General features: G+C 36.0%; 1 protein-coding gene across 3 annotated transcripts; it reads right to left on the bottom strand.

Moving 5' to 3' along the window:
• Window positions 1–11,414: 11,414 nt before the first annotated feature.
• LOC145664757 (uncharacterized) lies at window positions 11,415–70,362 on the bottom strand. Of its 3 annotated transcripts, XM_081731691.1 has the most exons (5): window positions 70,209–70,362; window positions 58,351–58,482; window positions 46,841–47,538; window positions 34,043–34,143; window positions 12,334–12,642 (listed from the first exon to the last, which is right to left on the bottom strand). In XM_081731691.1, exons 2-5 carry the CDS (start codon window positions 58,351–58,353, stop codon window positions 12,479–12,481), a joined length of 966 nt encoding a protein of 321 aa, XP_081587817.1. In that variant the 5' UTR covers window positions 58,354–58,482; window positions 70,209–70,362; the 3' UTR covers window positions 12,334–12,478. The 3 variants fall into 3 exon arrangements, with proteins under 3 accessions (XP_081587816.1, XP_081587817.1, XP_081587815.1); XM_081731690.1 differs by lacking the exon at window positions 34,043–34,143 and having other exon boundaries at window positions 11,415–12,642; XM_081731689.1 differs by lacking the exon at window positions 12,334–12,642 and having other exon boundaries at window positions 32,732–34,143.
• Window positions 70,363–72,089: the final 1,727 nt, after the last annotated feature.

Genomic DNA, 72,089 nt, shown 5'->3' with positions numbered 1-72,089 from the left:
TACGGTAATGATATATTGTAAAAAAGTGTGTGATGCATAAACATTATGTACACCACACACACCTTTTTACGACAATAACTGTGCACAAATCGCAAAATGCTGCACAATCTTTGAAAGGAAATTTTCAAACACAGGTGGTTTTTCTTCCAAATAACCGCTTTTATATCATGCATACCCAATAAGATTAGCAAATCTAGGAGAAGAAAACTGATTATGAATCAGTGATGGGATCTTAATTATATTATTACGGAGATGTAAATTCATGTTATAGTTGTAGAGGACAGTGTCAGAAAAAAGTCTCACGAAAAATTTTTAACAGCCTAAAGAACACAACAAGAGGCTGAATCCTACGAGTTGTTCCTGCAGAAATGGTTTCTATTATGAGTTACTCTTTTGTTCTTAAAATAGGTTCAAAGTTGATGAATTGTGACCACTCCATGAAGCTAATAACAAAATGGACTTTGCATTAGACGCTTCAAGGAAAATCTCTTGGAACCATGATCTCACAAGACTTGATGTTAATTTTTTCCGGATTTGATGCCTTCACAACGATATTTTCAAATTTAAAGAGGTTGTGTTGGACTATAAGACCAAATGTTCCATTGTTTTCCTACAAAACAATTAACAGTGGTGATAACAAAACACTATTTGCAGAAATTAAAGGCTGTATGATGTAGCTACGAGTCATAGAATTTACTGACTGTGCCACACTTTCTACTGTTTGTGTCCCTGTAAACACTAGAGTATGTCCCGTCTGCATTTCCAAATTAAACCGTACTGATCAGAGTTGTAAATATTTTCTTTACCAATAACATGTGTTGCTTCACATTCGCAACAAATGCATTGGCACTGGCTTTGTGGATTCTAACTATTTAATCAAACGTCCTGTTAAAATAAGTACAGAAAGGAGTTTCAAATCAGTCTGTATCTTCTCTCAGTAGCCCCTGCCAACTACAATTGTTCTTGGCTAACTGCAGAACATTTCAAACCAGAAGACTATTTGTAATTGTAATCATCATGTTGGATCCACCAATTTGAATTTTGTAATTTTAACTTCAGGTTCTGAACCACCTGTCGTAAAACCCCCTTGGCAGTAAGCTGGCCGTATCATTTAATCTTCTATTTTAATGATTATTTTCTGTTTATGCTTGGAGGCCATCTCTAACGTTCAAAGGGTGGTTTCTACCCTTAAACCCGCACCACTGCCAAAATTAAAAAAAAAAAAAAAATACGTGACGATTATTTTTGTGATATTCTACAAGTATGCAAAGTTTCATTCAAATCAGTAAATTATACTTCCGTAAGTCTCCTTGTTAGTGCTGTTCAAATGGAACAAATAAGTTAATTGGCGGACATGACGTCAGAACAAAGAAAAAATACGCCGATGTTACGAAGAGACTGAGCAACGTTTGTGAAAATTACAAATCTGATGATGTAATTCCAGTCTTAAAAGAAATTTAGTACAATTTTAGATTTTGAGTTGAGTGGTTCTATGTAATTTTAATTTTTTCAACAAAATTCCTTTGAGGTATTATTCAGTTTGTATATATTATTACTGTGTCTCAGGAACTTTGTGCAATATATTTATTTCTATTTAGAAATGATGCTGAATACTTTGCAGTAAATTTGATTTTTGAATTACATTTAATTATTATTCTATAAAACTCGACTATGGACACCTCTGAATAGAAATTATTGTTACGAATGGATTGTGTTGTATTATCATCCTGTCTCAATAACAATGAGACTCAATAACAATGTTAATCAGTTTACACTATTCCAGAGTGGCTACACTATGACACTTCATGACTGTTCATTACAAGCATATGATTAATGCAATCAAATATTAGGCTATACACCGAAACATCCTTTACAGCCAAGCGTCCTTACACCAAAACGTCCGTACACCGTAACGTCCGTACACCGAAACATCCGTACACCGTAACGTCCTACACCAAAACATCCTGCACCAAAACATCCTACACCGAAACACCCTAGACCCATTAGGGATGGCCAGATCCAGATCTCGGATCTGGTTCCGAAATTCGCATCTGGATCCAAAATCCGGATCTCAGATCTTGATTCTTATCCAAACCCACATCCAGTGATGAAAATTTTCCGATTCATAAAGACATACTCCACTTATTCCTACATCGTTGTTTAGTCGAGATGTGAGGTGGAAAATTTTCTTCTATTTTTTCCGGAAAATTTTCCGTTCTTAACAAATATCAGTGATCAAGTAACAATTCGTCAGTATTCATAAAATTGATTGAATTCATATATAGAAACGTGAAAAAGTGAAAGATCGTTGACAGAATCTGAAAATTTTCATGGCTCAGACAATTTTCAGTACGATGTAAGAACTAGTGGAACAATTTTCCATGAATCGAAAAATTGTTTGTCGTGTACAATGAAAATTTTCCGATTCATAAAAACATACTCCACTTATTCCTGCATAGTTGTCTAGTTAAGATGTGAGGTGGAAATTTTTCTCCTATATTTTTCCGGAAAATTTTCCGTTCTTAACAAATATCAGTGGTTAAGTAACAATTCGTCAGTATTCGTAAAATTGATTGAATTCATATATAGAAACGTTAAAGAGTGAAAGATCGTTTAAAGGATCTGAAAATTTTCATGGCTCAGACAATTTTCAGTACGATGTAGGAACTAGTGGAACAATTTTTCATGAATCGAAAAATTGTGTCCTGTACAATGAAAATTTTCCGATTCATAAAAACATACTCCACTTATTCCTATATCGTTGTCTATTGAGATGTGAGGTGGAAAATTTTCTTCTATATTTTTCCGGAAAATTTTCCGTTCTTAACAAATAGTGATTAAGTAACAATTCGTCAGTATTCATATAATTGATTGAATTCATATATAGAAATGTTAAAAAGTGAAAGATCGTTTAAAGAATCTGAAAATGTTCATGGCATAGACAATTTTCAGTACGATGTAGGAACTAGTGGAACAATTTTTCATTAATCGAAAAATTGTCTGTCCTGTACAGTGATGAAAATTTTCCGATTCATAAAAATATATTCCACTTATTCCTACATCCTTGTTTAGTTGAGACGTGATTTGGAAAATTTTCTTCTATATTTTTCCGTTCTTAACAAATATCAATGATCAAGTAACAATTCGTCAGTATTCATAAAATTGATTGAATTCATATGTAGAAATGTTAGAAAGTGAAAGATCGTTTAAAGAATCTGAAAATTTTCATGGTTTAGATAATTTTCAGTACTATGTAGGAACAAGTGGAACAATTTTCCATGAATCGAAAAATTGTCTGTCCTGTACAGTGATTAAAATTTTCCGGAATATTTTGAAACGGAAAATTTTCCGATTCGTAAAAGAATAGTCCACTTATTTCTACATCGTTGATGTGAGGTGAAAAATTTCTTCTATAGAGAGAGAGAAAAACTGTGGTAAAGGTTTATTTCCCAACTTGAAATACAAAATTTTCCGGTTCCCGAAAGCTAATTGGAAAATAATAATTTGTTGCTGACTAACTTTCCTCTATTGAAATTCAATTATGTAGCTCTACGTGCAGTTAAATATAGTGGAAAATTTTCCACCTAACATCATTATACATAATATCCAAATTTGTCAAACCTATGAAAAGTGTTTTCCACTTGTTTCTACATCGTGATGAAAATTTTCCGATCTATGAAAATTCCTCTCACTTGTTTCTACAGAGCAATAAAACTTTCCGATTCAGAAAACAGTTGTTTTACTTCTTGCTTCGAAATGATGAAAACTTTCCGACTCATAAAAAATTCTTCAATTTTTCCATATAAGGCAGGAAATATTTCGATTCATGAACAATTGTTTAACTTGTTCCTACATAGTACTGAAAATTGTCTGAGCCATGAAAATTTTCAGATTCTTTAAACGATCTTTCAGTTTTTAACATTTCTATACATGAATTCAATCAATTTCATGATTGCTGAGGAATTGTTACTTGATTACTGATATTTTTTTAGAACGGAAAATTTTCCGGAAAAATATAGCGGAAAATTTTCCGAAATGGAAAATTTTCCGCCTCACATCACTACCCACATCCCACCCACATTGTGATAAACTTGAGCATCTAAAATTCGCCGAAAGTAATTTCACGAAGTCCTGACAGTGAAGAAGAAAACAGAAAATTAAGACGAACATTGACAAGTATATTTGTCTCCTTCATTCTACTCTAAAGATCAAAAGCTTGCCTTACTAAAAAAAAAAAAAAAAAAAAATCTGATTTGATCCGCATGAGAGTTCGAATATCGAATCTAGGTCTGCTAGGTTCCAGGACTGAGATACACACCTGGGTTTTGCAACATCTGAAACCAGAATATATTTTAAACTGGAATAAAAAACTCGAATATTTAAAATTCCTCAAGAGACCTATTTCACTGGCAATTAAGAAAACATAAACAGTTAAGACAAGTATTGACTAGTTTTTACGTATATTTATCTTGCTCAGTCTGTTCAAAATATTAAATGTATACCTTAAATTAGATTTAATAATTATTTAGTAAATCACAATATGAGCACCGAGAATAAAGTATCAATTTTGGTGCCCCTTATCTAAATTTGAAATTTCGGATTCACATAGAATCAGGCTGAAAGATACATATTTGAGATCTGGAAACCGAAACATGTGCTAGTACCAAGATCGTAGCTGTTGTAATGCGAGCGGAAGGCACTTGCACTAATTCCGCGTGTACTTTGGGGAACACGAGAAACTAAAAAAAAAAAAAAATCTTTTTCAGGGGTAAGTCGCGCTTTAACATGACTTCTCATGAATGTTGTTTTCAAATACGAAAACTGTAATGGCGACTTGTTTGAAATAAAGGCTTTCTCATTTTTAACAATAAAGTTAGGTACTTTCACATTGGGGAAAAATTAGCAAGGCACATTCCACCGATTAGGGTACTGATTCTTATGGAAGCTTTCACGTGAACGGCAAGATTTCCTCGTATGGGTATCGGATTGCCACAAAACACCTTGCTGAAAGACGTGGTTTATCAGAAGGTCGGCCAAGATTCTTTTGGACTTAGCCTGTAGATTGCTTCTGGTCTCAATTATTCCCATATAACAAGATTAACCATATATAAAGTTGGTACAAAATGATTTAAAATATCACTAATGGACCTTAAGGGGATAATCGCGATTTAAATATTCGTAAATCAGAAGAGATGTGAAAGTTAAGCGTTAAAATAAATCCGATAATTTCGGAATGAAGAGATTTATATGCAACCTAAAGATAGCAATAAAACTCCTTATGTAACATTTTCAAAGCTAAGAGTAACATGATTAAAGAAACCTGAGGGTGAAGAGAAAATAACAGATATCTCTTTTTTTATTTACTCCTTCAACAAACCCCGACCTCAGAAGAGCAAGCAATAAGTTAGGTGATAAAGTCATACAATGAACACTTTTAAATAATAATACTACACAACCATATCGCTCTCCTGAAATTCTCGTGTGTATATATAAAAATCTACTGTTGTGCCACGCCAACCAGTCTAATATATATATATACCTTCGAAGTGAAAGATATTCATTATTACATTTGTTGATGATTGGACTCTAGTGAATCAGAAACTACTATTAATAAAGAGTTTGTTTTGTCTAGTATTCCTGCAATTAGAAGGGCCTTATCTAAAAGATATTTCATTTGTATATGAGAAAATAGTAAAGTTTATTTTCTAAGAATAAAATAAATATTTTCAATGTGAAGCTAACATTAAGTTTTGAAGAGGAACTAAACAGAAGAATTTGTTACCCTTTACATCAGTTTTCAGACAGTTCACTATACTCTGAAATGGGAAGAAATCAAACTTGGAAACATTTTACTAAAGAGACTTCGGCAGAAAGTGCAACATGTAAATAATGTAAGGTTAAAATAAAACAAAGAACAAAGGTAGCACAAATGTGTTATGGAAACATTTAAAAACACAACAACGTACTATATTAGTGAATCCGAAAAAAGTTTTGACGAATTTTAGATATTCAATGTTATCATCGCAATTTCAGATGTAGGTTTGGATACGAATCAAGATCTGAGATTCGAATTTCGGATCCAGATCCGAATTCCAGATCCAGATCCGAGATCCGAATTTCGAATCCAGATTCGAGATCCGGCCCCAGGTCCGAAATCCGAATTCCTGGATATCCGGATCCGAAAATTTTTGACCATCCCTACCTGTTCAGAGAGGATGGATCTGATGGAATTTCTTTTGGGCGAGAAGGGTTTAATTACCGATTCTCAAACTTGAATTGATAAGAGGTATTCATTTGTTTGGATTTCCTGTAAAAATTCATTTGTTGACACATTTTGTCCCGTTCAAGGCAGAAGGTCATAATTTACAATGCATAAATTCTACAGAACAAAACAAAAGTTGTTTCCAAATAGACCATTTAATCCCTTGAAAACGCCCATGATTTGTGGTTCTCAAAGCTAGATGAATTCAATACAGCTATCAGGATATGCTACCGCGTGTAAGTTATTAAGGCCGACAAGAAAATTTAAAAAATATATTTCTGGAAAAACGACAACATACTCCCTCATGCTTCGAAAGCAAACTTCACCTTTCTGTATATTAGTTTACGACTATGTTCATTACGTACTTATTGGGACAACTCTTTGCATGTGTGTTTCTCTCCAGAGAGATGGGTAAAGTTAAAAAGTAAAGTGGCAAAGAAAAAATGTGAAAATTCGAAGAAAAATAAAGATGAAGAGAGGTATGAAGAAGTGAAAAGAAAGGACAGGAAAAGATATAAAGGAGAGTGTAACAAAAGAAAATCAAAAGAGCAAACACAAAAGAGAGTGATCGTGAAAGAAGAGCTTTAAGAAAACACTTGAGAGAAAGAACAAGAAGATAGAGGCAAAACTTGAAAGAAAAGAAAATATTGCTGGACAATTTGGCTTTAAGTAGACCTAATCCTCCTCCAAGTCCAAGTTTGCAGGATGAACCAGGGTGTCCTAAAGACAGCCATGACAATATTGCAGTACGTAATAAAAGCAATGCGAAGAGAATTAGGTTGTAAAAAAAAAAGAAAAAAAGAATAAGACATAGAACACCCCCTCCCCCCCAAAAAAAAGATCAAACATTTAGAACGAAAATGCCTTAAGATGTTGAAAAATATTGAAAGCACTGTTATAGGCTTGAAAGGAAAGGCACAGACAGCCCAAAGACAAATGTAAAATGTTTGCTAACGTCACAAAAAGTATCTCCGACGATTAGGAAGAAATTGTTTGAAGGAATTGTCATGGAGAAGCAGATAAGCAGAAGAGCTGTCCCGAAAGAGAAGATTTTCTATTAAAATTAGCAGGGGAAGTAGTGAAAAATATAAATGCCTCTATTACCTGAAATCACTTATGTCGAACAGAGCTTCACGAATGTATACTCAAGAAGTTAAACATATGGTAGAAGAAGGTTTACCTCTGAGGAAGAAAAAAAGTTATCCAGGAATTCTTGGAGAATGATGAGAACAACAGATGTGGCTCCTGGGAAAAATGATACATTTACGCGACATAAAGTTAAAAGACAAAGAGATTGTTGAACAATACGATGAAACATTTATATGCAAAGTTTAAGAAGCAATACCCCAACTTAAAAATTTCATATACATTATTTTGCATGTCAAGACCATTTTGGAACATGAAAACTTTGCCGGCTAAGCTAGAGGATTCGGTGATGATGAGAGATGAATGAAATGGTGGAATGAAGAAAGTGGGAAGAAACGGTAGAACCCCGAGAAAACCCACGCACAGGGTGTTTGTCCACCACAAAGTTCACTTGGCTTGAGTTATATATTTTTAGTTTTCTCGGTCTCGAAAAGAACGTTATTTCTGAAATGATCCTTAACTTCCAGCATGACTGTGTGCTCTGTGATACTGAAATAAATCGATATTATAGAGAAATTTGCAAAGCGTTTCCTGTAAGAATGACTTCATTTGAAGAGAGGATACAACAGATATGTAGTGAAAGAAATGATGACTGGGTTGAATCTGTGCTGAGGAGTATAAGTCTGTTTCAGATCTTCATGCTGCAGATCCGTGGTATCATGAAAAGGAAAGTGTGAATTTTTGGACTGGAAAAGGAACTACTGCATAATTTCAAGAAGATGCCACTAACAAGTGCGCACGACCTGAAGAGAAAATTCTGCGTGATGTATTCACTGCCACTGTCAAATACCTAGAAGAAAACGATGAGGAGGAATTAACAGTAGTAAACTTGATCAAGAAAATGGAAGATCACTTACCACCTGAAAGCCAGGCTTACTTATACAGCACTAAATACATGCAACGCAAGCTACTTGATGATTTTGATGATGATCTCATGATATGTAGTATCGGTCAAAAAAAAAAAAAAAGATATTTTGACTTTCCGAAGAACAGCAGTGGCAGTGTTAAACGAATGTCATTACATGAATCGAACAGACATTGATGAAGACAAGGCCAACATTGTTCTTGCTGTAGCAGCCCTTACATAAGCGCATACATAATTTACAAGAAATAAATGCACATAGCCAAATACCAACTGAAAATGTTCAGTATGTAACTGAAGGTGGATGTCTAGTATATCGAATTCTATGGAATCGTAATGAAACTTTTTGAAGAAATACGTATTTCGTACGTCTCATAATTGAAGCGACTGTTGTGTTTGATGGATATAATGAAGAGCATTCTACAAAAGTCCGAGCTCACAATCATCGTCAGATTCAAACACAATCAGCGTTTCCAACCGTTATATTTGATTCCAATACAAAGCCAAGACGGTTTGTTACACTTCTAGGTTGCTTCTTTCTGGGTGCTTTGTTATTTATGAAACAGCTAATACTGATTTGCATATTATTCGTGAGACGTTCAATGCTGCTCAAAAAGATACAACAGTTGTTGTTGATGACGACACATATCTTCTTGTCTTACTTATTAATTAGGTCTATATACCAAAACATTCCTCACAATGTGAACCTATGCCCTGGACCAAAGAAGAATACGAAAGATGTATTAATGTATGATAAAACTTGCAAAAGTCTTACGTGATATTGTTTGCGCCAACATACTATTTTTCCACGCAATTCTGGAACGTGACACAACATCACGACTATAAACAGTAGGAAAAACAGAAGCTTTTAAATTATTAGGTAAATGTGAAGAATTTCGAAACCATGCATCGATAGTCAAAGCGCAGACGGCTGAGAGGGAATAAAGCAGTAGTACCTCTGTTGTATGATAGACAGCTAAACAAAGCATTGCAGCAAATTCTTATGTGGATGTTCACCAGAAAAGTGGCCACCAATGCTTTTCACGTGAAACCTGAAGTAGTGCCGTGCGCTGAAGATGCCTGTTCGTATCACAGTCTGCGTGTCTACCATCAAGTGCACCAGTGGCTAGGTCATAACCTTTAGACGCCCATTGACGCAACTGCTGCGCTCATGATTTAAACCTCAATAGCTCGGCTTCTAATTGAGCTGAGATGATAATTTTGGTATCAATGTATATCTGAAGAATGAAGCTTTTCGATGTTATGTATATGATGGTACAACGGCTGAGGGAGAAGGGTAAAGTTTTTTTTTTTTGCAAATTTTTTTGGGGGCCCTTCCCCCTTTGGGGATACATTCATAAGGATTGGTATGTGAAGCAATGAAGTAGTCCACTACATGGTAATACCCTGTATCTGTACTTGTTGCTTATATGGGAGAGGCAAATTGGCCAGTTTTTTCAGTCTCAGTTTTTTACTCAAATTACATTTATTTTCAGGTAAATTTCTTCTTCTTCTTCTAAAAATATGGCGGGAATTGGAAAAATGTTATCCCGTTGGAATCTGCGCTCCATAAGCTTTCTAACGAAGTATCAACCATGATTGTGTGATAATTAGGAGAGTCACCTGGGGCGCCAACGCGAAGGTCTGTCACAACCCTTCGAAAATGATATACAGGGCCTTTTTCTAGGAATTTCGTTCTGAATTTTTATCTCGCTTTGTATTACAGCAATGATTGCTTTTTTTTATATTATTGACATAAGTGTGTTTGCTAAACATTAGCATAATTTTGTTAGCGTATGATGACTACAAGGGTTGCCAGGGTCCCCAAATTCTATTTTTCTCGTCATCTAACACACCGCATATAGTATTTTGTTAGGTATCATGTCAAATGATGAATTTCAGACCCTATCAGATGGAATTCAATGGCAGACTTTGTGTATTCGTTTTCAGCACACTTCAATTGATTAAAAATCGTTGAAAAGGTTCTGATGCAATATTATCCCTCATCACTGCTTTTCAGCGTTAAATTGACTGTACTATTCCCCTAGATTGCAGTGTTGGCATGTAATAACTAAAAGAATCTTGAGATGGGGAGTTTTTAAGGAATTTTTTCTTAAATATCCCTCAATTAGTTTTCCTTTGTGCACAGAAATTTCCCGTTCATTACGTAAATTGAAAGCCTGCAATCTTCCAAATCGGTCGAGGTATAACTTGTTCCAGTGTTATACTAATGGTCTGATCTACGGTCATTTAAAGAGATCTCATCGATGTCTGTAAATATACACAAGTGCTAAAGTGTTAAGGGACCCACTTATATGTCGACCAACAACTATTTTCTGATTCTAAGGACCCTTAGAAACATTTCTAATATAGTGGCAAAAGTCCCCCCTTATCACCCTTGGCCCTTGATCTATAACAGAGCCGACAAAGTATTACAAGATTCGTATGTTAGTGTGAAACTGTGAAAAGGTCATGTGAAATAAGGCATCTAATTATGGAAAATTTTATCTTATGCTGGCATTTTCTGAGAAAATTTTACTCCCTCTTAATCCAGTTCGAGTCAGAAATCGATGTAGTTTTAGCCATAATAATTATGCCTCATAAAACGAACCTGCACCAAGGAATGCAACATCACTTATTCGATACACCGTAAAATGGCTTGAGATTACTCTTGAATTAATTGTATATGGAAAAATTTATCTCCTTCCACGAAATCAATCCACCAGTAGATTTAAATGTAAAAATGTACTAACAATGGAAATTGTTAAATGAAGCGCTGACACAGGAACAATGTGAAAGGAAGAATTTTGAATGAGGGACAACAATACTATAAAGAAATACGAGAAAGATGCTTTGTTTGGTACAAAGTTAAAATATAAGACCTTGCGGCTAAAATCAAGTTTTCTCAAAGATTTCCATCTCCATTAATTCCTATCGAAATCCACTTTTATTTACATTCTGTGTCTCTAGCCAATAATATAGTTATTATAATCTACCAATTTATAAGTGAACGCCGTTTCTTGCATTATATAGACAATTCACTACTTCAGAAAAACAGAGAAAGAATATCAGCGTAAAGGTAAAAACATGTAAGAACGGAAATAAATTCTGTGAAGATTATGTAATACACAAAAGTAGATAGGATTTATTTAATAAAGGTATATTGTATAACTTCTTGTTAAATATACATTGCAAATGGTTCTTTAGATATGTAATAACAAGTTCCATAAATATCTTCCCCCTGTAGAAAATAATTACTATATACAAAAATAACTTCGTACATTTCGTAAACACGTAACATAACAACAACATACATAACTTCAGATCATAATAAAAGGCTTCAGCAAATTCTGCTTTTTGAAGTGAAAGGAAATATCTTCAATGTCTCTTCGACTCGATTTACTTATTTACACCAAATTCCTTAATAATATATCTTCATAACAATATGAATACTATACAGTATAAGTGTGTTCGGATGCATTGTTTAAACCTGATAATGCTGAAATTTAAAAAAAAAAAAAAATACTGAACTGTTCAAATAAGAAATTACAATAACACATACTAAGATGTCACTGTTGCGCAAGAATTCTCCAAACATGACCGCATGTGTGTTCGCAAATTCCACTTTTGAGCAAATCTTTTACCACATAAGTCACAAACAATGTTATACTCTCCCGCGTGAAGTTTCATATGCGTATGTAAATTATATTTCCGTGCAAATTTTCGGCCACAAATATCACATACAAATGGCTGTTCACCTGTGTGTGTTGTCAAATGAAGTTTAAGAACTTGTGAGTTCGTGAGTTTTACACCACAAACTTCGCACTGTGTTGATTGCTTGTGGGTCTGAATGTGGACTGATAAGTTACACCTCTTGATAAGCTTTCCACATATATTGCAAGGATGAAGTGTTTGACCTCTATGAATCCTCCTCATGTGGTTACTTCTAGACATTGATTTATCGAATATTTTGTTACATAAAGGACAAGGATAACCATGAGTGTGAATATGTGCTTTCAGCTCCACTTTTGGTACTCTCTTGCTGCATATGTCACAACTCGTTTCTATATATCCCACGAAAGGTTTCTCTTTCTTATGAACATCCTTTAAATGTAAATAAAGTGGCCAATTGTGGTTATATAATTCACCACAAATTGCACAACCCCAGTCGCGGGCACTCGGATTTGAATGTCTCTTCAAATGTTCTTTCAAATAACAAAGTTTTGAGAAATCTTTGAAACATATTTCACACGTATGTCGCTTTCTCTTACCATTACTAGTCTTATGCTCTCGATTTGTCTTCGCCCCAACAGAGTTACCTTCGCTAATAGTACAAATATTGGTGAGTACCATCTTCCTCTCACCTTCAACTCTAGAAAACAAATAAATAAAAACATACATAAATTAATAATAGAATGCAAAAAAGAAAGGAAGATACATCAGTATAAAAAAATGAAATTTCTATATGCTGTACAATGATTCAAATGCATTTAAGATCAACCAGTACACATTTAGGAATCCAGCCCAAAGTTAGTAAACAAGAACAAGGTTATAGTATGTGGAAGTGATCTGAAGTTAGTAGTCCTGAAATATTCCGAACATCTTAAACATAATATCCAAAGAAATAGAGCACTAATCTTAATAGAACTTTTAACATTACAAGGGGCCACAATAGCAGCTATTTAGATAAGTAGCCGGTCGTACAGATTCTAAATTTCCGTGTGGGGTATATAATATCACGCGCTTTAGGATTTCGCATAGCACGACGATGGTGATTAGGGAAGCTCTATTGACTTCAGGCATCATCCACCAATATTTTACATGTGCTCAAGAGATTTTACATTCGTGAGCTAGGAAGCTAGAGTAAAAGGCATATACAGACCAGAGCACGCTAGAATGCACTACGGTATAGGGATGCGCGTTATCCTGGTAAACCATGTACTGCTTCGAAGTGGGATTAGAGGATTGAGTTGAAGACATCATAACTGTATCTCACAATATACCCTCAATTAAGGAAAAAGACAGATAGAACGTGTAACTTACTAGCCTTTTATCACAATAATAGGTAAGCTCTATACTGCTGACTGAGAATACACGCATCATTTTTATCCTGTTACATTTACGTCTATGGAAATACACACAATTGTCACTTTGTCCGAGGCAAAAATGATTGTCATCGCTAACCATCACAGCACTCTATTCGCCTCATCACTGTAGGCTCTCTTTACACACAGGTAATCGGCAATGAGGAGGTATTAAGGGTAACTGTGCGAGAAAAACGTGTGTACGTCGACCTGGCTCAAATCATAGATTTAGTGTTCGACTCTTACATAGGTGCAGTCACGAAGTCTCTGATTTCATTGGCAAGGTATTTCAAGCTCGATGCAGAACTTTCTCTAATTAACATGTGTATTATCTCCATTTACGGAAGTCCTTCAGGAGATATTAACATATTTATGAATAAGCTCGAGTCTCTCTTGAACTATCTTGGTACGAAATTCAAAAGCATTATTATTTGCGGTGATATCAATGTAGATTGGTTAGTAACTTCGACAAAGAAATAAAAACCTTCAAACTTTATTTAATCTTTTTAATTTGAAAGCTATTAAAAATGTTCCAACCAGATGCGATAAGAGTGCACTCGATCAACTTATTATTAGTACCGTAATTGCGGGCTACTTGGACCCATACCAAAAACTCGTTTAAAGTCCCATATGCAATGCAATAATGAGTGAGTTCAGAGTTAGATCCGTTAGATAGGATCAAAATGCAGGCGTACACACATTGAAACTAGTTCTGTGGTAGGCTACGATTGAGCAGCATTGGTGAGAAAGGTCTGACGAAAACAGTGTATTTATTGACCACCAAACTTTTATGTGTGGACATTATTTGCAAGGAAGTGGAACCAATGCTAAGTAAACACGTAAGTAGTTACATATAGGTTAATAAAACTGACATGGTAAACTTTCTCATATACAACAAGATGTGTGTGTAATTGCATTATTTATGAAGTGTGTACATATGACCTGGAAAACATGGATATTTTGTCCCACCACATCTTTTGTTATCTTTATCCCACCCCATCCTTTGTTATTTTTATATATGAAAAATAAAGGTCTGTTGTCACGTGTCACACAAGTAAAAACTTGTCATTGTTTCCTTAAGGATACCGGTACAAAATGGTACATCAATATAAGCAGGTCGAAAATATGCTGATTTTTCATAACAGCTTGAAGAATGTTTACCAGCAATTCAGTCGAGGAAAATGTCGCAAAAAGAAACAGAAGCTCACTTCAAGATAAGTCGTTCCACCATAGAAAAAAGATTAAAGAACAGGTCAAGGCAGAATCCGGGCCATCTGAAAGTGTTCACTGAAGAAGAAGAATTAGCCTTCGCTAGTCATCTTGATAAAGTTTGTGATTTCGGATTCCTCGTTAATTAACTTGATTTCAGATTTATTGTGAAGTCCTATTTGGGCATGCATGGGAGAACTGTCATTGCTTTCTAAGACAATCTTCCCAGTCGAGATTGGGTGAAGTTATTTTAGAAACTGCACCTCCAGTCAACGACTAGATTCGCTGCTAATATAGATAGGGCTTATGCAGCTGTAGAAGAAAACGTAATCAGCTATTACAGTCATTATATTTGATAGTACCTCTTAACGTGTTGTCTTTGTAGTTTGCAGTAAATAAAAAGTGTTGTTCTTGGAACACCTACGTCCTACTTAGTCTCAGAGCAGATTTCAATGGTTTTCTGTAGGAAAATATGGGGGTGGGTTCAAGTAGCCCGAACGCGGGTCTTACTTGGACCCATCTTTTACAATAATCGCCTGTGCTTTGTTTTCAATATATGTAACTAAAACTGTCCTCGATATGTACAATAAAGCCTGTAGTTCCACTTAATATGGGTTATGACAATAACTTTGGAGTTTTCGTGGATGCAAACAGGCCGAAAGGACGAATTTATTGCAAAATTGGGTCCAAGTAGCCCGCATCTACGGTACATCTGTAAATCAATATATTTTTAATGTGTGTAATGTAGGTTTTTCTGATCATGACGCCATCTATTTTTCCCTAAAGGTTGAAAAAAAATGTATTGAACGTCCTGAGCATACGACTCTAACAACTAGATCCTTTTCCATTGAAAACGTAAATTATTTTCGTTACTTGCTTTCATCTGAAACATGGGAATCTCTGTACGATTCAAATTCTTCTCAACAAAAATTTAACATTTTTTTTGGATACATTTCAGTATTATTTTGATATGGCATTTCCGCGAAAAACTTTCGAAAAAAGTAATAGGTTAAACAAAAAATGGATAACAACAGAAATCAAAATATCCAAACAGAAGATAATTAATTTCAATAAACTTATAAAGGTCAATAAGTGTTTACCTATTGATATAACTTCTTATACTGACACATATAAGAGAACATATAAAAAAAGTTATACAAGCAGCAAAAATGTTTCCTAACGATAATGAAATTAGAAACTTAACAAACAAAATGAAAGCTGCGTGGCGATTAATCAAACGAATATGAAAGGGATACAAGCTAATGAGATAAGACAAGTATCCCATAACAACATAATAACAAACGAGCCTAAGCGAATGGCAGAGATATTTAATGATCATTTTCTTCAAGTTCCTCCCCCCATTACTGAATCTCATACGCCTCTTTCTTGAATGTCAGCAACAAACTCAAATAACCGAAGTGTTCTTAAGACCTGTTACAGCTAGTGAACTGCTATTTCTTCTAAAAAATCTTTCGGATTCGCGGTCCGCAGGTGTAAATGAAATCCCATCGTCTATTATTAAAAATTGTATTCAGCTTTTTTTTTTTTTTTTTTTTTTTTTTTTGCATTCATTGTGTTATGTAATAAACTCCTCATTCGACGCTGGCATATTTCCTGATAAACTAAAGATGGCGAAAGTTATACCGCTTCACAAAAAGGGCAATATTGATTATGTAAAAAATTACCGGCTGATATCTGTTCTCTCTGTATTCTCAAAGGTTTTCGAATATGTATATACACTATCACGATTAAACAGCTTTCTGCTGTCCCACAGTATTATCTCGCCTATTTAACATGGTTTTCAAAAATATAAATCAACATACACTACAGTTTTCGATTTTACACGTTACATAATAGGAATATGCAATACGCTTATTCATCGATTTTTCAAAAGCTTTCGATAATATGAATCACGAGGCCTTACTACAAAAACGTTATAACTATGGCATAAGGGGTATAGTCTACAACTGGTTTTCTTCATATTTGTTAAACAGGAAACAGGTTGTTCAAATTTCGAGATCTCAAACCGGCCGACTTACAAGGTACGAGTCATCTCCTTGTATTATTAAGAAGGGTGTTTCTCAAGGACCCATTTTAGGCCCTATTCTTTTCATACTTTATATAAACGACACATCAATGTCTGGACTCCCATGATATAGTCTTATATGTAGATGATGTAAATATTTTAATGAAAGGAAGCACAATGTCGCAACTAGAAAATAACTTTAAACTAACTGCAGAAAGATTGACAACGTGGGCATCCAGTAACAACTTAGAGATAAATGTGGACAAATCTAAGGTACTATATTTTCATTTTTCACTCAGACTGCTAAAAACTCCATCAATAAAGAACGATTCTTTACTTTTATGCTATTCCTCTTCAGCAAAATTCTTAGGGTTAATTATTCAAGATAGACTTATCTGGGAAGAACATATTTTAAGCTTAAACAATAAACTATGCAGTCTAAATTTTGTTTTATATACAGGGTGAGTCATAAGTCTCCATACAAGATGAATAATGTTTATTTCTGATTTTCCAGGTAGTAAGTCTCCATACAAGATGACTAATGTTTATTTTTTTATTTTCCAGGTAGTAAGTCTCCATACAAGATGACAAATATTTATTTTTTATATTTTAGTTAGTAAGTTTCCATACAAGATGACTAATGTTTATGTTTTACGTATTTTCATTTGCATGGAGACTTATGACTCACCCTGTAGACGTCAAGGCACCGTTTCTCCACATACTCTGCTTTTATTATACTATGGTAAGATATATTCACTTCTCAGTTTTGGAGTTATTTTTTGGGGAGTATCGCACCTTGCCCTATCCACCTTCCGCATAAAGAAAAAAGCGATAGTATTTTATTTAACTTGAAACCAAGATCATCTTGTAGAGAAATACTTAAACTGAATAGAATTCTAATGCTTCCATCTCTGTGCATATACAAAAGCATTATCTCTACTAAGACTAATTGGCATCCCTTTACAGGTACATCTTCTGTACATTCACATAATACAAGGCGAGCTACGGATGTTTATGTCTCGCAACAAAATTATAGCTCAACTAGAAATAGTGTGTACTCTATGTGTACAAGATTGTATAATCACTTACCGCAGCATTTTAAAAACATTAAGAACATAAAGGTGTTTAAGAATGAGGTGTTCAAATCTCTTGTAGATAAAGCGATTTGTAGATAGATTTCTTATAGATCTGAGAGAGATCAGAATGGCGAACGGCGCTGTGTTGGCACTAATTACACTACCTTACACATTAGTTATTTCCATCTGAAAATAATCCATAACCCTTCCTATTTACCAATTAATTTGGAATTTTTAGTCAGTATAGGTTTTTGAAACATCCGGGATATTATTGTAGGGCATAGTATATCCATTATACTATATCTCCTAGTTGCTACCAACCAATTGATTATAGTGCTGGGAACGAAAGTTAGCTTCAATTCCTGTTGTTCCATAAGTACACTCGAAATATTTTAGAACACGAAGTCAAAACTTATATAATTCTTTCTAGCCAAAATCCGATCTCCTTGATAAGTTAGGTTAGAGTGGCTTAAATGGGGATTAGCTGGACGAGTACATGCCAATATTTCTTTATTTCAACTAAACATTCTAGATTTGTAGTGCGTGCTGCAGAAATAAATTCACAAGCTGTTATTACAATAGCGTGACACTCAAACACGCATACCTTAAAAAGACTAAGAACTCGCTCGTGACTAAATTGTAGTGTTCTTGCTTTTGATGCGGGAGATATGATTAAGTCTCCGATGAGACCTTCCGGGCTAAATGGTTAGCGTTTGAGCCTTTGATATGTGAGTCTTGGGTTCGGTTTCGTGTGGTTCTAATATGTCACCTCTAACTGTACATCCAAATCTCATATATTCTTGCTGATGAAAGATATACGTTAAATCCCTAACGCTTAGTAAATAATATGATGGGTATCATTTCGACACTGTCTTTAACAGCTTTGCTAAAATAATATAAGAATCATTACCAGAGGATTGGTTTCTATGAAATAAAGTTTTTGAAAATATGCATACATTCACGCTTTCAAAATAGCAAAAGATGACAAAATATAACCAAAGAACCAATGCTTTTTTGAGGTGTAGGAATAAGGTCAAGTAATGTTACTGTCGCTTTCTTTCGCCGTCAGTGAAACAAACATGATACTAACGTGACACAGGATATTTGTCTTTAGCTTGTCGCCAAAACTTTAGACCGGGTTGATTATTCTACTAACTGCTTACGAATTAGGTCTGAAGTCAAATGCCATTAATGTTGGGGAGAAGGGAAAATGTTACGGTCGTCAGCCGGCATCCTAGTGGCGGTCTATTGAATTTAACTTTGCAATTTTGAATGATTATATTGTCACAAGATATATCAAATGACATTCTCTTTCAAGGACAATTCAAATAGTGCAGTTCATTTTATGATAACTATAATGGTGTTCCAAAAGGAAGGATTGCGTACTATATACACCTTATAATGTTACAACACATGCATCACTAAGAAAAACTATCAACCCCGAAACAAGACATGAACACTCCACAAATTATTGCTTAGCACACACATATAGAAACGTGAAGCGTATGAAAATGGTGTGGAGAACTACTTAGGAGAAAACAGTGGACCTGTGAGATATGTTATGTGATGGTTCTTGTTTCTTTGTGATTCACAGATGTTCTCTCTATTGATAAATGTGGTTATTGTAGTGTTTTAATCCTTTCTTTCGGAACACCCTGCAGAGTCTAAAGCCTAGCTTAAAATCTTTCGTAAATACACCATTACAAACTGATCTATATAATTCGATATCAAATTTGAAAAAGGTGTAATTTGATATATGGTATGGCCATGTTGCCATTTAAAATGATAAAATTGAATTCAACATGGTAGACGATAGCCGTAATCACAGCATAACTTTTCTCTCTCCCACATTTATATTAGTTGACTCCAGATCTAGAGATTATTCAACTGCTCCAGACTTTTTAGCCATACTCTGTATGTTCTTTTACTAGATACTTCGTAGTTAGCTTACTCTAACTTTCGGATTTGAAGTAGCTCGTCGGGGGTAATAAACTATACATGCTTCTCTTCATCTGAGATAGGCAATTAGGGGATTGCATAACACCACTACAAACAACAAACATGAAATTGCTGCGTTGCACAATCTAAGTCAACGACCACATGAAGGTGATTCTCAGCAATACTATATTATCAACGAATCTCAGTACTGTACAGCCAAATGGGAAGGTCTTAGAACTATTGACTCGTGATATTATTAATATGTATACAGAGTCTTCGTACAGTGACCAAGATTGTCTGAATAAGACTGTACATAGATATCAGTATTTTGGAGCTTCGGTAACATTCGAATTTAGACATAATGGACCTTATGCAGAGTCGTTCTGACGCATGATTAGTGCCATACTAAGGAATTCGACTAACGTGTTTCCAGCAGTAGTCACGCCTTTAGTATGACGCTAGTGATAAGTGAAAAAGACTCTGCATAAGGCGGTATGTATCAGCGCTTTATTTAAGCGGTACCGAATCGCAGTTTGACACAAAATCCTCGAAATTAGATGCATATGAAAAATTGTATTGCAAAATGCGATGTATAATTTATAATTATATATTATAACGAAGGTGAACTACTTTTGCAACAGAAGACACTATATCATTTTCTTTGCAACAGGACGATTCTATTTCGATCTTTTGTAAAGGTCTCAGCTCAATGACTATTTCCCTTAGAAACCCCATGTTTCCTTGTGTTTGTTAGGCTATGATGAACACCTGACTACATACCAGGTTATTGGGAAGTTTCCGTAGATTTAATGACCAAGACATATTCTCTTAGACACTTTAACTGTAAAGAAAGTGACTGATGGGCTCTCGAAATTCAAGATTCGAGTTTACTTGTTAGAAACTAGATTACTAGTTAAACAGTAATGTTTCTCCTCCCCTCTTTGTTTTCTTATTTGCTTCGTCGAATTGGACTACAACTATGTTAGTTATGGTATGCTCCCTTATTTTAGATTGAAAAGACGAAAAGAATAGTGTTCGCTTCAAAACTTTTTTTTAAAAAAAAATCGTTTAAAAATGAAAGAGAGAGAGACCTGGATCCGAATACCGTTCATATAAAAAATTAGTGTGAGCGTTCATATAAAAAATCAATGTTACCTATACCTACAGTGTCCAACCAAAGTGAAATAACCTCAGCTGGAAAGAGAATAACTATCGACACCATAATGTAATGCAACTTTTTTTGAGTGTCCAATCAAAATGAATTAACCTCAGCTGGAAAGAGAATAACTATCGACAACACCATATAGTCCGGGATCCACAGTACATGCACGTAAAAATTTGTAGGTGTATGGGGTTTTATTGTTGATCGTGTTCTTCGACCTATCGCTTTCTATTTTTTCTTGGGTAGACATCTCAATTATGGTCGCTTACCTCCACAGACACCATTTTCCAATATGGCCGCCAAATAAGCAATCAGCATACATAACTAAGGAACTAAGTCACCTATGAAAGTGATCTTGGTGTCGGATTATAGGTTTTCGGGGTTCGAGAATTCAAATATTACCTTACATTTGCGATATATTGAAGTCTTGTGTATAATGTACCCGGGGCGTGCGCAGAAATTTATTTCGGACGATGTCCAATGCTGACACACTGATACCAAGTCATTTCAACTTAACAGACTTCACAATAGAAGCTCTTGACAACTTCGACTTTGAGGACAAGTCATCGCTGTCAGGTAGATTTGGAAGTCATCATACTGCCATGGTTCTTTTTCAACATAAGAAATCAGAAGAGATCCACAGAAAGAAAAATATTTCACAAACTGCTACCGTGTCAAAAAATACTAAATCGAAGAAAGAGTACAATCAAACCTGCTCTTCCGAACAACTTTAAAGTAGCTGAGGATGTTGGCATTCACTCATCTGATGAGGCATCCATATGTGCTCTAAAAACTGAGTTTGTTACTTCTCTTACTCGATGTGGTGCGTTTTAGGCGACACTCAGCCTGCATCGCCAACGTGGAGCAGTATACAATCTTTAATTTTATCCAAGATTGCACCAATTAAACAAGCTGGGTTTCTGCCAGTTATTCCTTCCCGTTACTGATTACGCTACTGTGTGTACTGCCCTTTAAAAAATTTAAATCTGTGAGACAACAATTGAGACAACCTAACCTTCCGGTTTTCTGCGACGAAGGAGTGTTCTGTACAGTAGTGGACAGTTCTCAGTAACCCAGAGGAATTTCATGGCATATTGCCAATGCTTGGAATGTTTCATTTCACAGAAGTGGCTCTAAAGTGTGATAGGAGGTGCCTCCTTGGTATCGGTTTCGATGATGCTCTGGTTGAAACAGAAATCTTCGGAGTGAATTCAGTTAAGAGTGTACTAAATGGAAAATATCATGTTCAGGCGTTTCAAGGAATGATAATTGTCTTTGAAGTACTCGAGAAAATGATTTGGAATGCTTTCTGAGGTAGTAACGAAAAGGAAGCATACAACAATTTGCTCAAAGATGTAAATCAGTTTCGACTGGTCTTGCAAAATAAAGAAAAAGAAAAGTAAATTCCTCCATACTCAAATCAACAATTAAGAGACTGCTATTTAAGACTTATGAACGAATGTACAAAGAAATAAGAACTTTGCAGTTATCTCAACAATTTCCTCAACATTGTAGGAAACCTTGTAACGTCTGATCGCAAAGGAGACTGGAATTTACATGTTGAGACCGTTGAGTCATTAATCCCTATATTTCAGCAATTCAATTGCCTGAATTATTTACGCTATGGATCATGGTACTTGGAGTTAATGAAGCGCCTTGAAATAGTTGCTTGCATGAAAAGTTCTTGGATGATCAGTTTGCAGTTCCTGAAAAGACTGCACCATTCCACTCCCCGATATGAAACTGGAACAAACAATCAACGAACTCAAAAAGTACGAGAGGAATCATTGGACACACGCGTAAAACTCAGTACGTCACTGAATGGCAACTGATCTATCACGAAGTTCTCGTCATTGTCAATGTTTGTAACAACCTTACAAGTGCACAGATAATGAATCACACATAAACAGTTCATCATCAATTAACAGGGAAGCAAAGCCAATCGTTTCACTTCTAATGTCACACGTTTGCTTCAGTTCATAATAGCAGAAGGTAATCCATTCAAAACACACACAACATTGTCACAAAATAAATTGTTCCTAAGGATGTGAGGGCAAAACGTTTAGGTGTATTAAGAGATGGGAGACGTAACTATGAGAAGTTTAGAAAAAAAAAAGCGCTTTGTTATCAAGGAAAGGAAACTGATGAACAGAATTGAAAAAGCCTTTGTTCCCCATCTTCAAAACTCTTATTACAAACAACACAACTGTGACACCTACCATCATCAAGGCAAGGAATTTTTCACAGATTCAGAAGAAAATCGATATTGCAAAAGAAAGAGGCTTGACAATGGAAGAAATACTCTCTCATGATCTCATAAATTCAAGTCAGTTGTTTGGAGGTGATGCACCTTCGAGACCAACAAAGCATGAGCTAGTATTACATTTGGAGAAAAAAATCGACAAGAGTACCTCTTTCATCCAGAATTTCCGGAACGGACTACTGTAGTTGTTGATTTTATGTCGCAGATAAGAATGATGATGATGTCATTATTTAAGAACTTTGGAAAAGCAATAGACACCGTTATTGAACGAACGACTAAAGTGTGCCCAGCCAAAGAAAAACACTTTATTTTTGACAATTTACTCAAAGAAAGTGCGAGAATACGTCGATCATGCACTACCGTATCTATTCATTTCGCTTTCCTTCAATCTCAGACTCACATACCAATCCAAATTGAAACCTTCTAAAATACCGTTTAAAATAAAATAAAACTGCAAGTATTAAAAAAAAAAGTGATACTTGAAAAACCTTCAACGGACTTAATTCTTGTTACAATCGGAATGGTAATAAACGACAGTGTTTTTCCTGCTACAGTATGCTTAAAAGGAAAAGTAACTAATATTGAAACGGTCACATGAAAGATTGAAGAAGCCGACCAACGAATTGTGCCTCATACGTACTGGGCAGTTGAAAGCGGCGCGCAGCGAGTTGTTGTGATGTCCAATGATACTGATATGGTTGTTTTGTTACTAAGATATTTTGCAACCTTAAGTAGTAGAGCTGAAGCGATTGTGGGTAATGTTTGGGGTGGGAGAAAAGCGTCGTTTCATTCCTATTCACCACTTATATCATACACTTGGAAACAAAGTGAGTAGCGTCGTCTTCAATGCTCACATTCTCACTGGCAATAAAATTGTAAGTAAAGTAGGTATATACAAAAATGCAGCACCGAATGCACAACCAATGAATTATCTTCTTCATTTTGCTAAAACAAGTAGTCTCGCAGCTGAAGACATAACGAATGCAGAAACATATTTAACGAAAGTGAGGGCCAGATTGACTGAAGTAGAAACTTTTGGTGCTTTACGCTATGAACTTTATCAACTGAGCGTAAACCCATCAGTTGCCACCCACTTCATTTGCTATTCGAGGCCACATTAGAGGAGCGAACTTGGTCATCAGAGAATCTCGGTTGTCATTAGGAAAGAAACATATTACTGAAAGCCCTGTGGAATTTGGATGGGAGGAAGTAAACTGTTTCCTGAGACCAGAAAGTGTTTCCGACCTTTGCCAGATGCTGTATTGCGAGTGTGTTCTTGCAAAACAAACAATTGTAAACAATGCATATGTTAGAAATTTCAAGTGTTGTGTACAGTGCACTGTCTTTGTTAGAAGTGCTGTGAAAATTCTCAGTTGTAAGTCACATGCATTTTGTTTTAGACTTGTAAATTTGGACACATATTAAGTAATCTTTAACCACCTGTATTAGCACACACACACACACACACAAAAAAAAAACTTTTAGTAGTTTAAATAAGAAAGTTGCTCAAATGTGAGGTATAAGATATCTGCGGGAAAAACAAATTGTAAAACGATAGCACAGTGCTCTTTATCGATCCACTTGGTTTTATGTGTTAGTATTGATATTTTACATTTTGATAGACAAATTAGCATACATTAAACATAACAAAATAATATTAGAGACTATAGATATTGTGGTTGCTCAAATGTTGTGTACAATGTTGTTCATATGTGGGAAATATTGTAAGAATACTCAGTTGTTTAGTCACATCAGCACCTTTTCTAATAGTTTCATTTGTTTATATTAATGATATTTTGCAACATCAACAAATATTAATTCATAATGGTACTAATAGCACAATATTTGATATACTACTTTTACATGTATTGTAAACCTTAAACTATTTTGTATATCAACTTTGTTTTCGAAATAAAGACTTTTCAAAAAGTCCAATTTTTAATTTCTTATAATTTTGTTCCCATCTATTCGAAATTCGTCAGATCATGATGATAGTATTTGACACTAAGGTTCATTCGATATACATTGTCCTGTTCGTTTCACTTGCGTTATTATTATTATTATTAGAGAAACCTTCAAAGTTCGGTTGTTTTTTAATATTTGTGATACTGTAGCGTCGTTAGTTTACAACACTGAACAATAAGTGTGGTATTGTTTATTTTCTTTCTAATGTAGATTTGAAATTTGTAATAACCTCACGTAGTGACATTTGAAAAAAAATACATCCTTGTGTTAGATTGGCAACACTGCTAATCTGGTGGTATTAAAGAAAACACCAAAATGTCTCTCTCTTTGTTGTGAACAGATATAATTGAAAATTTCTCTTGCTTAGGTTTGTAGTCTTCGAGATATTCCTGTGGATGAATTAAAATGACCCACCCTGTATATATAGTGTATTTTTGTCTGTAATGTGTAAAATTCTTCAATATATAACAATTTCATGGTAATATTTGAATTCCTTGACCTTGAAAGCCTATGATTCGACACCAAGATGACTTTCCTAGGTGACTTAGTTCCTCAGTTATGCACGCTGGTTGCATATTTGGCGGCCATATTGGAAAATGACGTCTGTGGAGGTAAGCGACCATAATTGAGATGTCTACCCAAGAAAAGTTAGACAACGATAGGTCGAAGAACACAGTGCAACAATAAAACTCCGTGCACCCACAAATTTTTACGGGCATGTACTGTGGATCCAGGACTACATAATAATGCAAGTTTTTTGTAGTGTTTTCCATGTATCCTGAGAGGGAGAATGGGGATAAGAAGTAGAGTAGTGAAAAACTGCAACATTTGAATAAAAGATACATTTCATCTAAGGAACAGAACAAAATATAATGCAAACGGAAAGTAAGTTACATGTAAGAAGTACAAGTACTTCAATGTGTGAAACAAATAATAATGAAAGGAACATTGTAGTATGTACTCCAATCCTTGTCACTGTTTTCATTTATGACCATAAAAATGTTGTGATCGAATATTTTGCTCAATATTTGTGCTGATTTTGGAATCCTCGACAAATATCTTCCATAACTTAGGTAATAAGTAATGGTTGCAACATGGGAGCAAGATCCAACTGTTCGCAATCCATTTGCACAGTCGCAACAAGACCTAATGACACTTTTGTAGCTTTCTCTATTTGGATTTAGATGAAGCATTTGTATGTCTTCCTTTGCATGTGTCTTGACTGCACTGTCGTTTTCAATATCTTGTAGTTGTCTTTAACATATTGCATATTAATATTACCTCTTTCATTCAACATTTCAGTCAAATAACATATTGCCTGTTTATTTTGGAAGGATCTACAAAACAATTCTTTCAAATATTGTTCGGTCATTGGAGGAAAATCCTCAAGATCCTGTGGAGAAAAAGATGTAAACGAAGTTCTCTTGTTCGCAATTTCTTCTGTTCAACAGACTGCAAAAGTATTTTCGTTTCCTGAAGTTTTCCCAGATTTCATGATTGTAGTGATTGTGGTTCGCAATTTCTTCTGTTCAACAAAGACTGCAAAAGTATTTTCGTTTCCTGAAGTTTTCCCAAATTTCATGATTGTAGTGATTGCGAAGTAGTTTTCATCTGGTGTCACATTACAAATAAATCAATGTATGTGATTAATTGTAGTAGAATAAAGAATATGTTTGTAAATGAAAACACTAACATAAAAATCGTAGAATTTGCAGATGCTGTAGCTGAAAATACAATTTGCTACGCGATTTTAATAGGTTAAATGAATATTACTTGTAATCTAAAGAATGAAAAAGTAATTCAAGTTTTAAATGCGTTTTGCTGTAATGTTTATATGCCTTGAGCCCGTTGAGACTATCGATGACATTAAATCTGAGTGTCTCATTCATTCGCCCTATTCACCAGACCCTGCCCCTAGTGACTTTCATTTGTTTGGACGCGATGGATGGTAAACATTTCAATAGTGATGAAGAGGTGAAAAATGCGGTGCACGAGTGGCTACAATCTCGATCAAAAGAATTCTTCCACCGACGTATCCATTCCTCTACGCATCTGCTTAAAGAATTCTTCCACTTCCGAAACGGTGGAATACTTGCATTGAACGTCAAGGGGACTACGTAGAAAAATATGAGGTAAGATTTCCTTTTCATTGTTACATTCTAACATTTATTGCACTTTTAAGGTTTTCATTTGATCCTCCCTCGTAGTTAAGATGGCTAATACAAATATACAGTAATTAAAATAGTGATTAAGTCCATATATATTATTGTTATGTAGATTGTAGAATTGGTTTAGCCTTTATCTATTTTCACAAGTTGTTGACCACAAGAGCATTGTATTTGTTTTAAATATTGTATCGAAATGATGTACTGACGAGTTTTATACCATTTTGTACAAATGTACATGTAACATGGTCCAGAGAATGATTAACAAATCTAATTTAATCAAAATAATTTGCTACCTGTTGACCCCAACATTTTTTTAAAGTACCTTACTTCTGTCTTATAGCTTAAAGCATATCTAATTATAGTCATAATATGAGATGTCTAACAACACACATTTATACACAGGGTCGGATTTAATACTTTGCTGCCCCTAGGCCGGAAAGAGTTTACCGCCCCTAACTCGAACGAACATTTTAACACAACGAAAAAAACAAGGAACTTATTTATGCATATCTTTGTTTCGATATTTTTGTTACACATGCGACGGAACGAAACATGCACCAGCACAACAGTGTTGCATGCTCACCTCTACGCATCTGCTTAAAGGCAAACACAATGTCAAAACTCCACTCAACATCAACTACCAATGAATGAGTGAAGGCAATATGCTCATTAAAGGAATTATTAATTGGAGGCATTTACTCTCACTAATCATTATTTCTTTAACTGCTGCCGTCTCTAGGCACGGACTTAGTGGAAAATCCGACCCTGCTTATACATGACATCATGGCCCTCTTCAACTAATTTGTATAGTGCTCTTCCAATTTCTATGCAAACGCCCTTTTTATGAAGCTATTTTAACTCTGTATCAAAACATGAATGGGCAATATTTAAGTATTCTACTTCCTTATTTGGAAGTGTTTTCAGCCTCAAGCGAACAAATTATGAATAGCGCTGGAAGGCAGCATGAAATTAGTAAATGTTATGAATATATTATACTACTGACAAACTATTACAAAATACATATTTCAGTATAGTACTGTCGAATATTGTGAAATAAGATATCTAATTAGGGAAACTTTTATAATACTATGTCGGAATATTCTGAGAAAATTTTACCCCCTTAATGCAGTTCCAGTCCAACTTTGTCCAGAAATCGAAGTAATTATAGCCATAATGATTATGACCCATAAAGTGAACCTGCATCAAGGAATGCTAGATCGCTTATACGATACTAGTTTTGAAGGAAGCTATTTTCTCGAAAAGACAGCTTATATAAATTTATATTGGTACACCTATTCTTAATCTACATCATAAATATATCTACACTCATGCTCAAAATTTAAGGATAATTGGAGATTGTGGTACTACACAACGTGGCACTACACAAAACTAGCGCTAATAGCATAGGCACATAGTGAACACAACATACCAACAAACGAAACATATCGGTATCAAGGTATTGGTGATATCCACGGTATCTACGGCATTGATGTTCAGTTGAGAAACACATGTGCTACACAACGCCACTGTTTCCTGCGCATGTACCCCGACATCAATATGGGATATGATCACCATGCACACGTACACAGGCCGCACAACGGGTTGGCATACTCTGGATCAAGTGGTCGAGCAGCTGATGGGGTATATCCTCCCATTCTTGCACCAGTGCCTGTCGGAGTTCCTGAAGTGTCCTGGGGGTTTGGAGACGTGCAGCGATACGTCGACCGAGAGCATCCCAGACATGCTCGATGGGGTTTAGGTCTGGAGAACAGGCAGGCCACTCCATTCGCCTGATATCTTCTGTTTCACGGTACTCCTCCACGATGGCAGCTCGGTGGGTCCGTGCGTTATCATCCATCAGGAGGAAGGTGGGACCCACTGCACCCCTGAAAAGGCGAACATACTGATGCAAAATGACGTCCCGATACACCTGACCTGTTACAGTTCATCTTTCAAAGACATGCAGGGGCGTACGTGAACCAATCATAATCCCACCCCACACCATCAAACCATTACCTCCATACAGGTCCCTTTCAAGGACATTATGGGCTTGGTATCTGGTTCCTGGTTCACGCCAGATGATAACCCACCGAGAATCACTGTTCAGACTATATCTGGACTCGTCCGTGAACATAACCTGGGACCACTGTTCCATTGACCATGTACTGTGTTCTTGACACCAGGCTTTACAGGTTCTCCTGTGAACAGGGGTCAGTGGAATGCACCTTGCAGGTCTCCGGGAGAATAAACCATGTATGTTCAGTCGTCTGTAGACTGTGTGTCGGGAGACAACTGTTCCAGTGGCTGTGGCATGGTCCCGAGCAAGGCTACCTGCTGTACTCCGTGGCCGTCTGCGGGTACTGATGGTGAGATATCTGTCTTTTTGTGGTGTTGTACACTGTGGACGTCCCGTACTGTAGCGCCTGGACACGTTTCATGTCCGCTGGAATCGTTGCCATAATCTTGAGATCACACTTTGTGGTACACGGAGGGCCCGTGCTACGACCTGTTGTGTATGACCAGCCTCCAGTCGCCCTATTATTCTACCCCTCAAACGTCATCAATGTGTGTTCTTTGAGCCATTTTCAACACATAGTCACCATTAGCAAGTCTGACATCTGCACACTTACACGCTGCACCGTACTCTGACATGCACCAACACAACTCTGCGTATTTGGACTGCTGCCTGCGCCACCGTGCGACGCCCGCACCGCATTGAATGGTCAAATACACCGCATGGTCATACCCCGAGGTGATTTCCAACCGAAAACCGCCCACCACAGCGTTGTTTCACAATGTATCCGCATTATCCTTAATTTATGAGCACGAGTGTAGTTGTAGACAGATGTATGACGTTCCGTTAGTTCAAAAAATTACATTTGATTATAAAATATAGTTAACTAATATCTTCAGAGTATGTTGTGATGAATAAAGTAAATAAAAATTTTTAATTTCCACCGAAAAGTAAATCGTGTTTAAAATGTGTTCGTACTAAACCACCTATCTCTCTAATATAAGTGATGTAGCATTGGAATATGATGTGCCATCTATTCAGACAATTTTTACCGTAAAACCATTTGAGATTACCCTAAAATTTAAGAACAAAAAATGGTGCATGGAAAAACTTATGCCTTTTTCGACGTACTCAATCCATAAGTAGATCTAAATGTAAAAATATACTTACGATGGGAATTGTTAAAAGAAGTGATTAGACTACAAAATGTGAAAGGGAGAAATTAAATGAGGAACAACAATACTAAAAAAAAAAAAGGAAGGAATCTTTGTATGGTACGATAAAAAAAAGTGGTTAAAGTTAAGTTTGTGAGTTTTCTCGAAGATTTCCGTCTGAATTAAATCCTATGCAATGCACTTTTATTTACATTCTGTCTCTCTTAGCCAATGATATTGTTATTAATAATCTACCAATTTATAAGTGAATGTACTTTGTTGCCTTATATAGAGAATACACTACTCCAGCTAAACATAGAAACAAATTTAAAAAGTAAATATAATTCACTGAACAAAGCAAAGTTTATTTAAAATAATTAATGTTTGTCAGTTTCGCCAGCTAACTGAACATATTGGCTTCATCAGACACTGTAAGAAACAAGAGGAAGTTGCATCTAAATATAACATGATTATTGAAACTAGTTATGAACGTTGATTGGCTGGTCAGAACGGACTCAGCCTATCATAATAAAGGTTGACAAAAGTTAAACTATGCACCATAAATTCCTTTCCCTTTCTAGTCTAGCAGAAACCAAGCTACAATTTAATTTTTTTTCTCAATAATTTGCCCCACTGTTCGTTCATTTTTAACTCTTGCATTCTAATTCAAAGCGCAGCTTTGGTTTGTCTTAATAAATCTGGCCTCCTTCCACTTTCTTATTAACGACCTTTGTTGCAATCCTAACACTTCAATCTCACACCAATTAATATTATGTCCCGTGTCATTCATGTGCTTAAAAATGGCGTTTCTTTCTGTTTATATCTTTACTCTGTTGTTTTAACCGTTCTTTTAGTTTCTTTTCCCCGTTTCACTCATATAAAAACTGTTACATTTACCACACCTTATCTGTAAAACTCTCCTTTCTGTCAGCTACTCTCGGCTTTCTACTATAATCTTCTTCCTCACGCGTATCACATCCAATAGTCTCTTACTCAAAGAAGCCTTGAGGACTATATGGAGGGAGAGTTTCTGTATTATAGAAGAAAAGTTAACAAGGATCAAGGAGGGCCAGAGCATAGGATTTAGAATGAGTCCGGTACTGTCAGAAACGATGGGAAAAGGAAACCGAAAGGAAATGTGGGGACAAGCTTATGTTTTTTAGCAGGTATGTTGATGATTGCTTCGGGATATGAAAGAGTACTTAGAGCCAACTTACCAAATTTGTTAAGGGAACAGAAGATAAGACGGGCACAGAACTCGAATTGGAAGTAGAAGAGGAAGAAGCCATTATATTTCTAGATATGAAAGTAAGTAGGCGGAGAGATAAATTGGTCACAGAATGGTACCAGAAGAAGCATCAGGGAACTTCTGTCATAAATGGAGCGATGTTAATCGATCAACAAAGAGAAAATTCATAGAAAATATGACGGAGGGGATCATGTGAGTTAGTAGTGACAGAAGGAAGACTTAGAGGAATTTCACAAGCAATTGGAAACCAAGGGATATGATAATGAAAAGCTAAAGATGGAAAGGATAAAAAGAAAGGACCAGAATAGTACGAAGATGATGGAGAGGAAGAAAAGAAGCCATGATGAGGAATAGAAAGTATGAGGGACGACACCGAGATACTGAAGAGAGCACTAAAGAAAAGAGGGAACGTTTCAACGTACAGGAAAGGAAGTAAGAGACTACTGGAAGTGTTATGTGTGAGGAAGAAGAAAGCCCAGAGGAGCTGATGAAAAGAAGAGGAGTGGTTTAGAAGATAAGGAGTAGTGAATGTAACAGTTGTTATACTGGTGAAATAGGGAAAAAAATAGAAGGACGGTTAAAACAACACAAAGATAATGTATGATTATAAAGAGAAAGAAACGCCATTTTTAAGCAGGTGAGGGACACGGAACATAATATTAATTAGTGTGAGATTGAAGTGTTGGGACTGGAACAAAGGGCGTTAATAAGAATGAGGAAGTAGGTCAGATTTATTGAAACAGAACGAAGCTGTGATATGAATTGGAATGTACGAGTTAAAAATGACGAACATTGGGGCAAGCTATTGGAAAAATCTTAATTTGTAGCTTGTTTTTCTACTGGATAGCAAGGGAATGGGATTTATCGTGTTTATTTTCACTTTAGTCAACCTTTATTATGATTGGCTGAGTCCGTTTCGACCGGTCAATCGGCGTTTAGGACACGTTGGGATGATCGTGTAATATCTAGAAGTAACTTCCTCTTGTTTGTTACAGTGTTCGAAGAAGCCAATATGTTCAGTTCGCTGGTGCAACTGTCACACATTTATGATTTTAAACAAACGTTGCTTTGTTCAGTCAATTGTATTTCTAATTTATTTAAGATAGAAAAGCTAGTATGAACCAGTTAAGGAAACAAAGAAAACATGTCAAGCTAAAAGTATGTAAAAACTGAATATAATTTCTGTGAAAATTAAAAAATACACAAAAGGATTTATTTAATAAAGGTGTATTATATAACTTTTTGTTAATGATTCTTTATATATGATAATAATTTCAAAAACATATTTCCCCTCTGTAAAAAATTATTATGTACAAAAATATCCGGTAAATACTTCATGACCAGTTAGGTTATAGAAAACTGGCTCTAAACGACATTCACACTATTATTAAAATTCTTAAACACTTAACACAAGAACTGCAAAATATCTTCAAATCATGGTAGAAACCTTTCCGTAAATTATGCTTCTTGAACTGAAAGTTAATAAACTTTCTAAGAAATAAATAAATAATATCAGTATTTATTGAGTTGATTCATTTACTTAAATCAAGTCCTTAATAATCTATCTTCGCAAAAATATGAATACCAAATAGTGTGCAGATGTATTGCTTAATCCTAAAAAAAAAAAATAAAATAAAAAAAAATAAATAAATAAATAAAATAAAATAAAATAAAATAAAATAAAATAAAAAAAATAATAAATAATAATAATAATAATACTGAACTGTTCAAACAAAAAATTACAATAAAATACGCTACGATGTCACTGTTGCGCACGAATTCTCCAAACATGACCGCATGTGTGTTTGCAAATTCCACTTTTGAGCGAATCTTTTACCACATAAATCACACACAATGTTATACTCTCCCGCATGAAGTTTCAAATGCGTTCGTAAATTGTTTTTCCGTGCAAATTTTCGGCCACAAATATCACATACAAAAGGCTGTTCACCTGTGTGAGTTGTCAAATGAAGTTTAAGTAAAGCTGGGCTCGAGAGCTTAGCACCACAAATTTCACATTGTGTTGATTCCTTGTGGGACCGAATATGCTCCGATAACATACGTTTCTTGATAAGCTCTCCACATATATTGCATGGATGAAGTGTCTGACCTAGATGAGTCTTCATAATGTGATCGTGTCTTGATCTATGTTTATCGAATATTTTATTACATAAAGAACAAGGATACCCATGCTTGCGAATATGTGCTTTCAGCTCCAATTTTGGTACTCTCTTGCTGCATATGTCACAACTCGTTTCTATATATTCCACGAATGGTTTCTTTTTCTTATGAACAAGCTTTAGATGTACATTAACTGACCATTGGCGTCCAAATAATTCGCCACAAATTGCACAACCCCAGTCGCGGGCATTTGGATTTGAATGTCTCTTTAAATGTTCCTTCAAATACCAAGAATGTGAGAAATCTTTGAAACATATTTCACACGTACGTCGCTTTCTCTTACCATTACTTGTTTTATGTTCTCGATCTGTCTTTACCCCAACAAATTCATCTTCGGTAACAGTAGAAATATTGGTCAATACTATCTTCCTCTCACCTTCAACACTGTAAAATAAATAAATACATAAATAAATAATACAGTGCAAAGAAGGAACATGATTGAAACACATTTAAGATCAACCAGTACACATTTAAGGATCCGGCCTAAGGTTGACAAACAAAAAGATGATTACGGTACGTGGAAGTGATCTAAAGTTAGTGACCCTCGGATATTCTGAAAATCTTAAGCATACAATCTAGAATTGCTGCGTCCCTTGCCGTCAATGGCACATATGTGAGCGCCCGTATGTGACCACCAGCAGTGAGACGGACATATGATTCATCCATTGTGACAACTTTCTTCCATTTGAACCGGCCACATACTTTTCATACAATTTCCTGCAGTTCGTCTTACGCTTCGGCAACGCGACCCTGTAGCAGGTGATGTACAGGTTTCATATTAGGTGCATTGTGCTGCCACTACTGCCAGGTACTCATTATCAGCGACCTCAGTAGTCATTAGACATCGTGAGAAAGCAGAATGGGGCGCTCCGCGGAACTCACGGACTTCGAACGTGATCAGGTGACTGGGTGCCACTTGTGTCAGAAGTCTGTACGCGAGATTTCCACACTCCTGAACATCCATAGGTACACTGTGTCTAATGTGACAGTGAAGTGGAAACGTCAAAGGACACGTACAGCACAAAAGCGTACAGGCTGACCGTGTCTTTGACTGACAGAGGCCGCCGACAGTTGAAGAGGGTCGTAAAGTGTAATAGGCAAACATCTATCCAGACCATCACACAGGATTTTCAAACTGCATCAGGATCCACTCCAAGAACTATGCCAATTAGGCGTAAGGTGAGAAAACTTGGATTTCATGGTCGAGCGGAAGCTCATAAGCCACACATCACGCAGGTAAATGCCAAACGACGCCTCGCTTGTGTAAGGAGCGTAAACATTGGACGATTGAACAGTGGAAAAACGTTGTGGTGTGTGACGAATCACGGTACACAATGTGGCGATCCGATGGCAGCGTGTGGATATGGCAAATGCCAGGTGAACGTCATCTGTCAGCGTATGTAGTGCCAACAGTAAAATTCGGAGGTGGTGGTGTTTTTCTTGGAGCGGGCTTGCACCCCTTGTTGTTTTGCGTGGCAGTCTTACAGCGCAGGCCTACATTGATGTTTTAAGCACCTTCTTGCTTCCCACTGTTGAAGAGCAATTCGAGGATGACGATTGCATCTTTCAACACGATCGAGCACCTGTTCATACTGCACGGCCTGTGGCGGAGTGGTTACACGAACATAACATCCCTGTAATGGACTGGCCTGCACAGTCCTGACTTGAATCCTATAGAACACCTTTGGGATGTTTCGGAACGCCGACTTCGTGCCAGGCCTCACCGACCTACATCGATACTTCTCCTCAGTTCAGCACTCCGTGAAAAATGGGCTGCCATTCCCTTCCAGCACCTGATTGAAAGTATGCCTGCGAGTGGAAGCTGTCATCAAGACTAAGGGTGGGCCAACATCCTATTGAATTCCAGCAGTACCGATGGAGAGCGCCACGAACTTTTAAGTCATTTTCAGCCAGGTGTCCGGATACTTTTGATCACATAGTGTATATGTGACCTAGGATTAACTTAAATTAGTCAGTTTTCGTTGAAAAATAATTGTATTTTTGTATTGAATTTTTGTATCAAATTTCACTTAAATTTGTAAATTGTATTGTGCGAATAATTAAAGTGGTTGTGTAAATTGTGCTATTTTAAATGCTGGATTAGAAAAAAAGAACACAAACTTCTGAGAAAACGAAGAAAATTCCACATATTCTATGCACTGTATTCTTAATTGATATTGGAATTACTCTCCAATATTTATAGAAGTTAGTGGAAGTGCATGGATAGTTTATGGAAGTTATTGGAATTTTCCATTTTGCCACTTTTTCCGTTGCCATTATTTCCTAGAATCAGTCCACAGTGCCGCGGGTCCAATAGAAAAAAAGAGGACAATATACCAGAAAACTGGTGCGACGTGTATTTGTCAACATACAGAATACTTTGCTATTTTTGTGTGGATTATATTACAGATCAAAAGGAAATCTATTGGTTTCCGCGTGAAGTTGCTCACAATCTTACAGAAACTTATAACTAGAATGTTTTGTAAAGTATGTGTGATAGTATTGTGTGTGTGTATATTTAAACATATGTGTATATAGTATATCGCAAAATTGTATGTAATATAGAATGAGGTATTCTAATGGGTATGACATGGCAATCAATATTTTATTGTGACAAATAGTACTGTGTGTGAATGTGTAAACATATGTATCTACTATATCATAGTATTGCATGTAGTATAGAGTGATCTAGTGTAATGAGTTTGACGACCAATATTTTGTTATCAATTGCGACAAACAATGTGGCAATGCACATAAATACATTTATTCAAAAATAAACAAGGATCTAAAATACTTGAATATTTGTTTGACGTGCTGTGTATATTCATTCAGGATGTTTCTCAAATGATTGAGTATGAATGACATGGCTACATGATGCATGACATGATGTTCGTCTGTTATATGTTAAACACCTTTAATACTTACAGTAAATTAACAGTAATACGTAATATACCCGTATGTACTTGTGCAATATGTATTTTTGTTTGCTTATGGATTCTATTACAACATACTCCAAATTACTGTGTGTTATTGACATGACTATGTGATGGATGACATGTTTTCTTCCAAGTCTGTTTTACTATTTAAAGTCAATGTTTAATGTCTATTTGATAATCAGTCTCTTTTTTTTCCTTTACAATTTTTCCGTTTGTCATTTTTCGTTTTACGTTGTAGGCTATCACACGGCATCGCAGTTTCCATTGCAGGAAGCTCCGGCGAATAACAGGCACGGGAATTCTGTCTCACTCCTCCCTGCAACCTTTCCATAGACCATCCACAGTGACCGGGCAGCGATGTTGAAGACGTCGTTTCAACAGTCCAAATACGCACACATCCATTGGGGTGGCATCTGGGCTTTTCACAGGCATCTCTTTAAACGGAATGACAAGAATTTCTACTTCCTCTTCATTTCCTGATAAAAGTGTAGTGATGTTCTGGCGGTATAACTTGGACCCTAGTCCATATAGATCATCACCTGGTTCGCTCCCATTTCATACAATTGTGGGATCTCTCTCCGACAAATAGGTGTCAGAATGAATTCTTGAATGTATCTTGCATTCACTTTCATGTTTTGTACAGCTTGTATATCATCAAGTTACCCTCATATCCGAATCTCGTAACAACCATAAAGCCATGAGGGGAAAATTTTCCTACACTGACGAACAAAGTTTCTGTGAAATGAAATGAAATCTTTAAGTTTTACGTCCCACGCTTATGCCGGTTAGGCTAAAGGAGACGGTGATGATGAGAGATGAGTGAAATGGTGGAATGAAGAATGTGGGAGGAAACGGGAGAACCAAGAGAAAACCCACGAGCACGGTGTTTGTCCACCACAAAGTTCACTTGGCGGGGGCTGGGATCGAACCCGGGACCCCAAGCACCAGAGGTGAACGCTCTACCACTGAGCCACCGCGCCCCCCTGAGAATGTTTAGATAACAAGCTGGTAAAGCGATGTGGCTGGCGACGATTTGACGCTTGGACACCTGGTCCACTCTGATCTGCTCTAATCTACTGCAATATTTCCATAAACGATTAAAGAAAGCACTTAATTCAGTTTCAAATAACTGTAGAATATATACTGTGCATATTAATAAGTCAGGGAGAAACACTGACAAGCTCCGCCGCTTACTGAAATGTTCTCACTTCAAAGCAATGTTTTAAATATATATATATGAAAAAACGATGAAAGACTTCTTTGTTCAACTGCGTGGGAAAGAGGCAATTCCCACCGAAGAAAGTACTTTGCTTGAAGATCTTCTCCTGGTGATTTTCGTGGGTGAATGTTTCGGAAGGAGAGCCTGTTGTGCGTAACGGGTCACAATAGCTTTCGGAGTAGTCAATCCGAGTGTCAGCCGATACACCCGACAGTTTCACATTCCGTACATATGAAAACTTAGCATGGATAAGGGCCATTACGCAACTCTCCCAAGAACGGTTGATTTTCGGCGCCTATTGGTAATACTCATTAAAAACACTCACGCCCCTACAAGGTCAGACACAACACTGCTTCCGCCAGCAAACCTATAGTTCCAGCAAGATACGCCAGGTGGCACCACCAATTAAAAATGGTCGGAGATACAGTAAACAAGCTTCTGTATAAGTAATTTCTACGTAAAATGCTTCATCTGTACTGTACATATTTTTATTTTTAAATATGAGAAAAGGAACTATGTTAATTATTTTTTTTTCAACTGGTTGATATGGTTATGGAATATTAATACTACACCATATGTTGTAAGATCCGTAATTATTTTATTGAAATGATTTCCATTTACTCTATACCAATTTAAATTTGTCTTTCCACAGTTTTTTCTTTAACTTTTGCTCTCAATAAAATCTGTAATACAAATGTATATTTCACTTCAAATAGAATATTTGGTAATTTCGATAGTATATTAGGTCTGCTTGTTTCAAACGAATTGAGATATCAACCTCTCCCATGTATAACTTGCTGATCAAAGTTGAACGATGCAAAGTGCCTTGTTGTCGAGTGCTTGTCAGATCCCGTTTACAGAGACTGAAGTTTGCATCTTCTTCTCTCAAGTGTAAACACGCTATACATAAGCTGTCTTCACATTTAACAAATAAGCTGTTAGTTTCAACGAATTGAGTTGCTAGTCACATGATACATTTTTGAAAAGAGGGGAGGAAGGGAAAAGTCCTGCTAAAATTCCCAGGTGCAGCAGATAAGACGGCGAGGAGCAGAACAGATTTTAAGCCGCCATAACACATAAACAGCTTTTTGTTTTCATCTTTGTTAACACCTGTTCTGTATCTTCATTATACCTTTGTGGTAATAAGTTTTATCGTTCTCACCTAAATGTACTAATATTCAATTTTATTAAAACAATTCTAAACTTGGATAACCATCTATTAAACCAGTATATTTAATACACAATTCATCTTCAACTAACTTATCCGTCATTTTATCTGCCACAGATTTTGTAAATCAGGAAGGAAAAAGTATTTTGAATATATCACACTCAATTAAGATATTTTCCCAAACTAAGCTTTTATCTTCTCCATCATCTGAATTTTATATTATTCGTTTATTCCTAATTCTTTTAAACTATTAACGGGTTTTTGCTCAATACTCTCAATTTTAAGAACAAAGATAATATGACTTGCTGTTTGTCACAGAAAGTTTTTATTTACAGCTTTTATGGATATATTTTTGTGAAAGCCAAGATATTACAGCAAAATGCATTTAAAATTACCTTTTAATTTTTAGATTAATAGCAAAATTCTTGTGACAATTAAAATCGCATACTAAATTGTATTTCAGCTACAGCATCTGCAAATTCCACAATAAGTTTTATATACTTTCATTTACAAATACATTCTTTGTTCTACTACAATACATACATTGATCTATTTTTAATGAATTCTTATGGTTCATAACACATTTCCGTATTTCGACATGTTATTCGCTTAAATGGAGAGTAATCTCCATAGATCTTAAAATAGTTTTCTTAACCATCTCTATTTTCTGTAACATTCTTAACGTATAAATACCTTAGAATGATCAAATTTGTTATTATCTTTTATTTGATCTTAACTTCTACCAGTTTGAACTGCTACTATTACAAACTCATTCATATCAAATTTTGTTGTGGCGCGAAACTTAAAGAATGAATCAGTGACAGATTTTTGAACACATTGATATATGTAAAAGAAATGTGTGATTTTAAGTCCTTCCAGTATCTTCAACTTCAAATTACTCTCGTAAATATTTTCATTTCCACTATAGGCATTCTTTTAGACCCTTTATTTCTATTTTTCCACTATGAAAAGTAGTTTCACCTAATCCAGATCCTACTCCTTTATATAAAACATCATTAATATTATTGGCACTTGTAAATGTAAATTTCCACTCTCCTTTCCACATTATTTATTTATAATCGTTTAAAAAACAGTTATTAATCTTAATATAGAATGAACATTAAATTTCTTTCTAAATTCAAGTCTATTATTTATTTGAAATTCTGCTCGCTTTAAGTATGATGCTTCTGGTTTAAATAATTCTAAAGTTCCAGTTACAATTGCAGTTACTCCAGATAATTCAATTTTAAGTATAACAAGTCCGTGTTTTTTAATTTCTATTTGTGAGAAGAATGGAAAGAAATTATCTACGCATTTTATCGCGAGATTTCCACGAACTGTCTCCAGTTTGAGAATGTACACAAAGCAAATTGAGAGCAATGATATAACAATTTGCTCTGAGTGTGACTAAAGCCATCTCCACATTACAATCAAAGTCAATATCTTTGTTAGGATCATTCAAATTATTAGTTTTTCTATTTGAAGAAAAACTTCGTAATTCATAACCTTCAGTGCTATCCATTTATTATAGAGAAAATCTATAAAAAGTATTGTTGTTATTGCTCTACCGAAATCAATTAAATTGTCATCCTTATCTGTTATTTTTATCTCAATTTGATCTATCTTATCTCGTTATAGGAAAATAAATGCTAAAAAGGTTTATATACAACTCTGCGTTTAAACTCAGCATCTGTTTTAAATGATTCTATAATTTCTGTTTCCTTGTGCCTATTTCCTTCAATTTTAAGAAACATTCCATCAGCTGCATTACGATGAATATTAATGATGTTGAAATGGTGAAGTTTTGGCAGTTTGCCTCCAATATGTTGTTATTGTTTTCTAAAACCCTTTCACGCTTAAAACCAAGAACTACCAATGTCATCTATAATTCCATATTCACTATCTGTTCCTATTTCTAGTCCGTTTTTCAAACGTTTTCTGATAGCATTACATTTATAGATTGAGGTTCTAAATAATCGTTAGGATCTTTTAAATTATGTTGCCCTTCTGGAATAACTTGTTTATCAGCGTATTTAAATTAACTTCTAGCTTCTCTAATGTTAGGAGCTAAGTACATATGTACTTTAAAAACATACCAAACGTATATTTAAATCAAGATTATTATTATCTAATTTATAGTGAAACCTTTTTTTTTAATATAGAAGTATCACTAGTCAATTTAAATACTCTGTTCACTTATTATATACCAAATGAAAGAGGTTGATTTACCTAAACATATTTATAATAAATTAATATAATAAAATTAATAGTAGAAAATAATAAAATAATAAATAATATATGTTTATATATAATAAAATTAAATAATAAAATAATAAAATTATAAGATAATAATAATAAAATTAATAGAAGATTCCATACGAAAATTACAATATAATTTAAAGACGAAATTACGATTTGTTAAATACACTTATTATAATTTAATTACTTTATCTGTATTATTATCTGCAATAACTTCGTACATTAGTGCATTTATCCTTGCCACTGTTTATTCAATTATAACATATTTAGCAGTTATAGAGGTCTATCTTCTAAACTTAGTATTAGTAAAACGAAAATAAATATAAAAGGCCTGTTAATTGTATTAACTCATTTAAATACAAACATTAAATGGAGATACGGATAAAAACTATATTAAAAATATTATCATTAGAATTAAGCACTCAAAGTATTTTCTCTATAATAAATGATTACTCTTTACGAGTATGTTAATTGGAAGTAGAAGAAATTATTAAAGAAAAATAGACTAAACAGATAAATAAGGAATTATTACCTAGTGATATGCATTGCCTTCCATCTGGATGTAGTTAAACTTTCGTCTTATAAAATTTTTAATGCAACCGGGCTGGTTAGCTAATAATTATACAGATGGTGATCAGAAAAAAGGAAACATTTGTAGTTGGCAACACGTCAGATGTATGGGTTGGCAGTTGTGTCGTGGCGCCCGCAGCGCCGGACCGCTGGTGGTGGTGTGTTAGGTCGGTCTCCATACTACGTCAGGCGCAGTGTCCAGTGGCTGCAGCAGACGGAGATAGTGTAAAATGGGAGACCTCTCAGATTTTTAAAGAGGGCAAATTGTTGGTGCGCGGTTATGTGGAGTGAGTGTGACGGCAGTGGCTACTGTGTTAGGTGTGTCGCGTAGGACAGTGTCGAAGGTGATGACTGCCTACACAACACACGGGAAAACCACATCAGGGAAGCGGAACAGTGGGCGGAAGAAAATCATGAGTGACGGGTCACGCCGGGTATTAAAGCGCATTGTCACGCAGAACCGTCGTGCCACTGCGGAGCAAGTGACGGAGAAACTCAATCAGCACCTCCCCACCCTGTTTCGACAATCACAGTCCGCCACGAATTACATGACATGAACTTACGGGGTCGTGTTGCACGGGCCAAACCGCTCATCAGGGACCATAACGCTTTCGCACGCCGCAAATGGTGCCGCGACCATGCAACTTGGACCGTTGAGGACTGGAAACGTGTGATATGGTCGGATGAGTTATCCTTTACCCTATTCCCAACCACGGGCCGTGTTTATGTGTGGAGAACGCCCAAAGAAGCTTATGATCTGCAGTGTCTCCGCCCAACTGTGTAACATGGCGGCGGCTCGGTGATGCTGTGGGCCGCAATATCATGGTTTTCATTGGGTCCTGTGGTCACACTTAGCGGACGAATCACTGCCAACGATTATATCGCAATTTTAGGAGACCACTTGCATCCTATGGTTCGGATGTTGTTGCCGGACAATGACGCCATCTTCCAGGATGATAATGCCCCCACCCACACAGCTAGTGTTGTTACAGCGTGGTTTGAGGAACATCGGGATGAAGTTCAACACCTCCCCTGGCCCGCCCAATCCCCAGATCTCAACATAATTGAACATCTGTGGTCCGTCTTGGAAACACGACTCCGGCGACGATTTCCACCTCCATCCTCTCTCACAGAACTGGCCGATGCCCTGCACGAGAAATGGTGTAAAATTCCACTTGCTACCATTCACGACCTCTATGCCTCCATCCCACGTCGCATCAAGGCTGTTCTGAAGGCGCAAGGTGGCCCGACACCATATTAATCTGGTAAGTTGCAATTTCGTTCAGGTGTTTCCATTTTTCTGATCACCATCTGTATATATATATATATATATATATATATATATATATATTACAAAAGCATGTATCAACCTAAATATCAGCAACTACAACAACGATTTAGAGAGGCAGAATTAAAATTTAAATATGAAATACCAGCATTTCTATTTAAGTAAAGATTTTGTTATTCACAGTGTTCGAAGTGGAAAAAAAGCAGAGGCGGTATGTTTTATTACCATTTTGATTCGACAAACCATCTATCTAAATGTTGAAAGACAATGAGGTTATGTTGCCCAGAAGACTGCATTTCTATGTACACAATGACTCAAAACCATGAAAGAGTTTCTCCGTAGTTACAAAGGGCATGGAGAGGCTTTGCCCCCACCCTTAACTTTCTGAGAAAAATAAAATAAATATTTCCTTATGTTGTATTATAGAGAATGAAAATGATCAAAACCGAGTTTTTACAATAAGTTTTTAAACAATTTCCCGCGGGAGAGCTCGTGAACCCCCACTCGACTGAGAGGTATTCCAGACCCCCGGAAGGTCCGCCCCCACAACAGACAACTCTAAATCCACCTATGCGCAAAATACGGTAATTATATGTATTAAGACAAGAGATACACATATACATAAGAAAGAAACAATTGAATATGTCACTATAAAATATAAAACTCTTATATAAAACAATAAGCAAAGAAAAAAATAAAATAAAACACAAGCAAACCAAAAGATTATTTTGATTTCAACTATATTTTTTCTCGTAAATACCGGACTCACTTATGTATTTCTTTATCATTGTAGACACAAAAGGAATCCTGACGAACTCATAACACTACTTTCTGATTTCAGTTTGCACGAGTCGCAACTTCAATACACTGCCTTTTGTTTGGATTGGGCAATGACTCATTCCTTTCTGTTATGTGGCCCTTTATCTGCAACCAACACGAGTTCTTGCATAGGACCAACGAGTGAACTTGTTTTTAGATATCTCATTTTAGAAACAAGAGATAGGAAAAGATAACAAAAATGTAAGTGTTGCCAACTTACAATCTTTGACGTGCAAAGCTATTCGTCAATTACTGTGTATAAAAATGGATTGATTATACGTATATTAGCATACAATTTCCAATGACGGTATGTCTTGATCACCGAAAAACAAGAGGCAGTGTCTTCATCACTGAAAACCCAGAGGCAGTATGGCATACCACCGCATACCATCTCACTTCGACCACTGGTTATTCCAACTGATGAACGTAAAAATTATTCTTTTGATATGTTTTATGATTTTATAGAAAATCAGAAAAATATTCGATTATTTTACAAGAAGAAGACAGAAACATTTAGATTCCTTTCACCCTGCACAAACATATTCGAAAGTCAAAGTAATTAGTAAGAGGTAATGTATATTTCGTCGTGATGCTACTAACCTTAAATATCTATATAATGAGTTTGTTGGGGAATATATGTCTTACGAGAATTTGCTGAAAAATGATTACGTTTTTTTGGCAATCGATATGACAAGATAAATAACGGAAAATACACAAACAAGATAAAAACTTTATAAGTATATAATATAAAGGGGTTGGACAAAAAAAAAAAAAAAAAAAAAATCAAACGTTTGCAAAAGTATGAAAATCATACCTAGTATGGTGTGGGGTCTCCTTTTGCGTCCGAATCAGCTTGGTTCCGACGTGGAATGGACGTATACAGCTCCTGAATCGTGGTGTGTGGAATTTTGTACCATTGTTCCTCCAAAACATGTTTCAGTTCCTTAAGGGATGCTGGTGGAGGGTAATGAGACCGAACACGCATTTCTAACTCAGACCACAATGGTTCAATGATGTTCAGATCTGATAATTGTGGGACCCAGGGGAGGTGTGATAGCTCCTGGTCATGCCCCTCAAACCATGATATAATCGTTTTTGCAGCGTGACAGGGTACCAAATCATCTTGGTAGATGCCATCACCATTAGGGAACAATATTTGTGCCATGGGTAGAACCTGGTTCCCCGAAATGGCCTCATACGCCTTAGTATTCATCATTCCGTGTAGGGCTATGATGGAACCTACAGAAAACCACGGTATCACAGCCCATACTGTAACAGAACCACCCCCATACTTTACAGTTGGGAGCAGACAGTCTGTATCATAGACCTGCGACGGTGTTCTCCATATGTAAACACGACCGGTTGTTGGAAACAAGGTGAAGGTCGATTCATCGGACCACATTACGTGTTTCCACTGCTCACGAGTCCACGCCTTGTGGTTCTTGCACCACTGGATACGCCTCTTCGCATTTACTGCTGTGACCAGGGGTTTGACGATAGCGGCCCTGCCATGAATTTTCATTTTATGAAGTTCCCGTCTCACTGTTTTCGATGAAACCGGAAATTGAGTTCAGATGTAATTTTCATTGCAGTGGTCTTCTTTTTAGCTGCTACAATCCGTTTTAATGCCCTCCGGTCTTTATCTGACAGGATTGTCTTTCGACCACTGTTCTGCTTTGCAGACGTCGTTTGCGCATGAATTGTGTATGTTCTCGTGACGCTAGACACAGTGCCTTTCGATACCCCAACAATGTTCGCCACTGTATCTTCAACCAGACGGGCACCAACGATCATGCCTCTGTCAGGTCCCCCATTTTACCGCACCATTTTCACACCACGACACTCACAGGTGAACTAGTTACTGCTGACGGAAGAGGAAGGTCCACACGACGCATTGAAAACAAAAAACGATCAACAACCGCAACGTGTTGTACAGTGGAGGGCCAAACTTACGTGTCCTGTATGAAGTGTTTTTAGATTTTTTGTCTACCCCTGTACATATGGTTTAAAATTTGATGGTGTATAACAAAAATTTGTAATCAACGCATATAGGAAACTAGCAAGAGAAGGTCTCTGACAGCTCACAGTGACGTTGCCATTACTCACGTGTCAAGGCTTTTTTCGGGGAATCTATAGTGGCAATTTAATTAATGGTGTAAGACCGTGACCGTGACAGTACCAAAGAGGCTCTATCGTCCCTCCGCATGTGGTATGAAAGGTGAGAGACCATCTTTTGTTGGTCCTGCAACGTGCAAAGATCCACGGGCGTCAATCCTACAGGAGACGCCACTTCAGACACGGTTTCTGTCCCCTCCAATATATATATGTATGTATATATAATTATACTGACTCCAAGCGTTTGCCTATAATATATATATATATATATATATATATATATATATATATATATATATATTGCTACAATGATTCTTCAGTCAGTCTTAATCCTAGAGGGTTCTCGAGAAATTCCTCAATAAAAAGGTGCTAAAAATTAGGGAAAACTAGACGCAATCAGAAGAGAGGCGTTTTTCCAAGTCGAGAGGATATTAGGAAGCTATTAGAGAAAGATGCGGAGAACTCGGGTGAAGAAAGCCAGCAACAACAGCCATGAGACTCGCGATGTGTTGAACACGTATCTCTCAATCAGCTACATTCACCGTTTGAAGTTTCGTGTCAGGGAGCTTAGTTTTAGCTTACATTTACTTTACACATCCTATACAGTCTGTATTACTTTTAATTGGAATATTCAGCTCTTACTTTAAACAACGAAGGAAAACATAGATCTCACATAACCTATAACAAGAAATATAAATATTACTTACATACAATCCTTTGAATTCTGAGTAGCTATGTCAAGGGTATTGTCTACGTTTCTGTCTCCAGGAATATTGACATTTATAGATGCTCGTTGATCAATCTCCGATGGGTTCACATTAGTACCATCAGTACTGTCTGCAACTGAGCTACACGGATCTTCTAATTTCACCCTCGTCGCGGCAGAAATGTTACCAATTTTATCATCACCACCTTTCAGAGAAACGTTATCTTCGTTATTCGGCGTTATATCTTGTTCCAAGCTTCTAATAACGTTCTGATCATTTTGTCCTGAAATTTCCTTTTTGATGGATTCCTTTGTCTCCAGATAATCGACAGAAGTTTGTAATAAATTCAATACTTCATCAATTACATCAACATTCTCTTTCTCAGTAACCGGAAGATTCAATTCCTCATCTTGTTCAACAGAATCTATTTCGCTTATTTCGACTTTTATTTTGAATGCTAATTCATTCTTTTCAAGAACAGAAAACGAATTTGTGGTCGATTCACATAAGGCTGATTTCTGTTGACCAGTTAATACTTCACATGAAGCACTACCTGTTTCAGTTTCCGAAAATGGAGGGCTCGATAAATGACTAGGCAGAATAAGTCGGTCATTTCTGACAGAATTACCAATGCTTGGAGGGATATCTTTTAATAACACACCTTCTGTACGATCACCACCGGCACTTCCATCTGTAACCTGTGAAAATAAGTAAAACAGATCAATCTAGTCCTCCTCCCTTTAATATAATTAATTTTCAGGTTGAAAAGCCATTTTAGGTATTATGTTGCAAACAAGGATACAATTTAATCTTAAATTAAAAAAAAAATGTAATTAACTAGTAGCCGTCTGTAAACATACACATAAACGCTGGCCAAATTGTCTAACTCCAGTAAAGAATTATTTAAATTACAACAAAAATAATTTTAACACAGTATTTGGTTTAAAAACTTTATTTTTAGGGGTTATTTCCTGTTTATCACTCTCTCTATAGACAATTTCAATAGTTTTTCAGATACCTATCTCTGATTCATGCCGATTGGTTGAGTACTCAATGCGGTTTTTATCTGCTGAATACATTAGAAACAGACTAAATTAATGTTAGAGCAATAACAACAACTTACACTACGCATAAGGCAGCAGAGCAACTGAAACCTTACGAAAAGAATTGGTTGGTTAAATTTGAATTTATGTATCTTTCAGTGCCGAGGCTATTATGAGATGTTGACCTACAGCTTATCGTGGAATTCGAGCGACACGATCTCCCACCAAGAATCGAAGTTGCGAAAGCCGAACACATGGATGTTAGAACTCCTAATATCAGTTCAAATTAAACTAAAGGAATCACAAATAAAGTAAGATTTATACCATCATTTTTTTTTCATTTTTCTTTTACTTAAGAATATACAGCTAAATAGTACATAAATTTTTGGTTGTGTTCGACCAGGAAGCAAATCATGCATTGATCCAATTTTCACTGTCTAATATAGTCTCGGCGCTGAAATAACCATTTAATCAGTCAAACTATTAAAATTTTCCTCTTTTTTTATTTGTGGCTAGGGTTCTAGAGAAGATTCAACAGTTCTGCAAGGAAATCTTACTGTGTATTAGGATCTCCAGTGAGTAAAATGATTATTAAGATTCCTTTGCGTGAAGATGAATCAGAATTTGATGCGTTATTTGGATATCACCTCTATATCTATTGTCGAACAGGAAATAGTTTCTTAAAAATACATTTTCTACATTTTTCTTTTCTGTTACCCTCTTATATTATCTAAAGAATCCCAATATGAAAATGCTAAAAGCCAGCTCAAACCTTGTAGGAAGTGTAACAGAGACAAAACAATTATTCAAAATAAAATACTCAAGTTACTCGTAAGTACTATTTGATCAGATTAATTTGTCATAATTTGGGTTTCATATACACGATATATAGCCATTTCTCCACGCCTATAACCTCCACAAAATCCTACATTTACTGCAAGAGATAATTTTAATTTTGATCGCATCATTATTTTTCTTAGAAATATAAACTTGTTTTCTCAAGGTTGGTTTTTGGGGATGGAAATATAATTGCATTTATGCAATTACTTGACAAAAGAATGGCTATAGAAAGTACGGAATATGCATTTGATGGAATAGGTTGGAATTCTTCCCTTAAAGAAAAACATTACATTACTTTCACAAAATTCTTTCTCATCAAGATTTGGACTGTATTTCCGTTCACATTCATTCACCGGAAAAAGGAAAACATTAACAATAAAGAGGAAATTAATGTTGCATGGTAGAGGAGTCACGGAAACTATTGAATCCGTTTCCGCCATCATAGCAAACCATATTCGACCTACCCCACTAATATGACAGTTCTGATTCATGTAGTTCACTCCACCTTTTCCGTTTTTCGGGTGTTCTCCAACCAACATCTTATTTGTAGGATATATAGAGGAAAAAGTTCAACAATATCTTTTCTCTCCCTCTCCAAATTTCAACTGCCAAGGTTCTAAGGTAAATACGTCTATGCCATAGAGAAGGTTGCTATAATTTTAACTTGATTTCCCTAGACACACATTAATATTATCGTGGCTTAAGCAATATTCCAAATTTTCTCAGGGCCATGCCATACAATATTTCTATATGGATTACAATAGATCCCATTTGGCACATGTATCACTTGACTTGGAGGCTATATTGTAATATAGAATGTGAGTTATATTTCGCTCGTTACATCGTTTTGGTTTTATATAATTTCATTTGTTCATTTTTGGCAATTTTAAATATTTCTGCTTATTTTCCTTTTATTTTAATAAATATTTAATATCAATAATATCCATCTAAACCGTTATGTTCTGTTGTCTCTAGGCCTTAAAGACCTACGATTATTTAGTTTCCTTTCTAACATTTCTCTTTCTTGCAATCGTTCGAGGTACCAATGGTGGTCGACTCGTTCACTCCGATACCCAAGAAAAAACAGTTTCATTACTTTCGTGTTTTTATAAAATCAGATCCTCCTCACTATTCCAAAAAGTATTAATAAGATAATTTGTTTACAAATCCATATTACATGCATAAATAAAAAAAATAAATAAAAAACGAAGCTCACAATATATATATAGGCATGACAAAACCATGACCTTAAAATATAGTGTAGAAGATATACACAGTACAAACTATTGTACAACTGTTGTTACCATACGCCGGGTGAAAAGTTGTCTTATGTAAACAAACTCGGAATGTATCCTCTCATATGAATCTTCTGTACGTTGTCACGGACTTATTAAACATCATTGTCAGAAATCATATAATAAAAAAGCCATCTGTAACGCGCAATAAAAAAAAATTAAAAAAACCCGACGACGACTGATAAATAATTGTTTAATAAATATGCAAGAGTATTCAGAAAGCAGAGTAAGAAGTTTTTGAATTTATTTATTTAAATTTAATTTCTTTTAACAAACGCACGTTGGAAAACAAGCATTACATACTAATAAGTCAGTTTATACATATATTCACAGACACATGTTTTGGGATAAACTGACTTCTGCACTACCCTGTATATCAAACATTTGTGTCGTTCTAAATCACAAATAGAGAAAAACACATTGAAGTCATTAAGAATAAAAAGTCAATAGTAATTGTGGTCTAAGGAAATCAAACAGAAGGTTTAACATAATTTTCAACATTAACTTTTTCATACCTAACATAAATTTTAAGCATTAGCATTTGACATTATATAAAACAATGTATGTACCCAGACAATACTATCTTTTACAACTTAAACTACAATGTAAGCACTATCAACAAATGTTCATTCTTTTGCATTTAAACTATTCATGTCGATGCTTTCAAAATATTTCTTAAAAGCAGTCGAAACCGTACAGATGTAACATTAGTCTTATTTAAAGAAGATATACCGGGCCGTCAGAAAAAGTACGGATACCTTAAGAATGTGTTATATATGAAAAACGATTTAATTCGCGTTGGCTACGGTTCAATGTGCAGTGTTATCGTTCAGCAGCAACAACAGATGGATTTGGTGTAAATCAATTCGATGTTATGCAGTGAGTTGAGAAAGTGTAGCGAAGATACATTCTGAAATGGTACTGGAAGTTCGACAATGTCTGTGCAAGTGCAAAGGCAACGGAGGCAGAAATATGGAAATGAACTACCAACACACTTAAGCATTATTCGCTTGTGTGATCAGTTTGAAAAGGAAGGAAAAATTAGGGATATACATAAGATCAGGTCGGCCTCGTATAAGTGAAGCATCGTCTGTTCAGGTATTGGATGCATTTACACACTCATCATAGAAACCAATATAACAATGTTAACGTGAAACGAAAGAGAAGTACAAATTCAATCCGTATTTTTACAGAGTAAAATTTAAAGCTTACATTCCACAGCTGTTACACGCACTGAATGAGGCTGATACACAAACAGAATAATTCAGCTTTGTGAATGGTTCCTTGCGAAAGTAGATGATGATGCTAATTTTGTTTGCAAAATGGTGTGGTGTGATGAAACACAGTTTGAATTAAATGACACGATTAGCCAACATAGCTATGTTTATTGGAATCCCGAAGATCCACATCATCATCGCCTGGTGTAGCCTTTCATCAAGGGGACTAATTTTCTTTTTCGAAGATATACCTACTAGCCAAATTACATTGGAATACTGAAGAAACTACGTTTATCATTTATAAGAGATTTGTTTGGTGATGATTCATTTTTTATTCACCAAAGCTGTACCCTACTGTGTTTCCCCTATGCAGATGTACGCACCTACCTGAATAAGAGCATACTGGGACGTTGAATAGGACGGGGCCAGATTGAAAAAATGAAATGAAATTAAATTTTTGAGTTTTAAGTCTCACGCTTATGCCGGTTAGGCTAAAGGAGACAGTGGGGCTAGAGATGGGCAGAATCGAGTCCAAGAATCGATTCCACTCGATTCCTTACTGTACTCGATTCTCTGTGCTCGGTTTCTCTGGACTCGATTCTGGATTCGGTTTAATTATTCTCATTCAGTGGCCTGCGTTGGTGATCCTACGTTCATGACTTCATGTACGCGTTTTCTGGTTTCGATTCTGGATCGGTTCTGTATTCGGTTTTATTATGCTCAATCAGTGGCTCACCTTCCTGGCAGTGCATTCAACAAGCTGCGTATACAGAACACATTTCTGCTATTCATATACCAACTGATGGGAAACTAACCCTTACGCAGCGTAAAGAGCTTCGACTGAATTCACTAAAGTAGCGTACTCCTTGTTTCGTCTTGTTATCAGCGGAGGAAGGAGAAGGCCAGTAAAGCAAGCCATGGAAGGAGTAAGAATCGAGTCCACCAGAAACAGTAAGATAAGAAGCAACAAATGCGGCACAGCGAATTGCAACATGCTTCTGTGCATATGACAGGCATTTTTTTTAATATAGCGTAGAATGTTTGTTTATTCACATTGGAGAGCCAGGATTTATTACCTAAGTTTGTCCGATTCAGTTGAAGAGAATTGTAATTCGAGGAAGAAAATATTTCATAACAGAATAAAGGAGGATTTTAGCAAATATAAATAATATCTTTCTAACTGAGGTAATTGGCAACATTCGTCATATTTTTTTAACATCTCTGTGACCAATTACGCATTCACCCAGCCGAAACGCCCCGTACCTAACACAAGATGTTATTACCTTATACATAACTATTTTTACATAGGATAAAAATACGCCCCTTCCCAGCAGATGAGTGTAATGTCATTACAACAAGTAAAAATGCTGCCCCTGTAACTCCCATAAATTTGTATCCTACTTTAAACAATGCTTTCCATATCAGCTTGGGTTGTGAAAAAGCGCATTAAAATTAAACCAATCGATCAATCAATGAATATCGGGAAGAACGAAGTAATTACCTATAGGTCTACACGAAAAAGTAGAATCGAATTAAATTACGATATCAGCTCAGTTTCCCTGTAACGTATTGCAAGATGGACGATTTAATTATAACTAATCATTCTTACATTCAACCAACTCAGAATAAACTATGTTTCATAAATTAACTCAACTCGTAATCGATTATTATTATTATTATTATTATTATTTAGTTTAACATCCTGCGAGTGTGAACCGAGGCTAAGAGATACGGTAATAATGAGGTGGATAATAATAAAATAATAATAGTGGAATGACAAAAGTGAGTGGAAACAATAAAACCCACACATAGTGTTTATCCACCACAAAACTCAATTCTTTTAGCACAGAAATGCAATTTTGATCGCAGCTGTAGTTATTCCTAGTTCCCTGCATCTTTCTTTATAATTATAAGCAGCTGTATAGCATTCGGATGGCATTTGTGGCAGTTTCGGATCTAGAACGTAAAAACGGGGGGGGGGGGGGGGGAGCGCTACCAGGTCTCAGACTATGATAGGTATACTATGAGTTTACTATAAACTTTCAATGTATATAAATAATAGCTTAAATTATTTTTGTCACTCAGAAAACTGGGGAGCCTAGGCCCCCCGGCCCCAGACTAGATCCGCCATTGATTTGTGGTAGGATTTATTTATTTATTTATTTATTTATTTGTACCCTCAACAGAGTATAAACTCCAGTTAGAGAAGGTTAAAGGAGATTTGCAGTACCTACCACAAATGCTGCATGCGTAATTCAACTCTGGACTTACTACATATCTCATAATTCCCATGATTCATTATTATTATTGTGATTGTATTTTAACTAGTGAATTGTGAGTAATGAGTCCAGAATCTTTTCTAGAAATTAAAAACTGTGGGGGTCAGCCAGACCTCAGACTATGATATGTATATCATGAGTTTACTATACACTTTCAAAAATACATAAATAATAGCTTAAATTATTTTTGTCACTCAATAACTGGGGGACCGAGGGCCCTGGCCCCGGGCTACAACCGCCACTGAATTAGTCGAAAAACAAGAAACGATACTGAGTCGTTGTACTGACTAGCGACGTATGCAGGAATTTATTTTGAGGGGGTCCAAAGCTTTTCCTGGTGCGTTCAAATTCAATATGAGAATAAATTATATTAAAATTTGTAAAATTACCCCTAAAATTATATTAAATTTACAGGCAGATCGAGATTTCGGGGAGGGGGTCCGAACCCCAAGAACCCACCCTGCGTACGTCTTTGGTACTGACCACGTATCATTCTGTTGAACGTTATTATCTGGCGGGATAAAGCCATTCATAGAATGAAGGCTACAATAATTATAGCAAATGTATGTGTTAAAATACACGTATGGAATACCTGCAATTTAGAAATTGTAATTATCTTGTATATTGGTGACATTAATTATGTTAATGTTATCCCTTTATTCAAGTTTGACTGACCAGTAACCAACAAATAGGCTGATAGAGCATCTGCTTTCCTGTACTTCCACTCCGAGCACAGCTGGTCTCGATTCTGCTTGTGCTCACTTTTCACAAACCGAGTCCAAGACATCTGAAACCAGAATCGATTCTGTTTGTGCTCGGAATCGTTTTCTCATAAATGAGTTCCGAGCTTCGTACTCGATTCCCTACGGTTGCTCTGATTGGCTGGAATTGATTCCGAATTCCATTGAACAGCATGCAACGCAGAGTGAACAGCATGCACCAGAACTCCACCCACTCGCTTGGCGACACTTGGCGAGTGGTAAAGAGTGAGAGAACTTCAGTTAGCCTCGTGTGCTTGCGTGTTACAAAGCGTGGGATTTAGTGCACAGAAACAACGAGGATGCAAATAGATGTGAAAAGGAGGATAAACAATGAAATATATAGCTATGCATAAAAAAGAGGGTGGGCAATATAAAAAGATATATATTACAATGCCAACTACTTCAAATTGTTATTACTTAACGTTGAATACGAATTGTTTGCCACTTAAGTACCGTTAGATCGCAAGAGCGCGCTGGGGGGGGGGGGGGTAGTTATGTAGAAAACCGATTCCGATCCGAGTCCAGAATCGATTCTCTCCCTCCAGAATCGAGTACGTACTCGATTCTCAAAAGTACTCGATTCTGCCCATCTCTAGGTGGGGCCCGATTGAGTATCTTGCCACATTCACTTGATTTAACCCTCTAGATTTCTACTTGTAAGGGACTGTCAAGAACGTAGTGCACAGTAAGAAGCCACAGTCACTAGTGGAACCGAGGTGTGATACTGGAATGGTTTCTAAACAGTCCCAGTAACTTCTCAGAAAGTCGTCAGGAATGTAGAGAATCGTGCTCAAAAATGTTTACAGGTTGGTGTATTGCAGTTTGAGCATTTAGGAAGAACTGTGTTGTAACATGTCCCTTTTATTGTTAAAATACTCACAATAACATAGCAGCTATTCCATTTTAAATTGTATATACATTTTTTGAACACCCGGTATTTAATAAATTTCCCGTGTAATTCTTTATAAGAAAGTTCTAACACCTCCCTTAATAAAGTTACTTCTAATGAGGCTAGCTCAATATACGCATTAAAGTAGCAAAGGACTGTAAAAACACTAACGATTATAATTAAATAGAACACAAGACAAAATATATTATCAAGAAACTTGTTGAAAAAATATTAGCAGTAAAATTTTAAAATAAAAGCCTTTATTAAGAACTACTCGCATATACGAGGGAGGATCAAATGAAAACCTTAAAAATGCCACGTTTCATTGCAAATGTCCTAAGTTGGACGACTGGTTCGATGCGTAACAGTAATATGCCTTAAGTTGCACTTAATGACCGACAGGTGATAGAGTTTTGGTGGAAGAACGACGAACCTGGCAAAGTCATTATCAAGATGGCTGAACCACTGTCTACATGCACCGCGTTAGAACAGCGTTCGGTGATCCGGTTTTTGAGTAGTAAAGGTGTGAAACCAATTGAAATTCATCGCAGGATGACAGCAAAGTAGGGTGAATCGTGTTTGTCCCTGCAGCAAGTATACGAGTAGTGTAAGAAGTTTAAAAGTGGCACAACATCTATGGAGGACGCTCCTGGACCGGGACAGACTCACCGTCTAGTAACCGACAAAAACATTCCGTCAGCGAAACAGCTTCTAAAGGAAAATAGGCCTATTCGCACAAAGAAATCGCCATAATAGTGAATAGTAGCTTTGGTTCAGCTTAACACAGTATGCATAATGTTCTGTATTTCAATAAGGTGTCTGCAAGATGGGTCCCAAGTCAGCTGACTGTAGAATTGAAATATCGTCGCGTCGACGTCTGTGAGGAACTTTTGCATCGTTCCAACGCCGAGGGGTTGTTATGGCGATGAGACCTGGTTCATTATCATCAACTACAAACCAAAAAATGAGCAAGGAATGGCGGCATAGATCTTCGCCGATTCAAACTTGCTGCAAAATTAACTTCGCCCTGCAATCAGGCGTAAACGACGAGGATTTCTGTCCTCAGGTGTCCTCCTACTGCATGACAACACCAGAGTGCATACTATCCGTTTTAGAGTTGAGACTATCGATGAAATAAAATTTAACTGTCTTGTTCATTCATCATGTTCATCAGACCTTGCCCCCAGTGACTTCCATGTGTTTGGACCACTCAAGGAACCGACGGGAGGCAAGCATTTCAATAGTGATGAAGAGATAAAAAAAAATGCGGTGTACGAGTGGCTCCAATCTCGACCAAGAGAATCCTTCCAACATGGTATCCATGCCTTTCCGAAGCTGTGGAATACTTGCATTCAACGTTGAGGGGACTACGTTCAAAAATAAGAGGGCACTTCTTCACAAATTATGTAGCTTATCATGTGAACCAGAATACCTCATCTCAGTAGCAACTAAAATATAAAAATATATAGTTCACATGGTGAGGTTACACAAGCAAAGTAAGAGTCCATACCCTACCGCCGAATTTGCATGAAAATGAATACAACAGCAGTTTTTGACGCTAAACAATATAATGATGTTCATTCGTTTCGCTTTTTCCTCGCCCTAAAAAGGAAAATCATTCGTATACAATTCAAATTCACATATCCGCTGTTTTCTTGAATCGTTGAAATTCAACTATATATTTGATTTGAATTGTTTCTAAAGTAAAGGAGTGATTCATTCAATGTGTTTCGACTTCTCTATTCTAACCTTCCTGTTTGACGCCATACCCGGGAGTTCAACACAGAAATGCAGAAATCGCACTAAGTGTGTGGTAACAATATATATAAGACCAGACATTTGAAAGGACACATACTTGTCTGTTTCTGTGCACTTTCTGTTAAGCAAACGTCAAAAAGGAGTAAGCCATAAAATTTGGGACAAGACATCAAATAAGACACTGAGAGCATCTTCCCTGGAGCAACTTCGCAACAACCACATACTATTTGATTTCTCAATGCGTCTTCTGGGAAGGGTCTAAATTTACAACGATTAGCTTATTTCTTTAGCTGCAGAATATAGTCCTGAAATTGTTGACCACGTTCTTGTTTCATATTACGGAATTCTATCTCTCTACGATGAAGTTCGACGTTTGCTGAAAATGCTTTCCCAAAAGATCTTTAGTACTTTCATAATCCAAACTTGGTGCTTTACATGGAGCTGCAAGTTCCTTTAGAATTTTATAAATAAAACCGCCAATGAGAGATAATAATATGCATACTTTTTTGTGAGGTGGTATATCATTTGCTAGACAATATTGCTCATACCGTTTTATGTAGGTTTCGATATCGGGTTCATCCGTATCTAATGGTTCAAAATATGACACCAACTTGTTTCCTGGCATCGTCTACTTTGTGGATTGTTTTACAAAAACTCGTCGCTAATTTATGAAATTCAATATGGAGTCTCAGACGGTTACAATCTCGTATAATTATTCTTTATTATCAATATAACAACTTATGAATCCATAACCTCATACGAAATCATCTTAACAACTAGGCTAGTAAGCACAAAACAATTTGTACGCTATACGTAAGTATCACTGGTATATACTTCCTATCTTACACAACACCAATTAACTTCTCCAATTTTGTTATAAACTTTATACGTCTTGTACCTCCACATCTAGTCAGCTACTAAATCGACACTCCGCTATACACAACAGTATCCAAGAAGTAACAATTCTTCAAATGTTTTTAAGCAATTGACAATTGAACTAAATGGCGTTGACAACTCTACAACTTAGAACCAACAACTTGGCCTTGTTTCACACTAACCCTACGAAAAGATCAAGCAAAGTAATTTCATGCTACTGCCAAGTCTCTCGTGGACAGAAATATCAAGACTTGCAGGATCCATCTTACAGCAACTAATATTAAATATAGTACCGGTACATCATTCGCTATTCGTATTCAAGAATAAATTGTATTATTGTTTCAAAAATACATTTTTCTTCACATTTCAAGGAGTCTTTTAACTTATGATTACCTAGTGGATCAGAGCCTCACTACAACACTTTTTTTTATGCGGTATAATAATTATCTTGGATGTATTCCTGAAATATCACTGTACCTCCAAAAAAAAAAGTTTAAGGATTACTGAGTGAGATTCTAACATACTTACTCTTTCCGAGTACTTTATACCTACCATGTTTGTTCGAGTAAATGGTTTCTCCAAGGGTTCTTTTATCCTTTTCAAGGTAACATGGCACCTCTCACAGAAGACAACAAATTCTCTAATGGTTCAAGGCACTGTTTACAAAAAACACTTTTTCGACACCTGTCAAGTATAAAATACATTCAACAGATTACACTCTCCTCAATATACTACACCTCTAGATGCAAGCTACTACTAGCTAACTGACACAATATGTTACCGAAAAGTAACATAATCATTATGGAATTCATGATTATTACTTTTCCCTGCCAGTTACTTTACCACTGAATGTGTGCTGCTAAGCCGGTTCAGCAATTATAAAAGTAAACAACAGTAATGCTAAGAATTAAATTGTAATTAGTCTATCATAATTCTTACGTTATTTTTTTTTATTAACTACCTTAGACATATATTCAAATTAAGAGAAATAAAATTAAAGATTTGGACAGTTATTTATGAAACACATTAATCATACTGTCACCAGCACAAATGGGCAGTATGCACTTTATAGGTTCTTTAGCGGACCCTTTCAACAAACTGACGTCAGTGCTGTTTCATATCATTCTTACACTTCGGTCTAGAGCTCCATTTTCCCTGATAAAAATTGAAGCTTCATAAATTTCGTTTCTGTGTTGAGATCAAGAATACTTCAATGTGTCGATAGCATTTCATACTCTTCTTTAGATTAGTTTAATGAACTATATACACCAATTATAACTCAGCCCTATCCGGTGATCTAGTGGCTAGTGGGCACGACTTTGGTGCACATGGTCCCGGGTCCGATTCGCATTGACATTCGAACCCATTATGGGGATTCGGATTCCACATTAAGCAATAGATCAATGTATCATATTGCATCGATACTAAAAGGAAACGATAAACTCTAATAAACAAACAAACCAATCAACATTCTGCTTTCGTAGTTCCTTTCTAGTATAATTAAGTTCACAGCATTCAATTTTTGTATCAAATTGGGAAGTAGTTACGCCCCCTTTAAACAACCTGAAAATTCCTCTTGTGGGGGAAGGAGGGAAGTTACACGTGTAAATTTGAAGTATTAGGTACAGTTTTCATTACAAAAAAAAAAAAAAAAAAAATCTGACTTTCATACTCCTGCTTGAAATGAAATTTCAACTGGCAAAGTACAGCAGTTTCATTCTTGATTTTCCGAAAAAATGTGGATTGTCTTTTTTCTTTTCCTTTTTTTTAAATAATACTACACATCTGAAAAGACTATGTATTGTACGTCTTTGTCTTCGCAAGATAAATTTCGTCCTTTGAAGTAAACTAGGAAATACCATTACAGAGATGTTTAATAAAATAATGTGTTCCGGCTATGGTCTAGAAAAATGAACAAACGTAATACTAAGTACATACATCTTAAAATTAGCTTCGATGTATGCGAAAATATTAGATGGCAGTGAGTTATTTGTTATATAATCATACAACATGGAAATCATTCAGGAGAGGCCTAGGGGTTTCTTCCCTGATAAATAAGAGTTCTGTATTTATTATAAGCTAATCTATAGGATAAAACTTATCTTTTGCCCCCTCCAAAGTGTTCATATTCCTCAACTGATTTTTTTATTTTGTTTTTTTAAAGGCCAATCCAAGGAGATCAATGGAGAACATACAAATACAGTGAGCATGAAGTTTCAAACGTGTTTCTAACTTGATTTAAATTGAAATTTGAAATGACATTGATAAAGTGCACATTCATTAAATTTCAGTACTTTCGCTACCTCCCGCTAACTTTTCTCGTCAGGATATGAAACCATGTTACATATCCAAAATTGATCAAAATACTTCTATCATTCAGTATAGAATAATTGCTAAACGAACAACTTTAAAAAAAAAATCCAATAAAAAATCGAATTTGTGCTGGGCTTCTAATATGGATCTGAGAATAATATTCACATGTATTTGTTAGGCGTGTTTTATGAAACTAAAGGAATCTCCAGTCATGACGGCTGGAACAAGGATTTGAATCCTGAATGTAATAGGGGATTTTATTCCTGTAAGGAATCACTCACCTCAATGTTACTCTAGAAAATTGCTTATTTCCTTCTTTCTAGAAATCGATATAAACAAGTGCCAATGGTGCAGAGTGTGCCCACGGAACTTGCACGGGGCCTCACAGATTCCTTTGTGGGACATTTTTCTTTTCCTTTCTTAACTTTAGTTCAATGTATCACGATTATGCGCTGAGGTTAAGGGAGACCATCATGATAAGACGGATGATAATTGAGGCATAACGAAAGCGGGAGAACCTCGAGAAACCCATGCAAATGGTCTTTTTACAACACAAGGCCTACTTTGCGGAGCGGGGATCTAACCAGGAATCTGTGCCAGAAGTTACGCACCGCGTCGCCACAACGAAATTCCATAGTTATATGTATAGAATGTAACATGAATGCTTAAATGGTATTTTAAGTAGGAATATGTATTTAAATATATGTACAAAATTTAAACAAACTCAATTTCGTCCAATAAAACCCACTGAGTTTTTCTTAAAAATAAATGGATTTTTCACAACCCGGGTGAGACAGTTTCTAGACTCTAAAAATGAGATATTGATAAGATGCCATTCAAATGGGAAGAAATTGTGAATGGCCAGGGAGATTATCTGAAACAATAAAATAATTGTCAAGCTGAAAACGACATTGCTCTTTCAGAGGCTGGAGAACGGACAGAGCTTTCCGGTAGACCTTATTGAAGCGAGCGTCACGGAAGCTTCTACCACTCAATTCGATTGGCTGGTTTATACCAAGGTGGTTTAAACCAAAAAACGAAAAATGTTCATAAAAGTGTAAATGTTCGTAAAATTTTTATAAACACACATTTGTGGATTATCACGTATATTATTAGTATTATATTTAGACCTAAATTCCCCATTCGTAACTCAGAGATTACACTACAAAAGCAACTAACTTTTTTTTTTTTTAATAAGTTTATGAATGTTTCATTTGTGATTTTTTTATAGTTTGTTCTTATTGTTATGCAATTGCAATCAAAGAAAAATTCTAAATATTATTTCGTTTTAATAATATTTACTATTGACAAAATACATCGAAATGCCGTAATTTGGGGGGGGGGGATGAAGATGTCATACAAACCCCACGAGAGGCATTTATTGAAATCAAAAGTATCTTTGGTATCTATGTATAAATAGGTCAGAGCCAAAGTGGACCAAATAATTCGTATCTTTATTCACTTTTCTTATTGATATGCAAATTAAGTCGTTGTATTTGCTTAACTTGGACTAATAAAAGTCGTAGTGAACTAACTTGGACTAAATTAGTTCTTTTGCACTCTGCAGTATTTTAAAATTGTCTATATGTAATTCTGCATAATGGCTTCACTTGTGCAATTGTTTATCTTTTTATCCTTCTGAAATGACTCTTGACAATTATATTAAAAAATATGTAACTTAAAGATCAGTACAAGTATTTTTTATCAGGAGTTCTTCGTGAGTGAGTCGGCAGACGTATCACATTTGTGGCCAATCAGTCCCGGTTTCGAGTTCAAATAGAGGACAATTTCTCTCGGATGTAAGCCGAGAAGCGGTTTGGATTCCGCTTTAAGCTATGTGACCCCTTCCAGCATAACCTGGTTGTTGTATAATAACACCACGGCAAAATAAACTTATTTCTGTCCATATGTGATATAAATAGATAGAGCAAATGATTAAAAGAAAAAAAAATTTAAACAATTTTTTTTATTTTTCAATAAAAACCATGGTTTTTGCCAACCCTGATTGGCACTATGTGTTTGACCGTCTGTTCCACGGTAACTCTCGTAACACTTACCCGAATTTAAACCAGCGTCGTGAAAAACTCATTTAAAAAAAATCCAGTAGATTTTAATGCGCAAAATTAGGTTTTATTAAATTTTATATGTACATTTAAAGCCTTATTATTACTTAAAAAACCATGTTCATGTTCTACGGTACAATCAAAACTATGGAACCGGTGGCTTCGTAATAGAGCGTTCACATCTGGTGCGTGGTTTCGCTGGTTCGATCCCAGCTCTCACCAACTGGACTTGCTGCTGGACTAATACCGTTCTCACAGTTCTCTTGTTTCTTCTCACATTTGTCATGCCACTATTACCATCTATGTAATTATCACTGTGTTCTTTAGCTTCGGTGCATAATCTTGACACATTGAACTAAACTTTAAAATAGCAAAGAAAAAAGTGCACAAAGGGAATGCGTAAAGATCCATCCGCGTTTTTGGTATTATATGCTTTGCACTACTGACTCTCGCTTATATTTTGATTTCTAGAAAGCAAGAATTTAACAATTTAACAGAGGTGGATAATTCCATATAATACAGAAGAGGAATTAAACTCTCTCACACTCAGGATTGATATTCTTCGGCCAGCCATCCTGACTAAAGATTTCTTTTGTTTCTGTCAAAAGACGCAAGACAAGTACTGAGAGAATACTCCAAATTTAGGAGTTAGAGATAAAAACAGCTTTATTAAATCAATATTTTTTTTTAAAAAAAAAACGAGAAAGGTCTTTGGGGGAAAAAATATTTTTTTTTCACGATTGACAGGCCTATGATAATTGAGTTACACGTAAGAATAATTCGGGAGTTTCCCGATTTGATTGCTATTAGTGTTGAGACGTAATATCCTTTATCAAGTGAAGCGTTCTCCATTTGTAAATAACTGACACATGGAGAAAGATATTTCATTGTTTGTTTGAACTAATAGGCGAGTATGTGCTACAAAAACAAAGGGAATATAATTGCATTGCTTTTATTCTAGTCTAGCTGAAAACCCCTTTCTTTGCAGCGGAAGAATTAGGTTTTTGAAAACTATTCACGCCTCCTGTCTTCCTTAGGATACGCATATGAATGAAAGTGTGCTATTAAAAACTCTGTAATATATTCTATTTTACAAATAGATATTGAACTCCTTTTTTTTTTCCTTACGATACCCTCTTTATCAAAGTTATGATACATAAAAAAAGAAAGAAATCATCGAGTTTTACGTCCTACGCGTATGCTGGGTACCCTAAAGGAGACGGTGATGATGAGAAATTAATGAAATGGTGGAATGAAGAAAGTGGGAGAACTCCGAGAAAACCCACACACACGGTGTTTGTCCGCTATAAAGCTCACTTGGCGTGAGCAGGGATCGAACCAAGGACCCTATACACCAGAGATAAACGCTCTACAACTGAGTTATCGCGGCCCCAGTTAGACAATAAAATCCAAGCTTGAGATAGGTACTAATTATGTACAAAATTTCATTTCAAACTCTTTAACCATTTTCCCACGATGCAGTCATAAACAATGGCAACATTTTTTCCAATGCGAAGACAGAAATTTTAGAAAAGGTCCTCTCTTATTTTCGGGTTGGACCCGTTTGGATTTTTGAGCTTTTTGTTAGAATATTGTGGTACAACTAAGGTGATCACATTGAAAGAGATTTTTATCAGATTTTGGTCTTTGTTTGGGCGAATTCGATGCTTTCGCATTAAGGTATACAACACCTTTCAACATAACACATTTATATAAAGTTCTGAATGAATAAGAAACCTTACCTTAGCTTGAGATAATTATAGAACAAATTACAGTATAAATTATGCTTATAGCCTGTTTGAAGTAAAATATGCAATTTTATATTTTAGAAAATACTTTCCGTGAATAGTGTGGTCACCGACTCGACGACGCCAAGGGACGTTATCCCTCGTACGTTTGACGGGTTTATGCCATAGATGCCGATACTACCAATAAATATGTAGTGCATTAGTAAAACTATTAGTAGGTGGCCCCGCGTAAGGTAGTAGCTAACGCTCTTCCCTCTTTTTTTTCTTTTTTCTTTATATGTTAGCCAGCACTTTTGATAAATACATGTTCAAAACAAATTCTGAGACTAGCGTATACTGAGAAAAACGACTGAAAAATTAATTATCATCATATTAAGGTTATAATTTCAATCCAAGTTTTTTGAAGTATATATATTTATAAGTTACTTGTTTAAAGAACAGAAGTTCCAGATTCGTGAGAAATGCAAATACTCCCTTTCATTTCTGAAGTTATATAAAAATACAGCTTATTTTCGCTCACTTTCTTAACTTGTTTTCGAACGCTGAAAGCTACAATCGATATATAGAATGTATAGTGTATTATTTTTTCTCCCCTTTTGGAACATAACGAAAGTTAGTAAACGATCTTGGCAATAATTAATTTTATACTGCGCAGAAAAAAATTTTAGGAATGATAAAAAAAAAAAAAAATCACAATATTGCGATCTTGGCCAATAATTAGTTTGTGGATCAGGGGCCACAAATTTTTTGAATGGCCCTTAAATCGAGTTTTCGTTTTTTCTACGGAATAATCACAACATACTGAGTTAAGTGATAGTTTGAGTTTGGCTACTCTACATGTAGGTCTCCAGATGTAACGCGTACAAGAAAATTTTTAACTGAAATATATTGGGTCTTTTGACTCAAAAACACCAATCGAGTGAGTTTATTATAGCGAATAAATGTCAAACGTAGAAGATACCCCAACTGGAAAGGTGATATTTTACGTTGAACGTAGATTATTAACACACACACACACATCTATATATATTAAAAAATTTCTATTCCCAGAACTGCGTCCCCTTCAAGAAATTTTTGTATCCTTCACTGACTGCTTATATCCCAAAAGAATGCTTTTTTCTTTTAAATTTGACAAATAAAATAATAATTTTGTTATTTCTATATTATTTGAATGCATTAAGAAAAATCTCAAAGCCCTCTGAGAGAAATCTACTATTTGCTTTCTTAAGAACTCTCAACTGCCATTCTCACTCGTTTATATGTAGTCACTCGCTTACTCTCTCGTTATGATTTTTTTTTTAAAAAAAGTTTAATAGCTTTCGTAAACTAAAATCATTCAATTTTTATAGAATATGGAATGCTTCTGATGATTTCTAATGGTCTTAGTGATGGCCTCAAATGGATCAATATCGAATGTCAATATGCTCCCACCCCTATTTGCGAATACAGTAGCTTAGTTCTGTGAAGATTTCGTAACAATACTTCAATTTTCGTAAAATATAATGTGATTTACTTGACAGCAGAGACGTAGTAGTATAATTCAGGGTTGAAATTAGTGAAAGGGGAAAAAGTCGCCTCAATAATGCATACCATCACTAGTTATAGTTGACAAATCTCTTAAGGACGGATTGAGAAATTACAACTTATACGAGTGAACCTCCTTAGTTGGCATAGTCTCTAAATTTCAGCTTAAGTGAGCTAACTACGGAAAGTAGTCCCATTTATGCAATTAAATTTTTACAATACCAATAACGCAAACATTTAATGCATTGTCTCAGATCAACATCTATTACATAATTCCCAGTGAAAGTGTATAAGTGAAATATTTCATCACCTTTCATTTAAAAACTTAGTATTTGAATAATAATAATAATAATAATAATAATAAACAGAAGTCGCAACATCCTCCAAAAGAAGACATTTTCCCCATTTTTCTAGAAAAACACATGGATAATCTTCAGGATCCGAAAGAGAGGAATGATAAGACAAAAGAGGACTGGTAACATTACTATAACCTACTTAAAAAAAAAAAAATGAGTAAACTTTACAATTGTTATCCTTAATCAAACACGAGAAATGGTGCTGGTCAAGTTTTGGCAGACCATATTTTGGATAATTTACAGGTGAAATTGAATACTGTGTGTGAAAAGACATATTTAGAGGGAACAAATTTCTGCAGGCGACAGAATAAAATGCAAAGCAATACAGCTGTGTTTTAGGTTTACAAGTATGAGGTTACTATGTATAATCATTACAAGTGCTTTACAACGTATGAAATAAGTGAGTGCATTTGAAAGATGACTCTACTAAATGCTATTTTCCACTGGCGGTACAAAGAAGCTGTATTTTATGATTAGAAGTGGAGCATTACTAGTATGAAAGGCCGATGTTTACTTAAAGAAATCCAGCCTAATTTTCGAAAAAAAAAAAAAAAATCGCTTATTTCTTGCTAATATTAGGTTAGGTTAGAAAATTTATCAGATGAATTGGACAATTTATTTTGGTTTGTGAGGAAGAGTGAGTGAAAATCAGGTGAGAGGAACAGTTAAAGTTAAGAAATTACTTCTTCTTGTTATTTCTTTTTGATGTAAGCGGCACTATAAGTGGAAAGGACTGTTTGGCAGAAAGGTACACTTGTTATGATTTATCGCAAGGGCAGTTTGGGAATGGTGTGTAAATGACAAGACTATCACGTATTGTCTCGGAGTTTTATCGAGTTGTACAAAAATAAGGAGTGTCCGTAGTTGAAATTGTGTGAAAGGCAAAACAGGCAAACAGTTTGTGTTGATACAAATTGAACCCACAGAAAAGAAAAGGAACATCTAACCAAAATTAATCTATCTAAGTAAGTGTATTTTGGTATTTTTTTGGATAGCATTTAAAGGAGTGCAACAAATAAACCATGCATTTTATGACATATAAAGTGTTTTTCCACTATCCACGTTCATGCGTATACGCTCCGCCGGTGACGGGCCAGTTCCCTACGGACGCGCCTACTCGCTACCGCTCGGGCCCCGCTTCTGCTCTGACTCGCTTAAATACCATTCGTGCTTTTATTGGCCACCCAGAACAAATCGGTTGGTGTTTTATGCACTAGTTTTATACTACTACTACTCAACTATGCCATACGTAAACACTATATTTGAACAATAATCACTGCGAAGTGAGCAAAGATCACAACATAATATTTTGGGGAGAAACTAAATAATATTGACTTTTTTCGATTTTCATGTGGTCTGTCGATACAGCTGTAATGCCATAGGTTAGTTTACATCAGGGCTAATTACTTGGATATTTGTATCCATATTACCTTATGTGCGCTTCCAATAAGTACACACAGAGCTCCTCCGTGGCTAAGCGGTTAGCGTATGCGCCTTTGGCGTGGAAGAACCGCGTTCGATTCTCGGCGGGAGTTCATGTGGTTCGGATTCCACGTTAAACAGTAGGTCCTGTCTCATATAGCTCTGCTGTTAAAAGGAACGTTAAACTCAAAATCAACCCAACTCAACCAATAAATACATACAGACTCTACAGCAATCTACATTTCTCATCACTGCGAAATGTAGGCTTAGTACTATTCCATCTCGTTTCTGCTGTAAATGTTTTATTTTTACATACTTCTAGACCCTTTCAACTAAACATAGACCGTATGAAACCATGACAAGTGCTATTGAAACTCGTAACACTGCCAAAAGCCATTCCTTTTCACTACCCTTCATTACATGTATAGTGACCATCGCTTACATGCCTGCTTCGTTTGGACGCACCTGCCCCGGCTGACCAGCTTTGCCCCTGCCCTTCCCCGACTCGGGTAGATAGCATTCGTGGTTTCTAGTGCCCCCTAGCACAGGTTGATTTTTATACTGCAGTTTTATAGTCATACGACTAAATGCCATATTTATGCGGAAATCGTAAATGGATTGTATTTTTTCAACGATTACTTCTGGTGGCTCCGTTGAGTTTTACCTAAACTAAGTCAGATATTTTCATGTTGCCCAGAGCAATTCTTTCTGGAGATAATAAAGAGAAAATTACTGAAAGAATTATATTTTTTGAACTATTATTTCAAGTGGTGTGCCACTTGACCTGCACGTGAGAAATAACAAACATTTCCACAAAATGGATCCAAAAATTTTAACTTCCCTAACCCAATGCTAACCGGACCCTGTATTCTCTTTCCCGTGCCTTCTATACCCTTTTTAAATTGTTCTATTTATAGTCGCGCAGTTGGAGCGTGCATCGTCAAGTTTCAATAAAATATGACCAACGTATATTTTCAGTGCGTAATGAGTGCGTGCTTAGATGCTGGCTACCGTGAGCAGCTAAATTTTGAAGTTTTGAACCCTATTCTGACCATCCCATCAGCACCTTTGTACAATATATCAACAGTTCTTCCTTAGCTACAACCAAAGCTAATAGTATACGTCAAGTACTCGTCACTGCCCGAGGACGCACGAAGTGCAGTCTTTTACAGATTATTCATTGAACATCTAGGAACTTAAAAATGGGGTAACGAAGCGAGTGCCGTTCACTTTCCTGGTGATACGAATATAAAAACAAGATACGTATTTCACCTTTGTGATCGTACTCCTTATTTATTTTGATCGACGGCGAACGCTCTTCAACTGCTTGAGAGTCGTATGCAGTAGTAGCAGGTGTAGCGTGATTGCTTACCGGTTTTTGTGAAGGAGACGGGTTTTAGGGGTTATTCCGTAGAGCTTTGCGGTCATTCCGTAGAGGGTTTGTGAGCTGAACGCGACGCGAAGCTTTTTCTTTTGTTGTTGTTGTTTATTTTCACTTACTGGTAATTTGTATTTTCGGGAATTTTCTTGCGGGCCGTATAACGTCCTGCAGTCCTAGCTAGAGGTTCCGCATACGTGGAGTTGACTTTTTTTTTTTTTTTGGTTCTGCGCACATTGACGTAGCTTGTGCTTTGTTTTCTGAATGTAGGTGGAAGCACGCTGGGAGAAAGGATCGAAGAAAATTGCTGTAGGAGCACATGTAGGTAAGGTGTACGATTTTTATCTGTTTTTATATTGTTGCTTTGAAATGTTGCTAATAGTATGTTTTATTCTACTTAATAAGTCATTCTTTTCTGTGGATTGACATTTTAATATTTTATTAAAATTTCATCACGTGGGCGGTAAGCACTTCTATGTTGCTCAGTAGGTCATTGTAGGCATTAACTTTTACAGTGATTTATATTTCTTGATTAACAATAATATGCCCCTTGTACTTATTCTGTGCGCGTTTTCGCTTGGTACTCTCTCCCTTATTTTTATTGCTTTCTTGAAATGGTCCTCGTACTTCAAGATGTTTTTCTAGGATTTTTTTTAAATATGGTATACGAAGAATAATAATGTGCCCTTGTACGTTGTGTATGAGTATATGTGGGGCATTTGAAACACATATCGCATGTCACGTGCACGTGGATGCTTCTTAGTGTTGCACTACGTATAAAAATGATTTTACTTGATGTAAAAGTGGTAATGGAACAAATAAGGGTAATAGTTAAGAACAGCTACTTCTCATCTCCCGTGCACGAGGATACATTTTACTGTTGCACTACCTACAGAAATGATTCTATATCATGTATAGGTGGTAATAGAACACACAACAAATCCAGATCATGTTGTATTCACACTCCAACATGGAGTGAGAATACAGCGTGATCTCCATTTCTTCTGTGTTCTATTACTACTTATACACCAAATAGAATCATTTTTCTACGTAGTGCAATAGTAAGAAGTATCCACGTGCACGGGACATGCGATATGTGTTTTCAACTCCCCCCACATAGTCATAAACTAAGTACAAGGGCACATTATTATTCCCATACGATATAAAAAACAGATATTCCTAGAAAAACACTGTAAGTACAAAGGCAAGAAATCAGTCTATTACCTACTTTTTAACATCCTAGATAGTCAATGAATAATTCCTGAAAGTATGGTGTTTCTCGCCCTTCCTTAAATGGGAAGTACGGCTCCTAAACTATAACCCTTGCGGGTTCTATTTCCATTTGTAAATGTAATAAAATCATTTTTATACGTAGTGCAACAGTAGGAAGTATCCACGCGCACAGAAGATGATGAGGACTCATTGTATACTATAAATAGAGGATAAGAAAGCCAGAAATCTTTCGGTAGATAAGCAACACAATTTTAAACACTTGCACTTTCATCTTTTAAATGAGAAGGAAGTCTAAACCATCCGTAATCAAAATGTTAATAACTTACATATTAATCATGCTTATATCCTTTTAACATGAATAAACTATACTTACGAGAGAAAAAAAAAATCTTATAAACTTTGAAAAAATGAAATATATATACACATCACAGTTACACTCAACAAGGATCTTTTTCTTTCCTTCTTTAACCCAGAAGTAGGGCAACACGGCAAACAAGTTGTTGTCTTGTCGTAGACCATTATCGGTCAAATAGATCGGTGCACCGGCTTAGTATTCATATGTGCTACTAATGCAAAAATGATCAAATGTGTACCTCAAACAGAGGATTTATGATTCAAAAGCAAAATAGAATAAAATACAGGACACAATCGGGAAAAGGACACAAGTCGGGAAAAAGTCAAAATCAGGAAAAGGCAGAGTCAAAGTCGGGAAAGGAGTTCAGACAGGGAAAGAGGGCGAAAAGCCAAAATGGACAGGGCAAAAAAGTAGAGGAAAGTGGAAAGTATAAATGAAAAAAGAAAGGAGAAATAGAAGTGTAGAAAAAGAAGGGAATGTATGTACGTGTAAAGGGAACAGAAAGTGTAAGTGTATCACTGGGTCCAGTTAATCTCCTTCTTCACGGAGCATCAGCAGCCACGAGGCACTCACTAGACGACCCGCTCGGGAGAGTAATACTCCCGGAAGTACGTTTTCTCGCGCGCTACTCAAGCCAGCTGTTTTACGCGCTATCCTAGTCAGTTGTTTTAAGTTGGTCACAAAATATATATCATTTAGTTACAGAATTGTTGCCACTGTAATCTACGCCATCTTTGTATATGATGTTTCAATTTTGCCTGCGCCTGTCGTGAAAGAAAGTATGTTTCAAGTGTTCTCTCATGTAGGTATAGTTTTTGAGCTTCTTTACTCTTATTAAGCAATTTTTGACAATGTGTATCCCGCCACGGATAGTGGTATCTATTATGTCTTTCCCGGCTCCTGTTCCGGTCTTGCTCCGACTGTTGCGCTCTTGCTATGATGTGTTCCGTCAGTTGTTGTAGTTTTGAGATTCGATCCATTGGTTGTATAGTGGTGATAGCCTGTTCTATGTATGCCTGGTATTGTGCCTGGTCGTAATTTCGGGTAACTTATTGAAGTGGTATTGAAGCGTATCCTGGTTGGGTTGGGGAAGGGATGCCCTCCAAATGTGCCAAGGTAGTTATTAATGAGAAGTGATCATTGCCTCCCGTGTAGCCGTAGACCTTCCAGGTATCTTGTAAAAGGATGTCCACACTGAGAAGAGTTAAGTCTAGTGCGGAGGGTGGAGAATTCAGGTTAGGCATGCGGGTGGCCGTTCCGCCATTTTCTATCAGTAATGGTTGATTTTCAAGTGCTTCGACGAGATGATGGGCAGCCCTGTTGGTACGCTGGGAACCCCATAGGATACTCCTAGTGTTAGGATCGCCTGCAATTAGACATGGTGCCCTGCACTTTGTGAAAAGATGTGACCATAAGGTCTTCGGGATCTCTTTATCTGGAGGAGAATAAACATTGAGAATGGTGATCTGTTTGCATCGAAACTCTTGCACTTCAATCGGGGATTTCAGCTGAGGGTGCTGAAGATCCAGTTGTTGCATGTCAATGCTGGATGTTTGTTTATTTAACCCTACTGCCACTCATCCGTATCTATCGGTTCAGTGTGGCGTATATAATCTGTAATTCGGAATCTTCGGTGGATATTGGTAAATACTCCAAGTTTCTTGCAAGAGTATAATGGTGGGTGTGAAGAAACGGAATATGGACCATAAAAATGGTTCTTTTCCCGTTAGTTGACGGCAATTCCATTGTATTATCTTGAGACCTGATCTACTGGCCATTATCTAATGTTCGGAAATATGTATGTAAAAGTTGATATATCGGTGAATCTTCTGTGTCTTGCGTTGCGGGATGATAACCATACTTAATGGTGGCGTATTTCTCAATACTATGTAGTAGATA

The sequence above is a fragment of the Thermobia domestica genome, chromosome 11, assembly GCF_964235325.1.
Source record: "Thermobia domestica chromosome 11, izTheDome1.hap1.1, whole genome shotgun sequence".
Taxonomy (NCBI): Eukaryota; Metazoa; Arthropoda; class Insecta; order Zygentoma; family Lepismatidae; genus Thermobia; species Thermobia domestica.
The sequence above is the reverse complement of the archived record's forward strand: the minus strand, read 5'-3'. Positions and strand labels throughout refer to the sequence as shown.

Bases quoted from the DNA above. Each gene is read 5' to 3' on its own strand.
- LOC145664757 (XM_081731690.1), bottom strand. The intron at 12,643-46,840 runs GTAAGTAATATT...TTTGTTTTCTAG, and splicing joins CAGAATTCAAAGGATTGTAT to AGTTGAAGGTGAGAGGAAGA.